The 62,112-nt window shown below is 42.4% G+C and overlaps 1 protein-coding gene across 3 annotated transcripts; it reads right to left on the bottom strand.

Annotated features, from left to right (window-relative positions):
• Positions 1-6,262: 6,262 nt before the first annotated feature.
• Positions 6,263-55,569, bottom strand: DSP (desmoplakin). Of its 3 annotated transcripts, none has more exons than XM_019543043.1 (24): positions 55,335-55,569; positions 43,750-43,852; positions 40,178-40,326; positions 39,331-39,505; positions 36,860-36,988; positions 35,511-35,561; positions 32,758-32,919; positions 31,518-31,622; positions 29,579-29,674; positions 29,059-29,184; positions 28,071-28,223; positions 27,376-27,530; positions 26,384-26,510; positions 25,402-25,606; positions 23,710-23,927; positions 22,626-22,792; positions 21,949-22,087; positions 20,017-20,210; positions 18,500-18,662; positions 16,695-16,778; positions 15,700-15,807; positions 15,020-15,118; positions 12,241-14,535; positions 6,263-10,187 (listed from the first exon to the last, which is right to left on the bottom strand). In XM_019543043.1, the coding sequence occupies exons 1-24, from the start codon at positions 55,529-55,531 to the stop codon at positions 7,011-7,013; spliced, it is 8,577 nt and encodes a 2,858-aa protein (XP_019398588.1). In that variant the 5' UTR covers positions 55,532-55,569; the 3' UTR covers positions 6,263-7,010. The 3 variants fall into 3 exon arrangements, with proteins under 3 accessions (XP_019398588.1, XP_019398596.1, XP_019398602.1); XM_019543051.1 differs by having other exon boundaries at positions 13,570-14,535; XM_019543057.1 differs by having other exon boundaries at positions 14,038-14,535.
• Between the last annotated feature and the right edge of the window lie 6,543 nt (positions 55,570-62,112).

The following is a 62,112-nucleotide window of genomic DNA, read 5'->3' as shown; positions in this document are numbered from 1 at the left end:
TCACACCCTACTGCATACATCCCTCTATCACTCACACACAACATACAGTAGGACTGTATTTTGAGCTATGATGCAGTTGTAGGAACTTGCTAACAAGACCATAAATAATAGTGTAGAAGTTAACTATAAAGCAGACTCAGAGCTTCAAGGACAGGCTGATAAGACACAGGCCTAGTCGCTTTGAAGTCTGAAACAATCAAGAATGCAGCCCCCTCCCTATTAGTTAGCATGCAGCCAAAAACCAGTTTGAAACAATTAAGAGTTTTCTTGCACTGACCTGATATCTTGTTTTCTTTCACAGTGGAAAATTCCCACCTGCACGCGCATCTTGTCTGTAAACTATAAATCGCCTCTAACAGTTTTATTCAGGGCCTCTGAGCTTGCTCAGGGTGCCCAGCATGCTGAAATAAATTTGAGACTGACGGTGACTCTGTGTCTTTGGGAACAGCTCCGCAAGGGGTCACGAACTCCTTAACACAGTCACCTCTAGGTACTCTTCGTAAACACATACATCGGTACCAAAATATTTTTAAATAAAATTAAAATAAGTTATAGTAGATGTTATATATTTTTTTACCATGATTTGGGTTTTTTTCTGGTTTCAAGATTGCAGAACCCTGTGGCAGGCCAGTAGGTGGTGCTCCTGTGCCAAGCCACCTGACCACCTTCCAGGCTCTGAGTGCCTCACGTCTAGCCGACCCCCTTCCTGGAGCACACCCACTAGCCTGGGGGTAGTGCTGCCACCACCCAGGGTCTGGCCTGATCCTGGCACTGTGCCCCCTGGGAAACAGGCCTAGTAGCCCTCAAGGATACTTGACCCACTTCAAGAATTTGGGGTGCTTCCCTAAGACTGAAGCACAAATAGCGATCTCTCTTAGTCAGCCAAACCAAGGGGACTCCAAGGCATAATCTAGCCCCTCTCCCAATAAGTCTCCCATGCTAGGTACAAAGGAGAACTTCATTGATTACAAGGAGTAGGTTTGGAAGAGGGTACAGGGTAGAGCAATATTAGAGAAATACCACGGAGCAAATAGGGTGGCTGCATAGCCTTTGATCACGCATCTGAGTTACTGCAAGCTATATATCTAGTTAGATCTTAGGTAGCTTACTCACGAATGTCATCCAGAGGCAGGTGGAGATTCCCTCTGGAGGCAGGCGGTTCATTGATCATGAGTTTTGAGAGAGAGGAAGTTTGAGAAGGTCCAGTTCTTCTTTCTCTGAGTTTTCATCATGGCCACTGCCCCTCCTCCTGGGCAGTCCTTAACTTATATAACCCTTGTAACCTGGGCAGTACTCCAAGAAGTACTCCCTCTCCAATTGAAGGGATCAAAGTAAGTTCACAAGCGCTGTGGGAGGTGTAGGGACTCTCCTCCCCCTATAGAGCAGAGCCAGATCACCAATGGGGATTTAACCATATACCTTTTAATACTGGGAACATAACAGGTATAGATCAGAGGGTATAGTGGATACTACAATGCCTCAAGGGGGCAGGATTCGACAAAGGTTAGACACTTAGAATCACTGACAAAAAACAGGGTTAACAAAATATAAAACACAAACAGCAGACCAAACAATATGGGTTGGTGAATATAGAAAGGCACAAAATGCAAAATGTCAAATGGCAAGAAAATATCAGGCCTTGGTACCTGGAAGGGGAGAAAGGGGGAAAACCACAGTTCACCCCAGGTGGGCCTTGAACCTAGATCTCCCATATAGCAGGCAGGAACACTGCCACACAGCCACCTGCTAGGGACCTTAGTCTTCCTGGAGCCCCAGCCTCATGTTGATCTGCCTGGCCTCTGATTGGAGGAGCTGGAATCAACCCTTCAGGTTGCTGTTCAGATCCTTCCTGGTGTGGAGGGAGCCTCTCCCGCTGGCTGCAGCCTCTCCCAGAGGATCCTGGAGCCCAGTGGGGAGCCTCTCGTGCCAGCTGCACACTGCACTGCTGAGGGTCCCACTGCTGCCTGCAGGTTCTGCTCTTTTAGGGTCTTCTGGGGCACTGCTCCTGCCCTGCCGGCTCAACTCTGCAAAGCTCCTTCCTTATTGTCCCCCACTAGTCTCTCTCCTGAGTCATCCCATGCTGCCCCTTTTATCCTCCTCCAGGTGACCCAAGGGGCCAATCGGGACATGGGGGTGGGGGGTGACTCTGGGGCCTGATTGGTATGGAAAGGGAATCCCAAGTCTTCCAATCATCTTTTACCCCTTCAAAACCCCTGGGCCAAATCATTACCAGATTGGTGCAGAAAGGGAATCCAAAGTCCTCCAATCATTTTTTGCCCTTTCAAAACCCCAGGGCCAGGTCACTGCCAGTTAGCCCATCACACCCTTATGACCTCATTTACCTGGTCCAATGGAGACCAGAACCTGTTGGCTGCCAGCCAACTAAATTGAAATGCATCACTGGTTGCTGGGCAGACTGGCAGGGTTTCTAGCCCCCTCCCAGGCAGGTTGGGATTGCTTAGAACAACAGGGAGTGTAAGCCCCTCACCCAGGTATGTGATGTCAGTCATGTAGGCAGAAAGAGCAGGACTCCTCCTTCCCTCAGGAACGTATCCAACTCAGGTTACCTAAAGAGATGGGATGTCTGCCCTCTGCCGGGTCCATGTTAACCAAATTGTCACAAAGCAGAGTTTTTGGGGAGAGAGAGAGAGGTGGCCTTTTGCCACACACCCTTCTTCCCAAAAGGAGTAATTCCAGGGCAAGGGGAGGGACGTCTGCTGGCAAAGTTCAGGGGTTGGGGACAGGATTTCTGGTCCCAATAGGGCAACTGTCAAGGCGTGGTGCTAACCATGTGGCCCTCGTCAGCTCCCCAAAACTCAGTGAGCAGCCCTCAGCCCAAAATAGTTGCCCACATGTAATGAGCCTCTTCGTCCACCAGATGGTGCTGCAAATTTTTTGTAGTTCACCCCTTCAAATTGCTTTTGCTTTTAAATTACTTCCACTTCCTTTTTCTGGTGTGGCTTTTTTTTTCTCTCTCGTTTTCCTGCTCCCTGTTTCCAGGGAGCTGTGCCACAGCTGTGGCAGGGCATGGGCAAGGGGGGCAGCACTGGACCATCCTGCTCTCCTGCAGCACCAGCCAGGGACCCAGCTTAATTCATCTGAAAGCCTAGTGTGTGTAAACAGAGATGTGACATGCTGAGGCTTAATTCGTTTGAAAACCTAATGCATGTAAACACGGATGCTCCAAAATAAATGTTTCAATTTTATAAACCTATTTAATTTAATAATTAAAACATGTGGCATGTACAGACATCCACTGTGGCTAAGAGGTACCCTTCAGAGTTATACTTCCTTCACCTCCCACCCAGTGCATGGGTGGATAGGAGTGGCACATACTAGAACGAAATTACTACCCTAGGCGCAACTCCAGTGGCCTGTGAGTAAGGCAGGATGTGACCAGGGCTTTGTCTATTTGTTGTTCCTTCCTACCACTGGTTCTGGAGTAAGTGGGTAAATAGGCCTGTTACTCTTGCACACGCCCTGTCCCAGAGTCAAGTCACTTGAATCTAAATATGTGATGAGGTTCTAAGGCAGGCATATAGTCTTAAATCATTATTTAGCCCTTTCATTTCTTCGGTCAGACAAGGAGCACTAGTAAACAAAAGCCTTCTGAGGACAAAGTGACAAGGTGAAAAAAAAAGACTGCATTTCAGCCATCTGCTTTAGCTGAGCTGGACAGTTGACAGACTGATGAAAATTCTGGCTGGCCGCAAACAACTGACCCTGTGGTAGGAAGAGAATAGCAAGCATGAAAATCTGTGACAGAATGCATCTTCCTGCCCTTGCACACATCTCTATTGTTTTGAATTCCTATGGCAGCAGAGGAGAAGCAGGCACTCTATAGTCAAACCAAAGGCCACTTGCTTTGCATAGCATGCAACAACATGAAGATGAGAAGGCCGTAAGCCAACTCCAAACCCCAAGTGCAGCTCACAAAGAACCTATAGAAATGCCTTTGAATGACCTGCCACACCCCTTCTAAATGGAAAGCTGAACCCACAAGAAGAGCTGGTAAACCACTGAAAACAAACAAGGCATAATACGAAACTCACTGGAATTAAGTGAGTATCTTTACAGAGTTCAGTGGACTTTGGATCAAGCTCTTCTAGCTTGATTGGCCTCTCTGGGTACTGGTAAGGGACCCCATCACCGTAGCAGCTTGTGCAAATGACTTCTTGTCTGCTCCAGCTGAATCTTAGCACATGCTTGGGTGCTCCAGAGATTTTTTGGAATGCCTTTACTGCTGCATCCTATCCAGGCTGGCTCTGAGCATTCCAAGAAGGTGGGTCTATATAATTCTCCTTCTGTAGGAGACCTTTTACACTGACATAAAGCAGAGCCCTCTCACATGGCACAGTCCAGCATAACTGCACCCTGTCGGACTATCCCAAAGAGATCCTCATTGAAGGGCTGAAAACTTTAGCCATCTGGCCATAGTGTGCAGAACAGTGCACTTACAAAGCCATCTGGTGGCCACTTGAGCAAAGTGAAGCAGATTTCTGACTGCCTGCTGCAACAGAATGTATGATTTGTGCATGAAAGGGGGAGGTGATAAACTTTCTAACAAAGGGAACTCTGTGATGCCAAAGCCTGCTTATGTAAACCATGCCAATATCACAGGAGCAACTCTGCCATTTGGAGCGCACAGGTTCTTCCTACCAATTCCAACAGGACCCACACACATGCAGCCAATGGAACCACTCGGCACTTACCCAAGCCGACTGTATCACTTAACACTAGTGAGACAAACAGTTTATAAATCAAGCATGTCAGTAAGTTGCAAAAAGCTGCTCCTTCCCTTAGATCAGCAGATGTTGTTCAGAAACTGGGTCATCCCTTCAACCTAGCTCAACAGCTCAGTTCATGAGTTTAAATTATATTGTCAAAGTATAATGCTCAGGTCCCAAGCTTTTCCAGGAGATTCATCTCTACACTCTATACTCACATGCCTACCTACTGCAACTACACAAATACCTGGGCAAGACTATTCAATTCAGCTTCTTAGTTCCACAATTGAACAAAACCATAATTTAGATGATTTGTGATGTGATTTTAGATACGGATTTTGATTTTCAGACAACGTAGGAACTCACAGGTTACAAGCTAAGCTCCAGTGGGAGCCAAAGATGTGAAATTCCATTACTTTACTCACCTTTTATAAGCACCACCCTAACAAAAAGCACATCACATATATTATCCAGTATCTTGGCAAGGTTTTCGGATTGTCACTAGGGCTTTTGTTAACTCCCATTGCAGTGTTAATGTTAAGTGGTCAGATTGATAGGAATGATGCATCTACTAGGGAGTGCCAGGGAATGGCAATGGAACAGCCAGCATGTACAGACTTGATACTTCTGGCTCCACTCCAAGTCATGAACCTTAAGGACCAACCCTCTGCCCTGGCTGACAATTCAGTGCAACTAAGGGGGCTTTAGATTATGTCTGTACATCTGGAATTTGGAATTGCTCTGCTCTGGTACAGTGGGCCAGCACAGAGGTTGAAAAAACCTGGAGGAGATTAACTTGTAGGCCAGGTACAAACACTACACTTTACCAAAGTAAGTGATCGGAATCCATAACCGAACAGCAGTTCAGCGCACAGACTGGTTTAAAAATGGCAGAACCTGGGCTAAGATTTGCCCATGCCCCACCAAAGGGCAAATGTCTGTTTTGTTCGCTACTCATCTACACTAAGCCACTTACAGAAAACCACGTAACTTAGACCAATTCCACCTCGGGGTTTTTGAATGTCTGTACCTAGGTGTAATGGCTGGCAACAGGCCCAATAGAGCCAGCACTACAGGAGCTATTAAGGTAGTTTTGCAGTTTTAGAAGCAGCTTTCTATGATGGATATTGGCACCTGTACTTTGTTGGAAATGGGCAATGACTACCCTAAGACAGGGGAGCATCTCATCCAGAGTTTCTTGCTTGAAGTTGCAAACAGCGCTAGCTGGATCACCAGGGGAAGAAATATTCTTCTTCTCACCCTTCAGTTCTTTACATGTGAAACATGGCCTTCTGCTTCTGGTGGGGACAGTGTCAGAGTTCAGATTCCATGTTCTTTTTGGGCAATGCGGGATTAGGTTTGTGTTCATACATAGAATAGGACCAGCATCATGGGGACAAAATGTTTCTGGTCTGCACTGACAATGTCATGTGCTTCTATCATAGTTTTCTTTTTGTTTTGACAAATAAAGTGTCTTTCTCTAAGTTTTCCTTCCAAAGTGCACTCATTCAAAAGTTTCAAAATCAAGCCTCAGAGACTTTAAAAGTTCAAAAGTTTATTGCCTAGAATAGCTAAATTTGATGCAGCCAGGTCTGTTGATGTTACACTGAAAACAAACAAGCAAAATTAACAGAAAAAATACTTAGGTCACGGTGAAAGAAGAGCACATGTTTATAACATCCCCAAATATGCACTATATTGTAACTGAGCAAATAGTCAATCAGCTATAGTTAAGTACAATAGCTCTTGAAAAGGATATGGCTTTTCATATTGCAGTGCAGAAGACATGTTGATAAGGATTTTTTTTTTCCTCCACAATATTTTTCTCCCTTTTTTTTAAAATAATAAAGTAAAAAAAAAAAGCTAGCTGGGGAAGCAGTGAACTACTAAAGAACATTCAAATCTTGATTATCAGGTTACGATTTTGGGGACAATTTTGGTTAATGGGAGAAGCAAACTGTAGCATATTCAATATACAGGAAGAGAGTAATTAAACATTCAAACACTTTTTTTTTAAAAGACCCCAAACTCGTAACTGTTGCATTTGCTCTCCTGTAATGTTTGTTGCACAAGCCTGCACTCCAAACATATTACAGCTTTAAAAAGAGAAGTTAAGAAGACCTAGAAAAGTCTTTACATGTTTTCTTTTTAGAGGGTGGATGTGACTTTTCCAAGTAGGTCATTGCACCCAAGCAAATAATATGACCACAAACCAGTTTCTGTTGGTTATTTGAGAGTAAAAAGGTATACAATGAAATTAAGGGAGATACCCTTGCTGACTTTTTACGAACGCCCAAGAGAGCTGCTGCTGAAGGTTGAACAGGAGTAAGAATATGAAGAACTTGTGGCTGCATCAAAGCTTCCTCTCCTGGATCCACTGCGTGAGCCTGAACGAGAACCTGAGCGAGAGCCAGGTGCAGAGGAGACATTATAAGGGCTGGATATACCTTTGGATGAAACAGAAGCAGCTTCCAACAGTCTGAGCCCAGTGATGTCTTCCACCATTGACCGTTTCATTGCATCTCTATAGGATATTTTCAGCTTGGTCTTAGGGCAGGTCAGAATTTTGGGGTAGTTGCTGATGTCTTGCAACTTCTGAGAAGTGCGACCATCAATCAATCCGTTCTTGATGGCTTCCTCAGTTCTTATTCTTCCACGCACTTCAGGGTCAATAAGGCCACCAGTAAGGTACTGGAATTCAAGGAAGCGCTGACCAGCCTCGTAAGGCAGCCATTTTTCCTTAACTGCCTCTGCTGCTGACATTCTCTTGTTATTTAGACCTTCAAACCCTAAGAAGGCTTTTTGAGCTGGCTTAAGCCGTGTGGCCATATCTTGATCAATGATGCGCTGAGTAACTGCCTCCTGAAGTGAAAGCCTTTGACCTGTGACAGGGCATACAATGCCACCAGTGCAGGCCTGGGCTTCGAGCAACCGCTGTCCTGTAATGCTATCAACAATGCCCCGTTGCATAGCTTCTGAAATGGAGATTTTCTCCAGATTTTCAGTGTCAAATATGGCCGCAATGGGACTACATTCCTCTGGGACCTCTGAAAGTGAACCGTTCCTTATCAGCGAAGAACTTCTGACGCTCATCACGGTGGGAGACTTACTGATGGACTCATGTCGGAATACGTCATCACCGCTGTTCCGACAGGAAATCATATCTGCAAACTGTGTAAGGCTTAAACTTCCAGCACGGTACTGTTCAAGAAATTTCTTGTCAACCAAACCTTTATCAATAGCATCTTGAATGTCATACTGGTTTCCAGTTTTCCTGTCAACAAGGACAACTCTTGTGCTACCATCCGATCCTGTTATAGTTATTTCTTCCCACTCGCATTCCTGTTCAGCAAGTTCCATATAGGTATCATAATCTATAAGACCTTTCTTGTATGCCTCTTGCACTGTCATCTCACGGTTTGTTTCCGGGTCTACAATGACAACCCTCCGCTTCCTAAGCGTGTTCTTCTGTGAAGTCTGCACCACCTTTTTCTTTTCTTTCAAGGGCAGAAGACAGAGCCCTGTTTCTTTGTCTATCATGCATCTTTTTGTCAGTTGCAGGTAGGTTAGGTTTTCTTCTGTGTTGGGATCGAAAAACCCTTTAGTATCATCACTTGGATCAGAGAGAATCTGACTGAGCTCTTCATTGAAATAACCACGCTTGTAAGCCATGTCTACAGGAAGACGGTGGCTCTCTTTGGGGTCAATGATTCCACCAGTGGCAATCTGGGCTTCCAGCAAACGAATGCCATGACCTCTCTCAATAAGCTCCTTGTTCATCGCCTGGAACAAGGAGATGATATTTCCTGTTTCCGGGTCTTTGTAACCAGTGACGGCTCGTTCAGCAGACAGAAGCTTTTCTTTGAATTCAATGCCAACAAGACCTCTTTTGTAAGCTTCCTCAACTGTTAGCCTCATGTTGCTGACAGGATCCACTATGAAACCAGTTGCTGCCTGGGCTTCTAGAAGTTCAAGGGCTGTACCTGGTCTAACCAATCCTATTTTCATGGCCTGATAAATGCTAAGTTTCTCCTTAGTGGCCTCATTGTAGATACCTGCTATACAGCTGGATCCCCGGAGGAAATCCTTAATTTCTTCACGAATCATTTCTGGATCTATTGTCCCTTGCTCAATGCCTATTTTTGTTGGCTCTGGAATTATTCCACAGTCAACCAATTCCTCTAGCATAACAGGCCGCCTGATGCCTTGGAATGACAAGCTTCTCTTCTGCACAGGAAGGAGCAGTAGACCAGTGTGGGGTTCAATCCTGCATTTTTCCCTTAGCTGTGTGTAATTGACTGCCTTCTTGGTTATGGGGTCTATTAAATTCTTTGCTGTGCCTCGAGGGCTAGTCAGGATTGTGTACAGGTCTCTGTCAATCAACCCACGGGACAAAGCTACATCTTTTGGCAAGAAAACACTGTTGACAGGGTCAACAATGCCTCCTGAAGCCAGCTGGGCTTCAAGCAGGCGAATGCCAGTTTCCCTGTCAATCAGATTTTTCTTGATGGCTTCAGACACTGGCACAGTCTTTCCAGAGAATGGATCTTTAAACCCCGTAATGGCTTTTTCTGCTGTATAGATTTGTTCTCTGTCATCAAAGTTAATCAGATCTCTGGCAATGGCACTGTCCACGGTCAACAGCTCATTCCTGTGTGGGTCAATAACACCTCCGGTTGCTGCCTGCGCTTCTAGAAGCAGAACTGTGTTCTCAGGGATTAGAAGCTCCTTCCGTTCAGCCTCCACCAGAGAGTACTTCTCCTTTGGAGAAAGAGAGACCCCAGCAATAGCACCTGCTCCTCTCAGGTAGGGCTCGAGGTCAGCAGCAACTTCTTCCACTGACCTTTGCCCCTTCAGCAATTTATCCAGAGTGGTTTTGTCTATCAGTTGACATTCGTATAACTGAACTGCTGTAATTTTTTTCCGCAGCCCATTGAACAACAATTTAGAAGGGTCAATGACAAAGTCCTCTTCTGTCTGTGTAGACCTGCAGGATCCATATGGGCGTTGATGAAGTTTTTCTATTTCCCTTTGCAGTTGGAGACGCTCAGCATCCCACTGCAACTGGCTTTGTTGGGCTGTCTCCTCCAGTCTGCACCTGTACCTCTCTTCAAGCCTCTTAATCTCCATTTGTAGCCTTTCAATTTCACACCTCAGGGCATTCTTCTCCCTCTCACTCTTTTCTCTCTCAGCCTCACTCTTTCTAATGGACTCTTCTGTCCGGGAATACTGACTCTTCCACTGGTTTAGGTCATTCAGGATCTGGTGTTTCTCACTTTCCAGCCGTTGTTTCAAACGAGACTCTGATTCCAGGCTAATTTTTGCACGGTTCAGCTCTTCCTCTAATCTCTTCAGCCTTGCCTTATCTTGTTCCAAAGCACTTATTTTTATCAATAGGGTCTCTCTTTCTTGCATAATCTGACTATACTGATTTTTAGATTCATGAATCCTGTTGGATGCCTAAAATTCAAGAAGAGAAAAATGGAGAGAATTATTACAATTACACTGTCTGCTTATAGTATTTTTAATCCATTTCCAAAAATTTGATTCATCACATACTGACACTGAAACAAAATTCTTTTGAACATTACTAGGTCATATCCAAGATTATGGACATGTTTAAATATATATCTGCACATTCACAGAAAAGAGTTTTATTGCCACTTGGAATTTATTGCCTTACACTAATAAAATGAAATAGGCATATTGGATCCCATTTTAAATTTCTCATCTTCAAGATTCAGTGAAGACTTGTTTTTTTGGTAATGAGATACCTTCTTACTATATTTTTTATATTTTCTGCATCATCTATGTACAGACACATGCCAGCTTGGATACTTTGGGGGCATAAGGGACTATATCTCCATTGACCTGGTCTGTTTACAGCATCAGAGAATCAGCCACAAACAGATTTAAGCAATAGACTTGTCTTTCCCTTCCCTGTTAACATTTTTGCTATTTTAAACTCCAAACATTTATATTTGTGTTCCTTTACATTTAAATTCATTTAATGTTTCCATGTGGCATGTGTATACACACACTCACACACCAAATACTCTGTTAAAAAAAAAGAAAATCAACATTAGGGGTTTAAAAAGTAAAACAAAATGAAACAAAAAACAAAACAAACAAAACTTGGGGGAGGGGACAGCTAAAATCAGACTAAATGAATGGACTGGAGATGATGGGGAAAGGTAGGAAAACTGGGGAAACAACAGTAAAATATTTTTTTTTAAAGATTATGAATGTGAAGCTAAAAAGGTCACGAATGGATTTTTTTTTCTTTTTGAATCATAGCATATTAAGTTAGCTACAGATTATTAGTAGTAGATTATTGTCATGTCCGTCATAGTTAGAAATTCAGATGCACATAAAATGTAATATCAAAAGGTCAAAGGCCTTTTTGGCCTACTTGGCTCACCTGGCAGCACAATTAGAGCATACCAGTTTCTGTAGCCAGAGGTGATACGGCTAGGATGCACCTGGCCACTTTTGACTCCAAAGTCAACAGGAACTAATGGTAAACGAGTACCTGATCAACCAGAGCAGCTCTCAGAGAGAGGGCTCAGAGCCTGGCCCAAATTTATGTCTTTGGATCAATAGTGAAACACCTTACACAGGTACCAACGTATTCCATGTGTGAGACTTGTGTATAAATAGTTGACAGGGTAGCAGAACAGTAAAGTTGTCTTACTATAACTCCAAATTTATGAATTTGGCTCTATATCACACTCACAAAACTAGTAACTATGTCCATACATACTGTACAGAAGAATTACTTTCTGGAAAACAAAGCAGAGCAGATGCAAATTTGCTTTGTTGCACTACTCTACAAGTAATGTATGTTGATTCAACTCTATCACTGGTAAGGTTTCCTAAGTGTTCAACTGTATGCAATAAATTGTCCTTTGAGCAAGCAACAAGGCAGAAAAATGAAGAATAAAGTAGGGTTTTCTTTTCTTTTTTTGCATAATCACATATGTCCCTAAGTCAGGAAATATGGGCTCACAGCATAATTTTCAGAAGGTCTGAGCTGCAAGTCGAGATGCATTCTACCAAAGGAGAGAGGACAAAGGTGGCTCTGTGCTACTTCTCAGCTCCTCAGTCCTAGGGTTTGTAGCTCATCAGTTCCTGGTGCCATTTAGCATAGCCTCAGGATTTCTCTGACTCTCTAGGGCTCGCTTTAGCCAGCATGAACACACAGTGGCAATCCAGTTACTTGCTCTTCCCCAAAGATAACTGTGGAGTTGGTGGAGGGCTAGAGAATTCCTCACACCAGCAGGGGAATCTTCAGCTAAATAATTAAGACAGTTTTACAGCCCCCTGGTCCTTCTGCATTGCCCCTACTGCTATAAGGCCTTATATTTTACCATCAAATTTAAAAAGAGGTCAGAAAAAATAAATCTGAATCGCGGTGCATTTGAATAACAGAGTGTGATTTACACTGATGTCTATTTAAGTTAATTATATTATCCAAGAAAGAGTAAAGTTGTGATCAAATATTTTTTAATACCTCTAGAGCTTGCTTTTGGAATTTTTCAATTTCCTGTCTCAATTTTTCCCTTTCTTTCTGTAACTCATTAATCATCCCCTGAAGTTCCAGGGTTTGCGTGTTGCTTGTTTGAAGTTGATTCCTTAGTTCAATAAGAGTAGCATTCTTTTCATCATCAACTTCACTTCTAGCCCTTCGTAGTTCATCATATTCCAATCTTAAGTTTCGCAGCTCTTCTTCTAGCATCAAGTGTTCCTTAGTAAGATTCTCTGTCAGAGACTGAAGTCGTTCTATTTCTATTTTGCATTCATTCAGACTTTTGCTTTTGTCTTCAGAAGCTCTCTGCAAGTGCTCATATCGTAGGTGAGCCTGTCTCAATTGTTCTTGTTCTTGGACCAGCTGATGACGTAAATTTTCAACCTCTGATGTATATTTTCTTATTTCCTCCACATATCTCTGCTTCTCTCTTACGTGGCCATCTAATGCCTCTCTCTGGTGCCTAAGGTCATCTTCTTTCCTCTGCCTTACAATGGATACTTCCTCTATCTGCTGTGTGAGGCTGGTGATTTTAACTGACTGCTCTCTGAGAGACCGTCTCATGTTTTCCAACTCCTCTTCTAATGTCTTCCTTTTTGATATCTCATCCATTGCATTTTTTTTCTGCCTGCTGAGTTCATCCTCCAGCTTCTGTTTCTGGAGCTGCAAGTCTTTCATGGTGCTTTGGAATTTCATGCTTTCTTGATCCTTTCCTTTCTTCTCTTGTGAAATTCTCTCATAGTCAATTTTCAGTCGTGTCAGTTCCTGTTCATGGACCCGCAGTTTGTTGATGGTCTCTGATGCAGTAGCATTAGCTTTCTGCAGATCAAATTGAACTCTTTTTAACCGACTATTTTCCTCCTCCATTTCTTTTTTCTGGTTTGTCTCCATATCCAACAACTTTCTCAGTCGGTCAATCTCTTTGTTTTTGTCCTGAATTGTTTTTGCAGCCTCATCAAGTGATTGCTTGTGTCGCAGGTTCTCTTCAGAGTGCCTCTGAATGATCTGCTTTAGTTCAATCTCCAACTGCTGCTTCTTCTGCGAGAGCTCCGAGCCAACTGTTTTCTGCTGGTGAGCATTTTCCTCTATTTTTCTAAGGTTCTCGGTTGTTTGAGTTAATGTATTTTTCAGTCTCCTAATTTCTTCACACAGATTCCTATTTTCTCTGGAGACGTTGTCAAGTTGTGCTCGATACTTATTTGTGTCCTCGTCTTTTTGTAAAGTAACCTGATGAATCGTGGTCTTTGTGATATTAATTTCTGTCTCGTACTTGTTCTTTAAACTAATAATCTCCTCATCAAAACTGTTCCTTACCTTAGCCAGTTCTTTTTCAAGTTCCCATCGGCCCTTAGCCTCTTCTTGCAGCTGAATCTTTAGTTTTTCTAACTCTTTTGTTTTGTCCTGGATGGTTGAGGCAGCCTCTTCCAGTGCCTGCTTATACCGGCAGTTATCGTCATTGCGCAGCTGAATGATTTGTTTCAGCTCTAGCTCCAGCTGCTGCTTTTGCTGCGACACTTCAGAACCACAGGCTTTCTGCTGAAGAGCTTCCTCTTCTGCCTTCCTTCGCTGATCTGTGATTTGCAAAACGTTGTTACTGAGTCTCACAATCTCATCTTTCAGGTCTCGGTTTTCCCTCACCAGCCTATCCATCTGGCTTCTGAGACCTTTTGCATCCTCATCTTTCTGTGCAGATATCTGTTGGATTGTGGTCTTCTTAATTGTAATTTCAGTTTCATACTTGTTCTTTAAATTACTCAGCTCCTCGTTAAACTGGTTCCTTACCTTAGCCAGCTCATTTTCATATTCCCTCTTCCGTGTGCCCTCGTCCTGGAGAAGAACCCTTAGCCTTTCTATCTCGTACTCCTTCTCCTTTATGACCTTCTCAGATTCTATCTTTTGCCAACCAAGGCTGTCTTTCTCATTTTGCCTTGCTTTTTGTAATTGATCATAGTCATTCTTCTGCTGCTCATATCTATCCTCTAGCAATTTCCTTTTCCTTTTCTCATCCTCGATCTCATAAGTCAGTCGGGTGATTCGGTCATTGAGATCCTTGATCTGACAATAGCATTTGTCCAGGTTTTGCTTAACATTGCCACTATCCATCTCAGCTTGTCTCTTCAACTCTTCCAGACTCACAAGCTTTGCTTTGAGCTGGGAACAATCCAACTGGTACTGCTGCAGATTTTGTTCCAGAAATTTATGCTTGTTATTAACATCACAATTTGCATCTCTAGCAAGTCTTAGCTCTTCTTCCAGGACATCTATTTTGGTGTTTTTCATCTGTAAAATAAATATGGAGGAAATTTATTGTGACAACTGTTGTAAAACATTATATCCAAAACATCTTAAAAATAACAAGTTATAAAACAGATTGCTAAGATTTCCTTTCCCCATTTTCTATATTCCCCCCCTGATTTATTTGCAGTAGGACAGATTTTTACATACTTGCACTTCCATTGCTTTCCAATGGGAGTGGTTATACTCATCTAGTATCCTTCTAATAATCCCTCCCTGTATGCAAGAAAGTCTAATATGCTCCACCTTTCAAATCACATCAAAGTTGACCCTGCAAGTTACCATCCTCATCTATAAAAAAAGAGGGATGAGAACCCTTACAGGAACATTGTGAGGATTCATTGCTGATTCATACAAGTAATGGTGCTTTTTAACTTTACTTTTTCGGCAGTTTACTAAATTGAAAAGTTCTAAGCACTAATACTTTGCTAATATAATGGTAAAATGGATAGTAAAACAAACAGATTACCTTCAAATCTTCCATGCTCTTTAACATTTCACTTAAGAATTTGTAGTAATCCCCTGATCTTGTAAGAAGTTCTATATAGCGAGCCTGAATTTCTGCAGCCTTGAAAAGAAAAAGAAGCATCATTATCAGGCCATGCCTGAAAACTGTCCAAGAGCAGACTGGTATCCTGGGCTGTTTAAAGGATTTAAACAGATTTCAGAAATCATCTCTTGAGAGACTGCAAAGTTCATGCTTTTTTCAAGGCCTTCATAAAACTCCCATTAACCCTCAAAGATTTCAGAGAGTAAAAACGCTCCCTTCTGACAAGTGTGCCTTCTTTTTCAAGATCTACTGCCCCACAACAGATATGATGTGTCATCCCAGGTTCAATTCACTGATTTTCTATGTAGTCACAAATGATTTCAGGTTGTTGAAAGTTTTCAACTCCTTCAATTTAAAAAGTGACTTAGGACCCTAAATCCTATATCCTGTCAATGAAATTTAAAACTCCTACATGCCACCATGGAGTAAACTAAGGTGTGAATTCATCCCAAATAGGCACATGCTTTTTGTGCAGTAACTACAGCAGTGCTAGTGACTGGGATTCAGCAAGATGGCTTCACCCCAAAATCTCATATAAGTAAATGACTTTAAAAGAGTTCTTTAAGGGGGCGGGGAGGTGTATAGGGAGGAATAGATACCTCTTGCAGAATGACCACTGAGGGAGACTGAATCATAGTCTTTTTGATAGGTATATTGAGCAAGGTTTCCAATCCTGAGCTATAGGAAGCAACCTGTAGTTCATAATCCTGCGAAATGAAAGGAACAAAACAAAACAAAAAAATCACATTTTAACTATTACTGAGAAAATTCATGATCTGGATTTTCTAAACAGTAAACAAGTGTTTACTGCTTGAAAGAAGCTATATGCTCTGTTTACACAGTGAAAGGGAATCAGACCAGTACAAGTGTCACAAAGACAGCTTGGGGGCAGAAGAAGAGAGAGCAAGAGAGTGCATGTATGGTGTACAGAGGGGAAAGGTATGTGTTTCTTCTTGGCTGAGGAAGTGTAGCAGGGCAAGATGGAAAGAGTCACTGGGGCAACTGTTCTATGCAGCACTCTCCCCTGAAACCTCCTCAGAAATAGTGCTCGCTCTCTCTCCATCTAATATCAGTTTATAAAAATGCCAGGCATAGCAAAGTCGTTACTGAGGAGCATGGGAGGTGGCTGGGAGAAACAAGGAGCTGCATAGAAAGATGATGCGCTAACCTGAACTCTGCATCTTTTTGGGAACAGCGGCAACTGTGCTGCTGTTCCTTCCTGATCCATACTGTGCCCCCAGCTCTGCCTCCTTGAGCAACTCAGGAGCCATATGTCTGTTGTCCACTTCCATCCTTTTATATAAGAAGTGGCAAAATTTGGTTTGGCTGAACCATGTGTTCAAGTCTTCTGCAGAAATGCAGCAAATGGGAGCTACAGAGTTCAAAGGAAGATTTCGGCCTAAATTTGCAAGCAACAGAGGACACAGTTTCCTCCCATTAAGTTCTGTATACCAAAATGATTTACACTTTGGTCATTTCTGCACACATGCAGCAGTAATAAATATGGAATGGGAATTTTGCCTGTAAAACGTGGCAGGATAGGGCTCCTGTAACAAAAAGCCATTTTGGCAAAAAGTTATAACATAAAAAGTACCTTGACTGCAGCTGAGCACTGATCTGCATGCTTGAGAACTTCCTCCACTTTGTCCCGTTTTCCAGTTATTTCACTATGCAAGTTCTGCCAATAAATAAATAAATAAATAAACAAACGAGCAAGAATGGATAAACACATACTATATTTCCACTTGCTAAGATTCCCCTCTACTGAGGAGAGCAGCAGGTTCCTGCTGCTTCTACCAAAAGGTGAATGAACTATAATAGAGATGTATCCAGGGAAGCCCTAGCCCTACAAACCTTATTCTGTTGTTACTCAGTCCATAGGTAGGCATTTCCAAGATCCAGGATGATTCAAAATCTAGCATTCCCTAGATTCTGATTGAGACTTTAATCCATTTACAACTGTTTTAGTTGCTTTTCCTCCTGTTCTGTATCAGGTAAGTTGCATCCAGGGATGGATCCAAGATTTCCCAAAGGGAGTATGGGGGCAGCAACCTGCACTACATGGGTGGCTGCACCCCTTGCTCCCAGCCTCTTGTGCCACCAGTGTGGACAGATGTGCTGCAGGATCCTCTGAGGAATTTTTTCAGGTTTTAAAGCAAGTGAAAATTCCTTCACCCTTCCCTTCCCTGCTCAGAGGCAAGCCTCCTCCTCTCTTCTTCCCCTTCTCCCCTATTCCTCTACCTGCTGCTGCTTTTTCCACTGCCCAGCAGTGGGGAAGTTCTAGAGATAGCTGGGCTGAGCAGGGGCTGGGCTCAGCTGGGGAGGAGACAGTGGCAAGAGTGTGGAGGAAAAGCAGTTCCCCCCATCCTTCCTGATCACACCACGGGGAAGAGAAACCCCCATTCAACCCTGCTGCCACTGTCCCCGTCCCCAGTTAAGCCCAGCACCCCCACACAATGGGCAGGAATTAAGGCTGTGCTAAGCTTCAGTCCCCAATTCGATTCAGTGGAGATTTGGCCCAATTTGGTGGCCGAATCCAAATCGAATCAAAGGACGCTTTAATTCGCTGCCAATTGAATCAGAACCCTCCGAATTGATTCGGAGAGATATGGACACAGACACAGCTTTAAATGTTTTTTCTACATACCTCTAGGTAGCAGGGGCTCATGAATACTGTGATGCTGGGGCACATGGAGCATTCCACAGGAATGCAGGGGGCCCCCCAGCACGCTCGGCAGCAGACCCGGTCCACTTCAGGTCATTTGAACATTTGAAGCCGTGTCTATGGCCGAATCACTGATTCTCTGAATCAGTATTGAATCTGCAGATTTGGATTTGGCCGAATTGAATCAGGGACAGTGATCCAAATCAATGAATCAAATCACTGTCCCTGATTTGGGCCAAATCTGAATCGAATAAGGCTGCTTTGCACACCCCTAGCAGGAATGGCTCTGGTGCCTTCCCATCCCGGGACAACAGAAAAAGGCAGGTGGGGGAGCGGAAAGGGAAGGGAGGGAGGATTTTCATCTGCTTTAGGAACTTTAAAAATTGCCTCAGAGGTTCCTGTGGTGTGCTCCAGTCCAAAAGAGGCGTGCAGCCCCTGGTTACATCAACTTGGATTCCCCTGGACTAAATTCAAAGGGCATGGCTGAGAGGTATCAATAGGTACTATGAACCTCCCAGGGCCTGTATTCCATCCTTAGCTGGCCTGTTGGATAATGGGAATGATAATACTTCCTTACTTCCTCCCTTTCTACAGGCATCTTTTTGCCTAAGGTTATTTATCATTCTAAACAGGCCATAAATTTGGAGCCAACACTGGCATGCCAAAATTCTCTCACTCCTGAAACATTTTAAAAGTCCAATTCACTGAAGACATAGCAGGAAGAGGGCACATACCTTCTGCTCGTGCAAATATTTCATGATAGTGTTGCAATCTCCTAATTTCAAAGATTCAATAGATTCTTGTCTGTGCTTAGTATCACAGATCCATTTATTCAGAATCTGGTATAAATCTCGGTACATTTTCAGTTGTTTAACCTGTCGTTCTAGATCCCAGGACCTGGGGAAAGGAAAAAACAAACAAACAAACAAACCAACCAACCAGTTAAAGTTTAACATATGCTTTCTTTTTCAATTTGTTCTAGTATTTCTAATAATTTTATCAATGCTAAAATTAATAAAACGACAGCAGCTGCTGAAAGAAGATTCAGATCAAAATTAGCATCCAAGTACCCAAATAAAGTGGCCTCATTTTCAGAGGAAAGTGTTAATTCTTAGTAATTATAAAAATCAGGACACGTATTTAATTGTCTAATAAGGCTTTTTAGAGGCTAACTTGTACATGAAGTAGACCCAGAGCCATCCCTAGTGTATAGCAAATCAGAGTGACTGCCCTGGGCCCCACGCTTTGAGGGGCCCCCAGAGCCGGGTAGAGTGGCCGTGGCCCCTCCTGCAGGACCTGCCTGGAGCTGGCAGCTCAGCCTCGCACCACAGAAAAAGCACGGAGGACTCCCCGCCCCCTTTGTGGGGGTACCACAGCCCCACACAATGTTAAGGGAGCCCCACACAGGCTGATTTGCCGCAGACCTTGCACCCCCCTAGAGTTGGCTCTGAGTAGACTGTATGTGCTTCTGAATCAAAATTTCACTAGAGTCATTGGAGAGTTTCTAAAAATTTCACTAGGGGCTGTATCAACTTTCACCTGTTATAAAGAATCAAGATGTCAGACTTCAGTGAGGTTATTCTGAATTTACAGAAACATAAGCAGAATCTACACTCACTAATGCAACTGAGAACTGTCTGGTCTGAAGTAAGAGTTTCAGGATAAGACTCTGGTTCATTACAACTGAAATAAATTTACTTTCAATCTTTACGCTATTTACTTTAATTTTAATTATATGCAACAAGTCTATGTACATTATTTTTACCTTGAACCTGCATAGAGAAACAAGAAGAAAAGTGAGACAAATCACTTCCAAGTTCCCCATTTTAAACACTGATTTAAAATTTTTCCAGATGGTACCACTTTTGGGTTTTCAGGCAATCACACAGTGTTGTAGCACTCAAGGGGAAAAACAGCGACAGGGAAATGTTTAAATCCTAATAATTAATTGTTCTGATGCCATGTAAAAAGGCCTAAAAACAAAAACTCTCCCAGTAATAGTTTCTGTAAACATGCCCTAAGCCCCAGCCAAAGTCGGCATTTTGGACAATGTCCTTTCAAGTATGCCCATGCTTATTTTTTTACAATTATTCATAAAGGTTTAGTATGTTCTTTCTTGTACTACCACAAAACCAAATTCTGTGCAGTGGAAAACTACAATTCCCAGTTATGCCAGTAGATGGTTGCATGGATGGATTACCTCAAAACAAGAAGGGTTTAGAAGTAAAATCATTAGGAAATCTGGACAAACCTGTTATCAATCTGTTTGTCTACCCTCTGCCAGCGATCTATCAGTTGGGTGACTTTGTCAGTGAACTTTCCGAAGTCCAAGTCATAGAGTGCATAGGTCTGGCAGGACTGTGAATGGAACTGCAGTGCTTTCTGCATCTCAGATTCCAGGGTACTCAACAATGACTTTTTCATGTTTAGGTCTGCTTTCATTTTCTGAAGGACAGAACACAGTGACATGCAGTTATTTCCATACCAGTTCCTGAATTTTCACCTACAACATCAGAGTATGTTATAGAAGTTGACTTGAGCAGTTAGGTTCTGATTCAGCAAAACATTTGACTACTGATGTCAACAGAACTCTAGCATGTGCTTCCAGTTTTTGCGCTGCTTAGCATTTTGCTGAATACAAGCAAGGTTTTATCTACTATTTAGCTGAGGCTGCGCTTGTTTCTTCCTTAGACCTAAAGAAGGCATTCTGTGCCTGTAAATTTGACCAACATCTTTCCCAACTATAGAATTGGTCCAGTGAAAGATGTTAACAAAAAAAAACAACTTGCTTCTTGCAGGTTTCCTGGACTATCACAGCTGTAACACTGTTCTAACCCTACTACTTGCTGAAGAGAGAGAGACTTGAGCATTTGCTTAAAGTTAGGGAAAATATTAAGTGTTGTGATGAAAGGGCTGCAAACTTTCTGAAGTTACCATCACTGTTTTTTTTTTTCACTGTACAGAATAGTTTAAAAAAAAGGGGGAGAAGGGGTAGCCTCTCTAAGAGCTGCATGATACCTGAAAATCTCCCTAAAGATTTATGTACCTGAAAAAAAAGATTTATATACCTGAAAATCTCCCTAAAAAATTATCTGCATATGGAATCCCTGTTGTATCAGGCCACAAAATTGCCAAATACATTTGGTGCAGACTTCATTTTAAGGCTAGCAATTATTTTATTTTTCTTTACATTTCTGAGACACCTCTCTCGATTCCAGATTAGTTGTTTGTAGACTTAAAATAAACCACAAATACAGGGTCTCACACAGTAAAGCTCACTTTGTTCTAGTTTCTTAACTTCAAGTACTCCAGGACTGCTCAAACCTACACCAGCTACAGCGGGCTCCCAAGAGCTACAACTGCAGGTGTTGATTGCTGTGGTATAGGGGTGCACTCATTTGCTCCAACCATACCCCCTTATTCCTGATTCTCCAGCAGTAAGAAGGGAAAATGGCTAGAGAATCCCCTTGCCATGACAGTGATGGGTAAAATTAGTTCCATGACTAGATTTTACTACAGCAAAATACAAAGTAGTTGTGCCCTCTCCAGCTAAAAACAATAGAGTAACTTAATCAATCAAAATACGCTCTTGATAAAGGCTGTCACTCTTTTCTTATTGAGGTGTATCTGTCTATCTATCCCCATATGCTCTTCAGATGTCTCCAGGTAGGTTACACAAGAAGCAGCCTATAGGGGCCTGAATATGAGGGACGACAATGTCTGTTTTCTGTTTGCAATATTCCACTCGCAGGCTTTTTACTGAAAGCCCCCAGGAGCCTAAAATATAATTTCAACATCTATAAAATATCCTAACTGCTACAGTGTAGTCCATGCATATTCATAATGTCCAGGTGAAAAATGATTTAATCCAACTCTATTTGCTAGCAAAGCTGATGTTCCCTATTCATCCTGTAATTATGGAGTACTTATAACTCTTACTGGAAGATTTGAGATAAACCCTATTGCAGCAGGAAGCCACTAGCTGGCACAAAAGGATGATTTAGCTTCTTACATCTGAGATGACAAAAGGTAAAATACCTGGGAAGCTTCCAAAACACTATAATGCCACATGGTGCAGATCAGCCTACTTCCAATGAAATCAGCAGAGCTGGCCTGATTTACACCAGCCAAGGATCTATCTTACAAGGAAAGATGGCATTGCAACAGGCACTAAGCCTCTTACCTTTAGACAGGCTCGGTAAGCCTCCACTTTATCAAGATCCAAGGAAATGGTTTCCTCTTCGTTGAGTCTGATTTCAAAAACTCTGATCACATCTTCCGTCTGCAGAATAACTTGGAGCAGAGACCTCAGTGCATTCAAGCTGCAATACACAACACGAACAAAAGTGAATCTGCTGTGTAAATCTAATTGGGTACTGGATCTGATGAGCCACCAGGCCCCTTCCAGTCCTATGAATTTAAGCAGGAAAAAAAAGATGCTATTTCCTTTTCATACACTCTCTCTCATTAGTCAAAAGGGCACGTCTGTGACATGAAAGAAAACCAAGCTCCACCAGTGGTTTTCAAATATATACACATTCTCTTTTAAAGCAGATGTGGTAGGGTGCCTAGATAAAGGGTTTCCTCCATAAAGTCATTATAAAGAATCCAGACTTAGAACATTCAAAAGTGTTTTGCAACACTTGCTAAACAACACTTGCTAAACTTGTTAAAAACAAGTTATAAAACAGATTGCTAAGAGTTCTTTTCCCCATTTTCTATATTTGTAAGAGCGGAAGCCTCTGCATAATATAGCATCATTTTATATTATTGAGCTTCCAAAGCAGATTCCCAAGAGGAAAATGAAATATTTACAGTATTGTGATTATTAATGTATTGTGATGGCTTTCATCATCTTACCTGTCTAAATATCCAGCAGAAATGCCATTAATGTTTTCCAGCTTTCGAAACAAGGCATTTATCTCTGACTGCAAATAGACATACTTGTCAGAGCCTCTGAAATTAGGCAGGAAATCCTTACTCTTATTGAGGTTTTCAGCAATGATTTGTGAATCATTCTGTACACCCTGATAGAGGAGAAAAAAAAGGCTTATTTTTGCAGACATATTCTACAGTCTACATATCATTAGTCTGTCCCTTCAAGCCATTCCATTGGTCTAACAGATTTCTGTGAGGACTAAACCACTGCCTCCACTTTTTTTACCCTACTGGTAAGTCAATTATTGCCGCTGCACAACTACAGAGGTCAGCTCAATAGGACACAGAGTTCCTACAGAGGTGCTCACAGGAAGCATCAAAGAGTCCACTCAGACATGCCATCCCACCCACCAGAGGTGCCAGGCTGCTGCTATTCCAGAGGCTTTTGCAGCCTCAGTTTCCCCAAGGAATTCTACCCACAAGACAGAGCCCACTCAAATGTAACAAGCTGATTTCCTCTCTCAGAAGCCATAGATACCACTGTGTTATCTTTCATAAAAGGCAACACTGAAGAAAAATCCAATCCAGTTTATTTTAGAGTTTATTTTACTTCATTTTAATAGTTATGTAAAGGACCAAACTCAGGTTTCAAAAAGCTATGGTCAGAAGAGATACCTTCTTTTCCTGACTCCATTTCCCTCTAAAATCTTCAGTGACAGGTAAGTACAACCCATAAATCTTGTGCATAAATTACATCAGCATTACCTGTGCATAAGGATGTTAATGCTACTTTCACTTGTATAAAGCTTAACAGGAAGCCATACTAAATGATTAGGGGCTTAGTGAAATACTTCTAAAAATCAGACTGTTTTCTCTCTGTTAAATCCCCTAGGAGGGGGAGGATGTTCCACCCCATGTTCAGTTCCAATTTGAAAAAAAATCCTTTCCTCAATTATGTTCACAGATATACAGGTTAAAAACAAGATGTAGTTTCCCATTTGATTTGGGACATACCTATCGCACAATTTTCTGGAAAATTTTCACACTGAGCAAAGCATACAATTACCTCTAAATCCTTTATTCTGACTGAAAAATCATGGGCAGTCCCTTGATCCAATACCAGAGAGCCTCTTTGCATCATCCGGATCTCACAGGCTTCAATTTGCCGACGAAGCTTCTGGAGTTCCAGCAGCAACCATGCTTCCTGCTTCTCTTGTTCCTTGTTTCTGTCAACCACAACTGTGTTTGGTGCACTACCTATCAGGGTAGTTTCAGTTGATACCACTGAAAAATGCATTGCGGAATAATTATTGGTACATGAAATCTGTCAAAGGGATCCTCAACAGAGAAATCCCTGCAAGGTTCATTTGATCTAACAGTTCACTTGCCTTGAAAGATTAAGAACATACATCTTCAATCGTTCTTATGTAACTCTAAGGAAAATTTGGGACAATTCAGCTACCAGAAAAGAAAAAAAAGCAGTGCAAAAATGAGGGTTTTTTTCCTAAACACTGAAAATATCCTGTGCAGAGTAAGTTCTACTCTCATTTCCATCAATGCAAATCTCACAGAATTGCCATTTATTTCAGTAGGAGATAACCAGATTCATACCAGTGGGGAGTAAACATGGGTTTCAGAGAAACTGCAGATTATAGATAATTTGATGAAGACTGCAGTGAGGATGGTTATTCCTTGGGTCCCGCAGTGGAAGAGTAAGTGCCAGATCCTATTACACACCCAAGTTTACTTAGGTGCCTAAGTGTGATCCAGTTCTACCCTGATGAAGTCCCTGAAAACATGTTAAAGGGCTTACTATCTTAAGAAAGCCATAAGAAAAAAATGAACTCATCTGTATTTTGCATTATTTTTTTCCTTTAGGACTTGAGTAGAGTAGAATAGCATCACATTTAGGTGCTTAATAGATGGAAAAGGATCTCGCTTTTAGGAACTTTTGTGTCATCTGGCAGATGACAGAACAAGGAGCCATGGTTCTCAAGCTTCAGCAAGGGAAGTTTAGGATAGATATTAGGAAAAACTCTCACTAGGAGGGTAGAAAAGCACTGGAACAGGTTACCCTGTAGAATCTCCACCCTTGGACATTTTTAAGACATGGCTAGACAAAGCCTTGACTAGGGTGATATAGTTGGGGATGGTTTTGCTCCGAGCAGGGGGTTGGACCAGATGAACTCCTGAGGTCCAACCCAACCATAATTTTCTATAATTCCAAGTTGTTCAAGGTCATCTGGCAGGTCAGTGGCACGGCATGACACTGAGAACCTGGGTCTCCTAAATTCCAGGTTGGTATCTTTACCACTGAGCCATTCTTCCGTGCCAGTTGCTCCCAAAAAGCAAAACAAAAGTACTACGACCAACCTCTTAAAGGGACTTTAAGGATCTCAGCCAGCAGCCTGAGGTTGGGGGGGGGAATGACACCAGAACAGCAGCCCCAGACACAGCCTTTCTGAGGAGTAAGGGTGCAAAAATATACAAGACCACAGTGGTGGCCAATTGTGTGCCTGTGATTGGCACCACAGCAGCTGGTGCCTCCCCTGGGTGTCATGTGGATATAGAGCTGCCTGGATACACTTCTGATCTCAGCATCAGTAATAGCTTGACCCAAGATTTACAGTCAACAGAACTCTTGACACTGGACTTCAGTGGGGACATCAGACCAGGCCTAGAAGAATACAGAACTTAAACATATTAAACAAAAAACTCCACTATTTGGTCCCTATAAAATAACAGGCTGACAACAAACCTGTCTGTGATGGGCGTTGCCCAGGTACCAATTGTACAACCAGGGTTTGATACTGTTTCTGGGCGTCAGTGAACTGAGTCTGGATTTTCCTTTTGTCTTCATCACCAAACATCTCTGAGCCTTGGCTGTTTCTGATGAACTCTTGGTAATGAATCTCCAGGTCAGTTATTATTTTTTGGTAATCTTCTTTACGCATTGTTTTCAGCTGATACAAAAGAGGTAGAAATGGTTAAAAAGGAAACATCTGAAGCAGGTTAATCACCAGCTCTGCTCTCAAACAGTTCAGGATGCACACTTGCAAAAAAGCCCCACGCAAAACAAAAAACCCAAGTGCTTGAATGACTAAAACAAAAAGATGCTGGGGGTAAACTGTAGTACATTCACCTTTAGGTAAAAAAAAAAAAAGGTTGTTGGCATCTTAATAGTTCCACTAGTCACAGCTCAGCATCTATCAGTACCTAATACAGTAGGAGCTACTGAAGCAACAACATGGCAAATTTCTTCTCTAGCTCATCTTACATTATATCCATGCTATGTTTAAACAGCAAATAACAGTGGAAGATACCATCTGGCCCCTTGCCCCACACAACCGTGAAACAATCTGTACCTTGGTTCTAAACAACGGTACATGTGTTACCACTGCTCAGGGGTGCAGTAGATGGCAGTACTAGCACTTTGGGCTTCCAGTGACTGGTTCTCTGAGCTTGTTCCATGATGACTGACTGTTCTAGGCTCAAGTGCCTTACTAGTCCCTTCCTGCCTTCTACTTTGTGCCCTACCCTGCCACAGGGCTTGGACTGCTCTAAACTTCTTGAGTGTGACTGAATGGTATTTAGAATTCCCGTCCAGCATCCGTAAGAGAGCACATAACTGAATAGACAATGTGTGTAGCATTTGGTACAGAAGTTTATCAAACTGATGCAACTGTGCAAAAGGCTGAAAGTCGTAACTCCATCACAGCAAAAGCCAGATAAACACCCACCTTAGCAATTGTCATAGCCCTGATCTTCTCAATGTCAATCATGCAATAGTGCCAAGACACCAGGCTCTTCATGTTGATATAGAGCTGGTTCCACAGAGCCAGAATAGCTTCATAATATTGCTCAATTCTGAGGAGAGGAAGATTTCACATTTGATTAGAATTTCTATGCCTCTTACCCCTGAACCAGTAAAATAACCGTGACGAACCCCAGCCAGTGTCTCTAAGCCTGAGTTAGCATCACCCCATTTCCACCCCTCTGCCAGGTCACTCTATGGCAATGTCAAAAACGTGACATAAAACCCACAAAGGAAAAGAAACATTTTTCCTAAGGATAAATCAGATTCTCAGGAGTCCTCAGCTGAGAAGGTAGGAGGAGAAACACGTGCTAAAATCCTTCAGTGCTAGAGCTGCTTTGCACAAAGCTAAGTTTTGAAATTGTTTAGAACAGCCATGTTCTAGTCCAGTAGGAGCCAATCTGTTTAGCAGATGAACCACAAATGAGCCCCACACCTTCCTCAAGTGCCAATCCTATCCCCTTCCCAATCTGCTGATCTGCTTTCTGCTCCTATCCCTCTGCAATCTACTGCTCTGCTTTCTTCTTCTTTCCCTGTTCTCCCTGCCCAATTTGCCACTTTGCTTTCTGTTCCTGCCCTATCTGCCACTGTTTTCCTGGGCCAGTCCCTTCCCCAATCTGCCACGTGCCACATACACAGGCTGTCTGTGCCATTTGTGACAACCCTGCCACAGGTTGGCCACCCATTTTCTAGCCTGTATCAGTGCCAATGACTCCAATGTTCTTAGGCTAAGAACTGGGATGTTACAAGCTTCCTTCAGGAGTGAAGTTCTAAAAAAATAAAGACTTGGTCTTTAACCCACGCACCTGACTAAAGGATGCAGGCTCAAGCCCAATTTATAGAGGATGATTTTTAAGAAAACTCTTCAGTCTATACCCAAACTTAGGCATAATTCCCCAAACCTTCTCAGTCACTCACTTAGTAGCAACATCCACAGCCAATGGATTTGGGGGGGGAATAATGAGGATGACAGATGGCACTAGCATATCCACTCCTCCTGGGCCAGTCACAAGCCACTTGCTGCGTTCATTGTTATCCTTTAATATACACTCATCTCCTTTGCGCACTGTTTTCTGTAAGAAGCACAGGAGAATTATTATAAATTATAAATTTATAATTATATATTAATTATTAAAGTATTCTCCCTAATCTTAAGCAAGACCTTAGGAGTGAGATGGGTAGGTTTTGATTTGGGAGGAACCACTTATGCCTTTAAATTGCTTCCCTTTTAAGCTGGTTGCGTGAGGAGGCTCAATGCATCTCAGTAATTATCAAAGGCACTATGCATGCCAGTTACACCAGCCATATCTGCATGGAGCTCCAGCAGTCCCAAGGCCTTCTTCCACAGGCAAACTCTGCTTGCATGTATCTATCTATCTGCTCTAGAACAGTTTGTGACTTGATCCAATCAGGGAACAGAAAGATTATCATGTCTTTTTCTGATCAAACAAGACTAAAGCAACTTAGCTCCATTATAATTATTTAAGAAAGTGTATTTTTTATTTTAATTTAAATTGATTTGGAAGCTGATGGAACCAGATTGCATTGGCAACATTCAGGATTTAGTTTTACTTCATACAACTCTTATTCTCATTCAATAAAGAGTACACTACCAGATCCTGTTTGTAGTCACACAGCGCCTTGAGCATAATGGTCTTGTTGCTCCTGTAGTCTGGGTTGCGTGGCTTTAGTTGCACTATCTTCTTAGATTTATTCACCAGGCCTTGCACCTGCCTCTTGTATTCAAGAATTTTTTCTCGTTCGTTCTGCAAAGAGAATGTACATTTTAGAAGTCTATTTGAAAAAAAAATCCCATTCATTTCACAGCACTGAAGTTTCTTGACAAGGAAATGCAGAAAGATCTCACTAGAGTCCATAGCAAAATTCCCATTGACTTTAATGGGCTCAGTAATTGGTCTATTATATATGCTGTATATTGAATTAGTTATTTATAAAGCTAGCTCAAGCTACTAAGGCATTTTACTGTATTTTGCCTCCAGACCTATGAGTTGTTTAAAGTGAGATACCAAAGACATACAGTCAAACAGAAGAGCCTACCATACAAGAATGAAACCAGAAAGAAATAATGCCATGATCCTCCATCTCAAATAATGAAAAAACCTATTTAGGTCACTTTGCATTTTCCTAACACACAAAGTTTTAACTGAAAAAGACCTGCAAGTGTAAAGACTTCCCAAGGAGAGTACTACAATATAAACATATCATGGACAATCATTTATTAAGCTTAATCTTTTTTTTAGGGGAAAAAGACTGCTGTGGTCGTTAAATTAAACTGATATCTGTTTTCTTTATTTTCTAGCCTATTCAATTGCTGAATACATTTTGGGCCTATGCTGTATCACAAAGCTTTCAACAACATTACCAACAAAGTGCTAAAATTCAGATCCCAATAATGGTGCTGACTGGTCTGTGAGACATCAGCAGAATGACCCACCATAGTGGCATTATTCTTTTGTACACTGCAGAATACTGCAGATAGAACAGGAAACCAGTCCTACTCTCACTGGAAGTGGTGAGAGTTGTGCCATTGGTTCTGGTAGAAACAGGGCCCTAAATGTGTATAGTCAAGTGTGATAGTACCTCCAGTTCTTTGATCTGCTCCAGTAAGGCTTGGAGGGACATACTCTTATCACAGATGAACTTCTTCCTGATGGAATCCTGCAAGTTCTTCAGGTAGCTTTCAGTGGACTGGGCCTCTTCAAAAAACTACAGAAAAAAGGAGTGTGATTTCAAGTTATGTACAACTCTTTAATCACTCCATTAAGGAACCATGGACATTTTCACAAACAAAATTAATAAAAGGACTCACAGTACATGCTGTTCAGAACTACAGTATTTAAAATAAAATTATGCATAATGAAATTTGATGATTTTATCCCAGAAAGCATGGCTTTCATTTACCTAATGACAAGATGGATATATTTGAATGAACTAAGAAATGAAGGAAAAGAGATTTCCTATGAAGTACTAATGACATTCAAAACACATAGGCCAAAGCCTGCAGTTCTTACTGGAAAAAAATACAGAGTGAAAACAATGGAATTTCAATCCATAAGTGTCTGCGCTGCAAGGAGAAATATTACTCAAAACCACAACTCACTTGGAAATAGGCTGCGTTCTCCTTTAGATGCACATCAATGCATTTGGTGATTTGAAGAATCCAACTCCATTGAGTTTGCAGGGTATCCATGTATGCCTATAAAATAAAGAAAGCAGAAAACAGCATGATTCACTGCATGCATCTCCAACTCACTTTCAGTCTTCAATAAATTTTGTCTTCCTTCAAGTGACTATAAATTAAGGAACTGCTGAGGCAAACACCTGCAAGACTCAGGCAAATAGTACATTGGCTTCAGAGGGACAACCTGAATGTATTATCTGCATGTTTCCTTGACTAAGATACAAACGAGGTCATGGATTACTTCTACTTCATGCACATTAAACCTAAAATGCATAAACTGAGGGAGGGAATGACTGGAAAAGTGAAATGCCACTCTAGTATTGTAAACAAATATTTTTCAAGGAGAACTACCAACAATTTTAAAAATAAAAATATGACTGTTTCTTTTACTTTTTCATCCAGTTCTCTTTAAATTGTATACTCTGAATGCTTTATTCACTACTGATATATTTTATCAAGGCAGAAATAAATCAGCTAATTAACCATAAAGGGGTAAATTGATTTTGCATAAAGTGCTGACAAAAACACAAAACAAGCACACTGAAAGAGAAAAATCACTTCCCCCACTACCTCCTTTCAACTGGTCTTAGATATTCTTGTAACTAAAGCATTTATAACATTTCCAGGTAGAAACGTGTTTTTTTTTTCAAGCTGATGCCATCTCTTTCAGTGTCAGGTAGGACAATGTATTCCAAGTTCTGAAAACATACATCCTTGCTCAAGGTGCAGACTCATTGTCTGAGTTTTACCTGGAGAAAATGTTGATAGATACTGTATTTACTTGATTACAAGATGAGGTTTTTTCCCTCCCATTTAACTGGAGTGGGGGAGCCCCTAGTCTTGGAACTGAGTATGAGATGATGAGGGGTCAGACTGCTGCTGTTCCCCACCCCTGTACTGCTTCTGTCTCCCTGCAGACTTGAACCCTCCACCCCTATATCTCCTGGGTCTCTGTCCCTTGCTTTCCCTTCCCCAAGCCCAACCACCCAACTTTCCCTTGCTCCAATGCCAGCATGCTCTGTCCCCACTCCAGCCTGGGGCATGACACATGGTCCCACAGCAGTAATATTGGCTCCGCACCGCTGCTACAGGGCTGGGTGTGGGCTGTGCTCTATGCCCTCAGTTGGAGCAGGGGCAGACCCTGCTGATGCCAGAGAAAGGGAAAGTGAGGAAAGGGGCAGAAGGGGGTCAGACTTTGAAAGGACAGGTAGGCACAAGGGTAGGGGGGAATAAGTAGGAGACAGACAGCAGAGGACTGGCTGCCTGCCTGTCCACCTCCATACTGCCTGCCTCCTACTACACCCACTGCCTGCTTCCTTACTGCTTCCCTCACCATCTGATCCCTACTGCCTGCCAGGGGTCCCTGCCATTACTTTCCCTGATGCAAATTTAAATTTCCCTGGGGACAAATTTAAGACAATCCGCCAGTAATTCGATTCTATACATGGAAAATTATAACAAATATATATATTTCCCATGTATAGAACCTAACTGTGGGGGGCACCATCATAAATTCACAGTCCTCTTGGATTTGGGTAAATAAAGTACTGACAGTCCTGAAAGAAGTGTAGCTGCCTTCAAAACACAGCAGGTAAGCAAGGAGAGGAACAAAATGAGATGCCTACCTGCCCGCAAGCCATTTCTCAGGGAAGTCAATCCCTGGGAAGTACAGAAACTTAGAAAGCTTCACATGAAATATTAATTTTCTCAATGCATGCTACACTTTCAGTTTTTTCAACAGATCTCCCTGGAGCAACCTTCCCACATAGGACTTAGTTTACAGGCCTTCCATTTCACTGAGAATGTCACCTGCCAAATAGCTATGGGATCTAGTTATATCAGAAGCAGTTTAAGTTACCTCAATTTTGTCAGAAGCAGGATGCTGGCTGAGCACGAGTTGGTCACTTTCCTGCTTCAGCTTGTTAAGTTCTTTTTCTTTCACCTCCAGCTGGCTCATGCGTTTCTGTGCATACAAAGCAAAACATGAAACAACTCTCAGAAGCCATTTAACAATCATATTGTATTATCTTTACAAACTTGTAAAAGATTATCACATAGAAGAAGGATATAACTGGAAGTCCACATCCACTAGCGATAGTAGAAGTAGTCAGAGGCTAATATGCAGCGAGGGGGATTGGATAGTGGAAAAACTTCCTAACTTTAAGGACAGCTCCTTCGCCAGGCCCACTGGCTGCTAGGTTTTTAGAGCTGAAGGGATACAACTCTACTTTCTGATGTTAGAGAGTGGGCGCGCCTGCATGAGATGCTTTACCGCACAGTACAGCCAATCAGGATTCCCCAGCCTGGGTTCCACAGTTGCGGGGCTCAGGCTGGGAGATTAGGATCTCCCAGTCCAGGCCCCACAACCAGGGGACTTGGCCTGAAAGATAAGGATCTTCCAGCGCAGGCCCAGTGATTGCAGAGCCTAGAACTCCTCCTGGCTGCTGCAGAGGCCCATTGCAGGGCCACAGGGAATGGGAGCAGTCTGCTGCTATGAGTACCAAATCTGATCCTGCTTCTCTGCACATGTGCCCAGGAGAGTTTGCTCTCAAGTAGTTTACTTGAGAGTAAACTGCTCCCAGATTATTGCACGTGTAGCTGCTGTGGAGCAGGGTCTAATCTCTGTGTGAAGCAACTTTCTTTATCCTTGGTCTTCGTGCTGGGTGTGCCAACAAGTACTAATAGCAATATCATTTTTTTTTCCTATACGTGACTATCAGTCCTTAAGGAACTGGCCTGAAGTCATCAAGCTATTTCCAAAAGGGCACCATAGATACAGAGATTTTAAGGTTATAAGATACTACAACTTCTTGTTGATCAAAAAGAACATCTGCCAAAAAGTAATCAGTCTTGATTTAAACACTTGAGACAGGAGCTACCCAAGCAGAGCAGATGAAAATATCTACAGTAATGTGGTTGCAGGTGTGAGGATCAAGGGGGATAACAATGGCCTGTGAATACAGAGAACTGGACTCTATTGCTCAGGAAGCCTCTTCCAGGCCCTTTCTTAAGAAATGAAGGGATTCCCATCCTGCTGTCAGTCTTCTGGCTGCACAGTCATTACAATATTCCACAAAAAGTCCATGGTGCTAACTCACAGAGAAAGCCTCCTGCTTTCTGGCAATATCCGTGTTCCTGTCACTCCAGTCATAGAGAAGCTCCTCTTCCTCACAGTCATTGATCCACATGATCTCTTTGCTAGTGGCCTGGATTAGGTTCTGGAACTGACGCAGTTGATCCATTCTCTCAAAGGATTGTTTCTACAAGGAATTCCCATAAGGAGCAATAAAACAAAAAGTAGAAGGTCAGAATCTCAGGGTGAAACTTTTTTTACGCTTGAAAAAATTACTGTAGGAAAGCTTGTTGGAAATAAAAAACATGGACAAAAGTGTTTGGATTTATTAAGAAGCAGAGTCTAGAAAGTATTGGCTTCTGAAACCAATAGGTTCAACCATGAATGTACTAGAACCAGAATAGCTCAATATATGAAAATGAACCATGGAATGGGGGCTGCTGGTGAATGCTGTTAAAGGTGGGTATTTATTTACTTCTGAAAGGGGGAAATTATCTTAGACAATTCTACCAATCTAAAAAGCAGTAAAATTTGCTACTGTAATATGTACACTTCTTTGGAAAGCCCAGCAAGGGAGAAGTCTGCTATAGTTCACACTATTCTGAACTTCAGGTGCTACAGCAACAAGTGTTTTTATAGGAAGAAAGCTGCAGAGAGTAGAAGGATGGTGGGGGGGGGAAGTGCCAGTTCTCCTGATGCCCTCCTATATCATGTTACCGTTACCACTCGGCATTCATATGCCAACAGTATAACAGACACAACTGATTTTGTTAATGAAGAAATCTAAAAGTGCTCTGATGCATAGAGAGAGAGAGAGACAGGGCTCTAAACAAACTAAAGCCATTGTCAGTAAGTTATGTTCTAAAATCTAGTCTGCCTCTTCAAAACATTAACTTCACTCCTCCGTAGACTGGGCTTAAGTAGGATTTATGTCGGGGCAGGGAATTATTTCGGGCGGAGTGCCGCTTACTGAGCTTTGGCAAGCTGTGGGGGAGCTGCATTTGTTGCCCCACCCCTTGACAGACACCCCGCCCCCTTGTGCCACCTTGTGACTGGAAGTCCCACCCCCTAACCCCTGACCTTTGTCACCAGAAGTCCCCCCCCTTGACTCCAGAAGTACTCCTTCCAGCAAAGGGTTTTGCCATCTCAGAACCAGAAAAATACCAAATTATATTCGAAAAAGGACACATCTACAGCATTCATTAATTTGATTTCAAAAAATATTTCTGTCCTGATTTACATGTGTTTGTGTAGTGTTCATAGAGGTGATTGCACAGTAGCTTAAAATGAAGTCTTACTCTTGTATATTGTGAGGGGTGGGTATAGGTTTGTGGGGGCCTGTGGGTGTGTGGGGTGAGGGAACATGGGGATGTGTGTGTGGATATGTGGGGTTGGGTGGGTATGGGGCTTGTGAGAGGATGTGGGTGGTCTGTGTGTATGGCAGTGCAAGGGGGTGTGTGGGTGCATGTGTATGGTGGGGTGTGCCTGTGGGACTCAGGCTATAAGCACACACACGCACTCTGTTCCTGCTCGCATACACACAAACACCCACACACACTGTCCCTGCCTGCCCACACACACGTATCAGCGCGCCCCCGTACTCCCCGGTTTGGCAATGCAGCCTGCAGCCACATGGTACTGGAGCAGGGTGGGAGCTAGAAGCAGGGAACTGGCTGGGGGTGGGCAGGGCTGGGCTGCTCAGTCCTCTTGAGGACCCCCATGGGTCCTACTGCCCCTGGCTCTTGTCAGCTGTGACAGGCTGCTGGGACAGATAAATATTCATTTTCTAAATTTTTTTTAGGGGCCCCGTGGGACTGGATAAAATGGCCTGGCAGGCTGGATGCAGTCCGCAGGCCATATTTTGCCTGCCCCTGATTTATATAGTGCATAAGGTTTATGCCTCTCCCCTATGCAGGGGTTTATTTTATCCTTAGTACATTAAAACAAGCTATTAATCTGAAGGCAGGATGCTTGGATCCTATGTATGGGATCCCTATAAAAGCATGTGACACAGCTGCAATCAACAGGGGCCCCTAGAACGCCAAAGACACAGGCAATGGCTGGTAGACTATTTCTACACAGATCCTATAAGAGAAAAAATTCCTTCTGTCCCAAATGTGGACACACAGCCCAGCCACTTGCAATCATCCAAAAAGCTAAAATCTGTATGTGTTGCCTAAAGATCTCACTGAAGTGTAAATAAAAACTGAATCCATAGGATGTGCATAGCTAAGGGAAAAATTTGGTACTTACTTTCTGTTTGAAGATTTTAGACTTCCTTTAAGTTTAGTCTTAGCTGAATTCCTTGATTTATATCAACAGTGGAAACAGAGATTCACCCTCAACTGAGATGAAGCTATGCCTGATTTATGCTAGCTAAGGTTCTGGCTCAAACTTAACTCAAACTGGGCACCGCAGGGTGTAAAAAGTGAAAACAGACTATAGTAAGGTGGATTTGTAAGATATGCAGTCATCATCCCACTGGAATTTTAAATGTCCTTGACTGAGAAGTCCAGACTACGTGTACACAGATAAGGTGCATACAAACATCACATTTCAACCAGTGCAATCGTAGTTCCACCAACTGAAATGCTGTGTGAACAAGCATTCACAGCACTTCAACCATGTAAGAAATGGTCGATGCAGTGGAAACCTCTACCACAACAGATAAGGCTGGTGGGCTAATCTATTGGGGTTTGAGTGCCTGAATGAACACTTGCACACAACCATACAGCCCATGTTACAAAGGAGATGGATGTAAACAAGTCTTGTGCTTACCAGCAGGCTTTCAAATTCTTCCTCCATCTGATGAATTGCAGCCTTTTCACGCTGAAACAAGGACAAAAATTACAGAGTGTACCTTTAATTTGACAAAACAGAGATGAGTAAACTTGGCATGTTTAGATATTTAAATATTAAGGGACAAGAGCTCTAGACAAAATCTATCCTAAAATGGATGGATATGAGCATGGGATGAACTCATATCCCGCATCATGGATGGGTAACATATTTTCTCAGTTTAATTGTTTGTTTGCTGGCATTCTCTTCACAGAGAAGGAAACAATTGTTACCATAGGTCCAAGCTGTGTATAATTTGGCAAAGGTTTATGGAGGGGGAACTGCATGTCATCACCACAAGGGAGCTCCAGGACAGCTGGCACAGGCCTCAGAGATGCAGAGTAAGCCAGGGGGTCCACATCTGCAAAGCACAGAACTGCTCCTGAATAGCATCTCCTGTGCCATTCTCCTGAGTGAGTGCAGGAACTTATTGGTTCTAGAAATAGCTTTGGAGTCTGAAAGGCAGCAGTGTCTAGCAGTTTGAACACTATGAGTTGAAGTTCTGGGTTCTATCCCTGGCTTTGTGACCAACTCCCATGGCAGCCTTTGGTGAATCAGAGGGCTAGATTGTGCTCTTTCTTACTTGTCCTTGAAAAAGACTAAAAAAGGAGTAGGTGCCACCACTCCCTTCTTCTTGGTTAAGTAAGACCCATATACAGAAGATGGGTCCTGGTCTAGTGCAAGGTGCAGCCTCTGCTCTCCAGATACTCCACCATATGAACAAATGGAGGAAAGAAGGATAGAAAGCTCCTTCACCCCCACCCCTCCTCCACACACACATACATGGAAGGATGCAACCTTTTCAAGGGTGCTCTATAAGGTTTCCACACCCCTGACCTTAGAACTAACAGGGAATAGCAGAAGTCTGAGAGATACCTCAGAAATAACAAGATACCTCTCCTGTCTGCTCTTCAGATGGGAAAAAATTTCACACAAACTCTTGCTCAGGGCTGTATTCTGAAGGTCCAATCTATCCCTAACTAATAAAGTAAGAATAATAATCCTTATCTATCGCCTTGAAATGTTGCAAGGATTAATTTGTTTATGTTTGCATAATTTCAGAGTTCCATGTAAGTGCCAAATATCATTATTTTCATAAAAATACTTGAGGGGAAAAAAAAGGATCAGGGGGGATATTAAGCATCAGCGTCTAAAACTGTTATCCTTGTAACAACAAGCCCTTTTGAACAGAAGCCACTTACCTATCCTTACTGCATTAGTTACGCTAAAAAACTGCCTATATGAACTTCGAGTACATGATCTAAAAAAATGAGAAGATAGTTTCTTACCAGATCAGTTTTCACTTTGTCCAGGTGCCAGCGGTAGTCTCCAATGGCATTGTGAAATCTCCTGTGGTCAGCAATTTGTTGCTCAATGGAAGCTGCATCAAAACCCCATGTCACTAACTCCATCTGAGCCTAAGGAGAAAGGGAAAGTATTTGTCTCATCATTGTAGTAACACTGCCTTAAACAGGAAACACATCAAAGGAAATTTGACTAAGTCAGAAGGAAGTTCATACAAATGACTTAATGTTTTCTAAAACTAAAATCTATATAGCTTATGTAATAAATAGCTCCCAAAATAAAAGAAAATAAAGCCACTGCTTGACCTATTTAAAACTAGACCACATAAATCACACTGGAAAGTGTATTTTCCTCTTTAACATCCCTAGGCCATTATATTACACTGCATAACCTTAGTGGCACTATTGAAATTGCACTGGTGAACAGAATTCAGTCCTAGTGAGATGAATGCAGTTTTGTGAAAACATAGAGCCAACACTGCTTGTGGTTGCACATATTACATTTCCGATAAACTCAGTTATATTTGTGAAACCCCTCATTACAGGCAGCATAGATCTAGCAAAGGACAGAGCGTGCACTATTTTATTTAGAACAACATTCATGTATTTTGCAAGTGTTAATATATCAGAATATTCACTGACTTTTAAGTCACACGATCATCATCCCTTGTTTTATTGTTTTCAAACAGGATCCATCATTAAATGAACTACACAGAGGCTGATTACCAGGTTGCAAAATGCAAAGTCAGAACTAAATTAATCTATGTATGTTTGTGCATATGCGTAAAAATTAAACCTGTGTTTCAAGATTCAACCTGACAATTCCCAATCTGGTGCAAAATCTTTGTGATTCAGCAGGTATAATAAAGTCTGAGCCACGCCTTGGCTTAGGTGAAGCTGGCCAGACTCCAACAACAAAACCATTTTATGCAGTCAGCCATCTAAGAATTACACAGGACTTTGACCCTTCTCATTTCAGCTAAAGATCTGCCAAAGCCTTTGAAGCAAGGGCAACCTTGGATGATGGCCAACATGTAAACAAGGGGGTGGTTGGCTTCCAGTGTGCTGTCCCACTGTACACCATGGTAACCTGATCAGGACTCAGCATCTGCCTTTCCTTTCAGCAAACCACCATGAAAGAAGAAACAACATTCTAGCAGATAGCTGTGAATGATTTCCTCTGTATTGTTGCATCACTAAGGAAAACATTGGCCCTGTATCTGGGCTCAGTATCTGGAGTCCGGATGCCAGGGGAGTGAGACACAAACGGTAGGGCAAATGAGACAAGGAAGAGGGTTCAAAACAAATGTGAACTCTCAGAAAAGCCAAATGATGAAACAGTGACATTTTGGCAGGGGCAGGGAACCTAGGAGAGCAGAGTTTTTTTGCTAACATTTTTACTTATGTTCTCCAGGTACAGATGTGTCTGAATGGGGAGCTGGGAAGGGGGAGGTATTATATATTACTTTTGATGGAAAGAATGACACTGTGGCCCTTCACCCTGGTTTGTAGCTAGCAATCTGCCCTGTGAAAGCTCCCAAAGTATAACAATGGTTACATATGCTCCCTCACCACAGTGTGTCTGGAGAAATCTTGACAGTTCCTAGCCTGCAAAGCCACAATACCTCCAGAGGCTGCTACAAAAGTGGTGCATCTCCACTTCTGTATCCTCCCCTACAATATACCTTTGTGCAAGAGCTATAGCACTGCCCCAAAGACTCAACCATAGTTGGTACTTGCATTAACATGCAAGAGCACAGGGAGAGTGAAAAAATCTCCCTTTCTCATGTGGTTTGCATACAAGCCATCTGATCAACACAGCATGCTACATGGATGCCCTCGACTGGAGCACTGTAACCACAGAATAAATAAGTCATTTGTTTGGAAAAATAATGAGAGAGAGAAATTCAAGTTTTGAGGCACAGCAGATGCAGATTCCAACTACAATTATGTTCCACACTCCTCTACTAGGTCTGCAAGGCTGCACTTGGCTGGAACTGTTATATCACAAACACAGGCATATCACTTCAACAGCACCGAATGAAAGGACTGTATTTTATAACAGGTGTCTTCAGTCACTTGTCCACATAGCTCCCTGGTGCAAAAAGGCAAATGGGACTTTTGCATATGCAGCAGGACCACATGGAAGTTTTGCTAGAGCTATTTAAGCAGCCACTTTTAAAACTTCATCCCATTGCAAACAAGCCTATTTTCCTTCTCCAGCCATGATAAAGATAACTAAGCCAGGTCCACACCGCACATTCACCATACCAGGCAATGAGGCAATGCCCCCACCCTGGCAATACACAGCACTGATCCACACAGGCTACCTCCCAGACCAGAAGCAGTGCTGCCCTCCAGGGCTCTCAGCAGGACTAATCATCTTGAGCAGGTGCAGCAGGGATATGGTGTTGCATCATTTTCTAATATACTACCAGTGTGTGGGACAGGATTACCTTCTGCTGTCTCATCCAGTTCAAGCAGTCACTGGTAACATGTCTAGTGTACTCATCCCAGCCTGAGCCACTCTGAGAGGAAAAGCAGCCAGCACCCTTAGAGCTGGCCCTCCGTGTGCGGGGAATACTTATGGCTTTCAACAGGGCACGCATTTGCTCTTGAAGCTGAAGCAGCCTGAAAAAGGGAAAGGAAACAGCTAACTAACACCAAGACAATATTTGGAAAGTAGGTAAGCTTAGGAATTCATACCTGCTCCTGAACCAATAAGCATGCACACTATCTCCAACCATTTAGATTTGGAAAGAATCTTGATAAAAATTTCAAGATGACCACTAAGTAGGAAACTTTGGGAGAAGTTTAAGACTGCAGGGCATATCTACTGGGTTTTTTTGGTGGGTTTTTTTTTTTTTTTTTGCAGCAAGACGTATTTTCCATGAGGAAGGATAAGGCATGTATAAGTGCATGGCAAATAATAACTTCTGTTAAACTCCACAGCAGAAATGCCCACATATTTAACACCCATGTTAAGTTCTCTTTTCCAACTGCATAGAGGCTTGGCTTCCCCCCTAAGTTCAACATGCAAAATGTGTATTATATCTTTAAAAAAAAAAAAGGAGGAATAAAATAGTGCTAAGTTTTTCAGGCCAAAGAGTCTGTACCACAAGGAAAGGTTCTGGTCTCAGTTACAGCAGAACAAATACAGAGTAAATTCACAAATGTCAGGGGTATTACTCCAGATTTACTCTTGTGTGAATGAGATCAGCACCATCTCACTCACTGAACAGGTACAATGTGAAGGTTCTCTGTTTGCAGTGGGACAGAAGTATGGTCCCCCCATTCAGTCACCTTTTCTGATACATATCACAGGGCTGGCCCATTTCCCTCAGCTCTCGGATCAGTCCACTGAGGATATCCATTTGGTCATTAGCTTGTGCAAGACACTCTTCCAGATCTCGGTTTCCTCGAATCTGAACTCCATCTCCATATTTCAGTTCCTAAAATGAAAACATGTGATGCATAAATCCAAGCTCAATGCTTTTTCTTTTTTTTTTTTGTAATAGACAGAGATCTGTCGTACCAGGAGTAACTACAGATAAAAGATGACAGTTTTCACATTTAGGGACCTGTCAATTTTAACTGGTAATGGATCAATTAATATGAAATAAATGTGGATTAAAAAGTATCATGATCATTTTAAAATCTGACTTTATTTCTGAATTCTTTGTTCATATTTTAAAAACAATAATTATTAATATTATTACTTTAATTTTCCCACTAATGTAACTTGCAAGTACTATAGGTACAAACCCAAACTTTCCAAAAAATAAGGTTCCACAAACTTTAGGTTTCCTTAGAAAATACTATACCCAAGTATGGATTTTTCTCACAATAAAAAATGCTTCCATATTTGCTCCCAATGATTGTATTTCCCACCTTCCTGTAGTTAAAATAATCGTCAATCTATTGACAGTCTCAGTCAATGTCAGAACAGCCACCGATTTCAGAGCTGAGAAGTTATCCCAGAAGCCAAGTGCTAAAGCCCTTACATGGCAGGGTTGTCTTGTACTTTTTAGCTTTCTGCTAAACATTATACCCGATTCACACCAGAGAGCACCTGGGGTGCTGGGAATCATGGTCACAGCCTCTCTCCCTATAGGATGCAGTATGCATTCCCTCTGAATGGAGCCAGCTATCCTGACCAGGGATGGAGCAGCAGCAAAGCTATGGCAGCCCTACTTCTGTTCCTTCCAGGCACTGCACAAAGGCCAGCATGACTGTCTGTGCCACCTCACAAAGCCAGACTACACACATCCTCTGCAGACATGGTCATCTCTGCCAGTACTACTTTAGTACTCAGAGAGGAAAAGCCTGACAGACTTTGCTTCTTGGTTCCAAAAGAATAAAAATTAGTGTACTTACTTGAATAGAAGATGACCCTGACTATAAGACAACCCCCTAATAACCATACTCTATATGTGGAAAATTTATAAATTTATTATTTTCCAGGTTTAGAATCTAATCACTGGAGGTTTGTCTTGAATTCTGCCTCCTTCCAACTGCTACAGCAGGGAAAATAAAATCTGAAGGGGCAGGCAGCCCTTTGATCTCAGATTCCCCACAACTTTTTCCCTTGGCAGCCCCCTTCCCCTTCTCCTTACAGTCAGACACTGTTCTCCCTATGCACATAGAAGTGAGGAGGAAATCTGAAAACAATAACCTTGAAATTAAATATGGCTGTTTAATTAAACATGGCTAACAATTTGCATATAGTACTTATGTACTTAGCTCATCCAGAATTGATGTTATCTTTTTTTGAAACTGCTGCAAGTTTTAACCCAGGGACTCCATAAACACACTGTAGGGCAGCACTTTGGTACCTACTTATATGTAGAGCAAACTATGCATGATATTAGTCCAAAGCCAAAGTCTCATGATTTATCACACAGTTCATTGGGCTGGACCCCACCAGAGTCAACAGTATTACAAGCCATGGTGAAGCCACAGCTCAGCACTTCTCAGTATGTGTGCATACTCCACATACCCCCCACAGAGGACCCATATGCTAATTAGCCCCCACTGGAGGGTGGAACCAGGTGTTCTTGTTATAAGTCTGGGGATGCTCCAAAAATTTGCATGCAGATGATGCACAGGGCAACCTGGGCCAGCTTAACCTCATGGAGGGCAGGGCCACATTAATCATATGTGACAGGCTGAGAAAGGAGGCAACAGAGGGATTCTGGGTGAAATGGGTGCAATGTGGTGGCTCACCATGATTTGAAAAAGAGTCAGCAATGAGGGGGACTGCACTTAATGGGCACTATTCAGATGGGCTGGATTAACCTATTTTTGTGGTAGGTTCCCATCAGCGTATTTGCCCAATGGGTCATATGTTTTATAACTATGCTCAGTGTTGGTTGCATTTAATCAGCTTCATATCTGGTTTCATTATTGAGCACATGCTGCTTTCAGCAGCAGTTTAATGATAAACAGTGTCCTCAGTGACATTTCCTTGTATGGAATTATAAAGACAGGGCATTTTCCCTCTGTACCAACTGGGGGAAAAAACCTTGTCTTGTATACAAGTAAATGCAGTAAACAGCACAACACATGACACTGAGCTGGAATCAATGATTTCCTTGTTTTAATGCTGCTGAAATATATGGTTTCATGTACTAAAAGAAGCAATATTTACTCTGGAAGAGACATTTACATAAAACTTGCACATATGAATAACAATTCAGGAAAGGAAACAAATGGCTGACCCACAGAGATCATTCATTCCCAGAGCTCACAGAAGGTTTTAACATTTCCTTTCAATAACAGCAGCTGCAAAAGCTGTGCACCTAACTCAGATCTCAGTGCTTCATGACATACTCGGCACCCTAAGCTCCCTTTAAGCTTCAATGGGAATTCAAGGTGCTTTGCTCTTGACAGGACTGAATGTAATTCCTTCATTGTAAATCCAAAATAATTCCATGAAAGACCACGGACCAAGCCTGGATCTAGAGTGCTGTAGTTTCCAAGTAAAACTGGACTCAATGGCTGCATTTAGACAAGCTTGGATATGTAGTATGTGGCACCACAGACCCATCTGTGCACCGCCCAAAACCAGACCCTGGCTGGCTGGAGCCACACTCTGGCTGCCAGCCAGGCTTCCTTTCATGGCTGCAGCTCCAGGAGGTCTTCAGGACTTCAGATAAGGATACTGGGGACAGCACAGATGCTGGCCCCAGCCTCCTCTACCCTACCCAGGGTAACCTGCTGTGCACCACAGCATGTGTGATATGGGCATTCTCCAGGGAAAAAGGCATGCGGCTGCTACTTGTCCCTGGGGAAATAAATGTCCACACTCATCTGGACGTGCCCAATACGTTTGAGAAGCAGCACTTAAAGAACGCTTATTTTAGTTTCATATGCCCGTATCAATCATTAAAAACACATAAAAGAGATTCAGCAGGATTTTTCTGAGCGATTCAAGTTCATGGCAGCTGCAGCTCAGAAAAGTCTCACACAATAAATTTTGGAGGAATATATAGTGGCAATACCATTATTAATAATGACAACTTGCATTGGCTATGGCCTTAATCTAAAACTAAAAATTAGAACTAGTGGAATTTGACTGCAATCAAGACAAAGAAAAGTCTCTTTCCTTAACCAGACAATCTGGATATTCTGAATTTTTCAAATGGCTCTGCTGAAAATTCAACTGCAAATGAAAGCAGAGGATCGCACAAGGCCATTCCAGCCCAATAAATGAAAGGTAAGCTTGCCCTTACAAATCATATGAAGGGAATCAATATGAAAAGAAAAAGATGGGTTTTTTTTCAGAATTTGAGTTAACGTTGTGAAAGGGATGGTATACCATTCCCTATAACATTAATATTCATGCACAAGAAGCATAATACAAGGGGACTCACAGGTTGTACTATGAGCTCTGCACGCATCAGGCAATCCGAACAATTATGCAAAAGGTCCTGAATGGTGTTCTGACGTCTGGACATTGTGCCGGTGCCATTTTGCCTGGAGGAAAAAAAATACGAGCAACAGTGAAGTGTGGGATTAACCAAGCATCAGTTTAAAAAGATTTACAGGAGTACATGCTCCAAACAAGTTAAGAAGAATTGTATGAAATAATAAATATAGTCCAGCTTCATAAAGACCAATGCGTTTCTTGCCCCTCCTATTTTATTCTTCAGTGAAGCTACAATGCATCACATCATAAGAAATTGTGGGAACAGATATAAATTTTATAAGCACACGCATATGGCTGTTTCACCAGAGACTTGAGCAGAAACAAGCAGCTTGTGCTGGAAAAAAGAGAAAGTTTTGATGGCAGCGCAAATAGTCTTGACAATACCAGAGGCACTTATTCAAAGTATGCAAGAGTAACAGTGAATTGTTCCTCTGAAATCCAGGATAAAATATAGCCTGTGTCTTGTACGCTACTCTGAGCCTGGTTCTGAATTCTGTGTTTGGGAATTGAACCTTCTACAAATGATCATATGGAACAGCATACTCTTAGCTCTAGAAGTATTACTGGAATTTTTGCAACAGCGAGCTGAAGTGAGTCAAGTATCCTTGACATCTGAAGCTAGTACAGTCACTCATGAGGCAAATCAAGAATGGTGAAGGTGACTCAGTGAATGTCTCTGTTCTACCAAGTAACAAAAGACAACTTTCAAGGCTCTAACCTTGTATGAAAATAAGGAAACCCAAGTTAGGTGGCCGGATCAAAGTGGAGATGCCCTGCTGAGCATTAGCTGAGCGCTGAGTAGCATCTACTATATTTTCCCTTTCTCCCACAGATCCTTCCATCAGAGGGTACACATCAGAGGGTACAAGATTGCTTCATCAGTGTTCGTCCATGCTGGGATTCAGCCACCAGAGTGAGCCAGAGCTAGCTGAATTTGGGCGAAGTCCTTCAAGCTGAGAACCACTCCTAACTATCTGAGTCAAAGCCCTTAGACAAGCACAGACAATTTCCAGACTCATTTACCTAAAACACACATTAACCACTGGTAGGAGACACAAGAAAATGTATAAACTTCCCAGCCTCACCCAGTTCAGTGTATTGTGCTCACAGTATGTCACATTTTCCCATTCCAAATCACTAAACGCCCAGATCTTTAAGATAAGTTGTCCCACTCGTGCCACAAAGGCCACTCATGTGACCATGCAACGCTGCAGTTTTTGAAATCAATGGGAATCCTTCTGTTGCCTTCAGTGGACTTTGACCAGGACCTATAATAAAATATAAGCCCAAATTCTTCCCAGCATTTGGGCTGATCAACAAATGCAGTTAAATTTGGAAGGATCAATGTGTAGGGAAACCTTTACGTGAAAGAGTTTATGTAGAAATTCCTGTGCTACGTCTGCCTCCCTGGAGCAGGCAAAGGGGACCTGATTGGGCAAAGAGATACAATCTCCCTGTGCCCTGCCAATCTGCAGCTGCAATGGTAGCTACTTTCGATCACTGGCATTCAAAATCATTTAGGACATCCTAATTTGGAAACTTGTAGCTTATTCAAGGGGGTGCAGCCTGAAGTAAAACAGCCAGGAGTGGAGAAGCACAAAAAAGATCTAAAGCTGACTCTGGACACACCTCGTTCCCAAGCTGCTTCTGCACTCTTTGGCTGCAACAAAGGAATGGATACTGACTGTGTTGTGCACTCCTGCATATTTTGAAACCAGACTAAAGAAAACAATGTTGAAAAGCTAACTGTTACAAGCTGGAGTTTAAGCCAGCCCTCACAGCACCCTCCTTTTCTATACCCATAACATTATGTGGGCTGAGCTGTTGTCTTTGGACCCATAGGCACCTGACATCAAAGATGACTTTCCACCCATAATTATTCACCCTCATAAAAAGTCAAACACAAAAATGGAATGATTTCTTTCAACAAGCTTTGTTTTTGAGTAATTTCTCTTACTAGCTTGTGAAAGCAGTATTTCCCTCCAAGAGTAAAACGCCTTAAAAGCATGAGTAAGGAACCTGCTCTGGCCCTGGTGTTCATCAGCATAGCTCCATTGACTTCAGTTGCACTCCACTGACTTCAAAGTGCCAAAATGATCCACACTAATAGAGGTGAGGCCCAAAGAATGCATAAAAATTTAAAAGGCTCCTTTGTATCACATGCAGGACTTTAAGAATCACAGAAAAATAATATCCTTTCCACATAAACCAGCTACTAAACTAAGGTAGATGACAAAACAAATACAAGTCCATGGAGTTCTCTCTCCCATGTATTTACAGGCATGTACTGATCAAGGAAGACATCCCTGTATCTAGATCATAAGCCCCTACCCAAATGTAGATAGATGCCTTTCTGTATGATATGGGGTTGTCTGTTGTAGCTGTGTTGGTCTAAAGACATTGGCAGACAACATTCTTCGGGTAAATGTGATATCTTTAATAGAGCAACTAAATAGTTGGAAAAATGTTCTTTGCAAGCTTTCAGGCTCAAACACCGTTCTTCAGGCATAGGGAGAGTCTGCTGATGTTATGTGTTCTCTATATGGTATACTGGCTTCTTTTCCACCATGGAGAACACATAACACCAGCAGACTCTCCCTATGCCTGAAGAAGGAAGGGTGTTTGAGCCTGAAAGTTTGCAAGGAACAATTTTTCCCAATTATTTAGTTGGTCTAATAAAATATATCACATTTACACAAAGAACCTTGCCTTTCTGTATGATACGCTTTAGTAAAATGCAAATTATTGGGCTCAGCAGAGCAAACAAAGAGTGTAATGCAATGAAGTATTACAGGAGGTCAGACTAGATGTTCTAATGGTCCCCTCTGCTCTTTAACTCAATGAATTTATGGAAAGGTTCTGCATATCACTAGACTGATGGTTAGTACTGGATCCTATATTGGTACGATGCTGTAGTTCCATTAAGTCCAGGGAATTAGACTGACATTGGAAGAGGATTAACTCGAACAAAGAGATATTGATGCTCAAGAAGAGTGTAAGTTCACTTTCTAAAAAATGTATGAATGCATAATTATACTCTGTACTAATGGAACACCTGCACTCACCTATATTGATACATAAAAACCACCACAATGGAGACTGCCAGTTCTATGAGCTAACAACGGGAACAAATTTGGAATAAATACAAAATTTAAAACCAAAGACAGTAGAAGACAGTTTAGATTTGGATTATGCAGAGCTCTTAAGAAAACTCAGGAAGTGCAAATACAGAAATGGAAAAAAAAAGAAAAGCTTAACATTAATTGAAAGATAAAAGAACTATCAGAGACTGAAAGGAAGAGAAAAAAAAGAACATAAGACTCCTCTGGACATGTAATTGGGTTAAGGGAGCCCTGTTGATGGAAGATAGATATCCATTTTCATGTATATTTTAGGGCAGTGGTTCTCAACCTTTTTTTGTACCAGGACTCATTTGTAAAAATTGATGGCCAGTCCCAACCCAATGTCCCTCATTCCTGGCCTGCTGTCCCCAGGCCCCAGCCCACCAGTGGGTGGGGCATGGGGGGCCCCAAGCAGCCCTTTGCAGGCTGGAACTCTGCCAGCTCACAAGGGAGAAGCTATGCTTTCCCATGTTTTTTTCCTTTAAAGGAAAATCCATTTATTAAAGTTTGTTGGTCCAGTTTTAAAGTTTGTTCACAACCCTTTTATATATGCCGGTGATCCACTTTTGGGTCATCACCCACAGGTTGAGAATGCTGTTTTAGAGGTTTAGATGCATCTTTAAATGCTAAATTTGTTATCTGATAAGTTGGATTTGTGAATAAAGTTAAAAAACACCACAATAGCACAAAACAAATTCAACTTTCTATTTATTTATGTAGTGTGTGTTGTGCGCGCACACGCGTGTGCACGTGCATGCACATGCGCACATAAAATATGTATATGTGTATGTATAATGTGTTCTTCTCTGTCATAATAATGAGGGAAACTATATGATCTTGGCCACTATGAGAGGCAGCATATACATATTGCCCATATAACCACCCTTCTACTTAGTTTAGAAGAACCTGCAATTTATACAATCTCCACTTAGGCAGAGATGGAAAAAATAGCAGAGGTCAAGCCTTTTCTCAGCGTTACAACATTAACATATATTCATTCTTATTAAATCTATGCATTTAGGGGATGATTCACAACTATTACTCCAGTTTTATGTAAGTGTAAATTAATTAAAGCCCACAGAATTATAATGGCATAAAAAGAATAACTCAATGGAAAATCAGAATCTAGGTCTGGAATATGTTTAATCACCTTCTGAGGTCTTACACTAGAATATTTATTTTAAAAGACACTCATGACTTTCCAGCAGGGTGGGTACCATGTTTGAGCATTCAATTATTCTGTACCCATCTAAACAACAGAGCTGCTTTTGATGCTTGGGAAATGAAGCTTTTAATAAATAGCCTGGAATCCTCTACTTCTCAGGAGGCCCATCCTCCTCCATCCCAAGAGGAACAGCAGGAGTGACCAAGCCATAGTCTCTTCAAGTTCTGTTCCTTGTATATGGAAGGCTCATATTTTCTCCATGCATTCAGATGAAACAGTTTGTTCCTCTGCTACACTGCTCCTCCATTCTTCCAGGAAGAACAAGATGGAGGTGCCAGAAAATCGCTGTCGTAAGCAGCCTTTGTATAGGATGAGCAAGGACGAAAGATTTCTCCACAGCGTCCCACCCTTGCCTGAGGGCTGATCACTACCAACATGAATCTCAAGATTTTATAACCAAGTTTTCGCATGAGCCTGAACAGCATCTCACACAGTGGAGCCCAATCCCATAACAATGAATGTTAAATGATAACAATTATGTCCACAGCTCTCAAGGGTGGAAAACAAGGAAGCAGTGTTGTCCCCATTTTTAAAATGCAACAACACAGAAACTCCCAAGGCCACACAATGAATCAGTGTCAGAACTGAGATAAAAGTAAGTCTCTAGGACACAATGCATGTCATTAAAATTTTCTAACAGGAGGAAGTAGCCTAAAGAGGTCTTAAAGCATGTTTTTTTACAAACTGAATTATCTTCTGGAAGTACTTGATCTTTGAGCCTCAACTTCTGGCTAAGGTGCTGTGATGCAGGACTCAATGGATGAGCAAACAGTTATACAGTTCTTCTGCACTGCCAGGATACCTGCAGCTCTTAAAAACCTGCATGTCCTCAGTGTAAATTAAGGACGTCTAAGAGCTGCTCTGAGTGCTGTAAAGTGTTAACAGATCTCAAAGGGCTGTTATACCAGCCAAGGCATCAATGTAGCAACAGTTCAGCCAAATCTCTACTACACAATGGCAGCTCCACAACTCCTTTATACCCACAGAACAAAAAAATGTGGATGCATTAGGGCCAAAGATTTGGCCTAGATTTAAGGGGGAACACACCAGAAAGATAGAATTAGTAGAAAAGGTAAACATTTGCTCCAGAGAAACACATTTTCCTCTTCTAAAATTTAAAGCAAAAAACTATATTTATCTCCGGCTCAAAATATCAACCAGTTCCCATCTCTAAGGCCACACCTCAAAAACCCCCTCATATTCTCACCCCCACAAACTTGTTTGAACATGCAACAGATTCATCAAGGGAATACTTGATATTCTCAGTCTGCATTAGTTAAAACACAAAACAAAACCCTGAACTGGATTTCAAACTCCAGGACCAAATGCTGCATACACCATTATTAAAAGACTACTAAAATACTGTATTTACTTCATGCTACTTATGTTCCTGACACTGGACAGATATGCTCACAACAAACATTAGCAAAAGTCAGGAACTAGATGTCATGAACTCTACATATGTATAGGAAAATCCAACAAAATAGAGGTATGTGTAAATAGGTAGCTATATGCCTATCCATGCTATTGAAATAGATGTCACCTAAAATTAAAATACTAGAAAACAAGGCTGTTTTCCCTAGAAGGTGAATGACAGTAGCAAAGTAACATATTCAGAAGTGGAACAGAATTTCACTTCTGTAACTACCAATTTTTGCATATTAAGTCCTCAAATGAGAAGGCTTAATACCCACTTAGAAATAAGGAACATCCTCAATTCAAAAGAAATTGAGGGGACCAGTGTATCTTGGAAGGGGGGTGAAGGGTGAACTTTTGGTATTTTTCAGGACTGGCCCTTAATTCTGTCATGGAGAAAGAATAGAAACTAGAGAGGGAAAGTCAATGTGGCACTGAAGTCAATGGCAAATCTCACACCAACTTTAGTGGTATCAAGACTGGCCTTCAGTCTTGCAGACCTTAACTCATGCAAAGCTCCACCAGTTTTGTGGGAGTGTTTTATGAATGAAATCTGCAGAGTTAATCAGTAGGAACAACAATACCTTTTTTAAAAAGCTCTATTTGCTGGTTGTATTATACTTCACTAGTATTTACCCAGATAAAGCTCTCTCCCATTTTTTAAGTCTAGGATAGCTTGTTGTTGGGACCAAAGGTGCTAGTTTAGTAAGCAGATGTAGAAATATACCTCCTTTAGAGATCCACCTCTTGAAAGTGGATTCCTTTCCCTTCATAGGAAAGATTTTATTCTTTCAAATCCAGCTTGTAAGGGAAGCATTGTTACCCATGCTCTCTAAAAAGGCCAGTTATTATAGACACAGTCCAGTTTTCCTACCTTCCACACTACTTCAGTGCCTGCTTTGCTGCAGCTTTTACTATATTTTGCTGGAACAGGTTTCTTCTTTCCTGATGCAAATACAGTAATTCATTATGCTAGTTTGTGGCGCACTTGGCAAGACAGCTGTTTTCTTTTATTTCTATTTTCTCTCATGCTCTCTTTTTTTTTTTGCTACTCTCTAACAACTCTGTGCTATAAAGGGACAGCAATCAGTATCAGTGCAAAGGAGACATGTGGCTCCTCCCCCTATTGTTCAGGACCCTGGGAAGTATGGCCTGGACAAAAGAAAATTTGAAACTTGCTTTCCTTATTTGTAGTAGTATTGAAGTGATATTGTAGTCATGCAGGTCCAAGGAATATGTAAGAGAAGGATTTTTTGTGGGGATGATATCTTTCCTTGGACCAAGAGTATACAGCTGGTCCAATAGGAGATACCACTACCCAAAATCCTTGCTGCACTTATTACCTGGACCATCACAACTACAACATCATTCCAACTGTATGCAGTTGGTTCAATAAAAGATAATCGCTCAAAAAAGTCATTGCCTCATTCCTGTTTTGACCAGCTGTGGATAGTTAGTCCAGGGCCTCCATGTGAATTTCCTGCTGCCTTGCAACTGGCAGCTTGTGGAAGCTGGAGTCAACTTCAGCTAGTACATGAATTTGGATTTACGGCCAAGTCTCAGGTGCCTGACAATTTGGATTGACAGATAACATTGCCTAACTTGCCACTGTCTCTTCTCCCTTCCCTTATTGTATCCTGGATTTTACCAATATAAGCAAAGCCCTAACTAAGCAACTGATAGCTGCACTGGGAGTTTACTGGTGGTATGATTCACTGTCAAACAAAGTATCTGTACTCAGAGTTCCCAGGAGATCAGAAGCTGGGAATGTTGCAAAAGCAGCTTGCTCAGCCTTAGGGTAGGGAGGGCCTGTGAGTAATATGCAGCTCAGTGTGAACAACTTTGGCAGAATACACCCCCAAGGGAGCAGGAAGGAGTCCCAAATGGAACCTGACTGCATTTATGATTAAGGTACAGTAGCGTTAGTCTTTAAGAAGAAAAAAAAGAGGGGTTTTGTCATGTCAGCATTTCTAAGTTTTGGCATAAAAGCTGCCAATGTGAATGCAGTTTATACAAATCTATTAAAGAGTTTATCATGGCCCTGATCCTGCCCACTCACTACATACACAATCCTCACTGATAGCAACAGAAATCCTGTACACAGTGCACATTACTTCCTAGTTCTACAGCAATAGAAGTATAATTTATGTGCATTTTAGATGAATTCTAACTAAAAGAATCATTGATTTAATGAAATACCAACGCTTCAACTATACTCCCTAGTGCATAGGAAAGATATTTAATGTTTAAAAAAAGAACTATTTAAAACCTACTGAACAATCACCTCCTGTCTTTATATTATACATTTCCTACACTCCTGAAGCGCTGTTGGAATGTCTAGATGGTGGGACCAGAATTATGGAAATAAGGTTCCGTGAGGAGACCTCCTGATGAAGTCAAGAGGCATTTTTAGTGCAAACCCCAGGTAGGAATAGGCCCTATCAATAAAAAAAAATAAAAAAGAAAGCAATGATATGCCCTTTAGGATAAATGAAAGGATGTTAAGACAAGGTTACTAATATTAAAGACGCCAGGCTAAGTTCATCTTGAAATAGTTTGCCTACTTATATTATTAGTAAAATTTAAGAAAACAAAACACATAAACAAAAAATTGAAGGAGTCTAGATTATAAAGGAATAGATTCTCTACTCGTAGATCAAGAAAACCTGCAAAGGAATTGCAATGAAGCCGATGTAATTACACTAGGTAAAACCTGTGAAGGTCAATTTGCATGTATAACTTCAGATGAAAGTGTAAGGCATTTGCAGTAGGATCTTATTGGCAGAACAGACACTTAAAAAAACCCCATACCTCAGCTTTTGGTCTTGGAATTAAGGGCATTTATAGATGTGCTCCAGGAGTAGGGGGTGTTCTAATTAAAGCACCCGGAGCGTCATATGTATCTGCATCCCCATGCTGAAAAATGGCAGCAGGGGTGCTTTAACTAAAGCTTGTTGAATGAGCTTTTAGTTAAAGTGCCCCCACTGCCACTTTTCAGCACAGGGACGCCGATACACAAGACGCCAGAGTCTGCTGGAGTGCGGTAATTACCACACTCCAGCAGACTCAATTAATGGAGTCTAAATACGTATAGGCACCCTATACATATATGTACTGCATCAAGGAATCCCAAGTGCCTGTTGACGTTATATGTCCCTAGTGCAATATTTGATTGTTGCCTATATATACAGTAATTGAGATTTGAAACATGAATAGGTATTATAAAGTATTTTATTACTATAGATGATTTCAAAATAATATAGCAGTATGGACTAACAGTTATTCATCACAACCTATACAGAGAAGCCTCAAAATAAATAAACTAAGAACTGGAAGTCTGAGCACGAGTCACAGGAACCAGACAATGCATAGCTTTGTTTATTGTTGCATTGCCCTCTCTCAAAGGATATGCACCTGAGCAGAGTTGTAAGTGCAGGCTGTGCAATCTCTTTTCACTTCCCTTTTATGGATTTACTTGATTTAACATTTAACAGTTGTATGTTCTTGTTTGATGTATATGTGTACTTATGGTGTGCCTGAGCTGGAATAAAAAAGCACTGGCAATACAATGGGAAGTTAAAGTGCTGGATTTGTTATAGATGGTTCAACACTGGTGCAGGCAGCACCAATGCACAATCAAAATAAATTCTTCCTGCTATTTTTCACTCAAGGTAATCATTAATCAGAGGAATTAGGTGAAAACACCTTTTGCATATACTCTGACAACAGCACTTAGTTTTTTCTTTAAACATGGGCCACATATCATACTCCATAACACTTCTGAACATACACCGGTATCAGCGAGAGCAGAATTTCGTTGTTAACCCTGAGCTGGAGTCAGAATTCCCTCCTCCCTGTGGAATCTACTCATCTGGAATGTTACAGAATCAGGACTTTAAGTTACAAAGGCTGACAGAGATAAGAAAGACATGCATGAGCAAATAAAACCTATTCAACCTGGTCTGCACTAGATTTATTCTTTAAAATTTTAAGTGCTTAACTATAATGCTTAGTGATGTGATTTTTTTTCTTTTACTGGCATACTGACAAGCAGTAGGAGTCCTTAGTACAGTTATATACTGGTATATGGCACTTTGTATCAGTAAAGTTTATTTTGCTTTACAAAATCAGAATGAGCTATATTGTTAATGCTATTTTATACCAGGATAAACACATCTACACATTCTTCTGCTTTTTAACCCTGCCATCTTGCATCTATCCATCTAGTATGTAACTCCATCAGAGAAACTGAATAGGGAGTTAAGAAGCGATCTAAGCAGCAATTAAACAATCCCATAGTTGCACTCTGGAGGCTAAGAAAAATTAGCTTTCTTAGGACAAAAAAAGACTGCAAGCTCTACTGTATCAAAATACTGTCTAACGTTTATTTAAATCAGTGTCGGCTTAAACCTAGTTTGCAGCAGTATCAATAAACCAAACTTGTTTATAAATTAATTCTTCTAAAGGACCACCTCCACTTATGCCAAGGGCCAGCCATCAATGGAGCAGGAGTGACTACAAGAGATTTATGTTAAAAATCTACAGAGAGATGACATTTAACTCCGTAGTAACATTTCTACAGAGAATTTGAAGAGTGAGGAAACGTAGATGAAAAGTGGAACCACACACTTTTCACAAAGGGTTCTGTACTGCAAGATGCACAACAAAGTGGAGCTGGATTTGGAAAAAGTAAAGCTGGGGGTTCAAGACAGACTCCAAGCCAGCCCTGGAGAAGCTGCTTGCCAGGGTTTAATGCTGAAGGAACCTGATGGAAAGCAAAGAGCAAAAGTGACTGTCTGCTCTCTGCCCGCTCACCCACACAGACGCCATTACAGGACAGCCTCAGGTGCTTATATTATGGGAGGTGAAAACATTACTTCTGCTGGCTCTCAGCCCTCCAGCCTGCTAACACTCACTGGCACAACATTAAAAAGCTCCCCCTCCACCTAACCAGTAAATCCAAAACACAAGGCAACTGGCCCTTCCCAGGGCACTAAAAAAATAAACTAAAAATCCCTCCTGTGCTGCAGGGTTGGGGAAAAAAGAGAGACCTATCTTTTTCTTTCACTTCTTTTATTCCATCAAGAGACGGCTTGGGGCTGCGGCTTCTCTCTGCAGCCCAGGGAGCTTTGCTTAGCCCCGACAAGTGCCACTTTGGGGAAATGCAATACCTTTTCTTAGACCAAGTCAACAAGCTGGAAAACTCTTCTTCCAACTATGTCGCGCACAGCACACAAATGCCCTTTTGGCGGGGGGGTGGGGGGGATACATCTCTTTGACGGGGCTCTGCCCTTTTAACCAGTCTATGTGGGCTGAACTTCTGCTCTGTTCTGGGTAGAGCCCGGTTTGGTGGGCCCAACCTGTCTCTTCTGTTACAGGTACAGACCAGTTTCCGATCGCTTGTACCTGTAAAAGTCTCCTGTCTGTCTCTGGCCTTTGAGTTGGTCTCATCACAGGTACCCCAAGACCCTTGTCTGCCTATGTCCCTTCTCGGACCAACCCGGCTGCAACCTGCCAGACAAGGGCTTGGGGGCTTTGTAATGACAGGAGCGGGAAGCAGCCGAGATGTCCACTCGGAGGGGCAGCATCTGCACGGTAAGAAATGAGGGTGGGAAGGGAGTCGCGTCGCGCCTGTCCGAGCTGCCAGGGCGCAGGGAAGAAGGACGAGGGCACGGACAGGAGGGGAGGGGAAGGGGTGGGGAGCATCCTGCTTGCTGCCCCTGCCCGCAGAGCTGGGCCAGGCCAGGACCAGGCGGGGGCGCCTACCCGTATCCGTCCATGCCTATATCCCCTCCGTAGCTCTTGTAGTAGTAGGTCTTGTGGGTGTGCGTGTGCCCCCCGCCGCCGCCGCCGCCGCCCACCACATGGGAGCTGAGCTCGTAGCGCACGTCCGTGCCCGAGTCGGCCCGCGCCATCCTGCCCAGCGTACTGAGCCGCGGCTGCGACCCGCCGTTCACGCTCATGGTTCCCGCGGGCACCGGCCAGGCTGCAGCTCCGTCTCCTCCCGCGGGCTGAGGAAAGGCGAGGCCACACCTTCGGGGCGCCGCTTTAAAGTCCCCGCGAGACCCGCCCGCGCCCGCCCCGCGCCTCGTCTGCTGCGCGGGCAGCGCCCTTCGGACAGGCCTCACGGGCACCGCTGTGTAGTGGGCGTTTAAACAGTGTTTAGCAATGTGTGGGGCGAACAGGGGGCTCTAGGTGAATCTGGTCTCTTTTCTATTCACCCAAAGAGCCTCGTCTGCGTGCGGCCTCACACCCACACGGCTCCAACCTGCACCGCTGTAGCAGGGTATAGTGGACATTTTTAAAAATATTCATCAGTGTATAATCAACATTTTTAAAATGTGCATCAATGTATAGTGGACATTTTTAAAAATGTTCATCCGTGTATAACATGAACTGTTCCAAACAGGTATCCAGGTTGTAGCCGTATTGGTCTAGAGGAAAAAAAGCAACCAGGACTTGTGGTAGAGGTGATCTCTTTTGTTTAGACCAACTACATTTTTGCAAAAAAACCCAACGCAATCTTCAATTGCAAGCTTTTCGGCGCAAACACCCTTCTTCGGGCATTGGAGAAAAGACTGTAAGAGGTCTCCTGGGTAGAAATGGAAGTTGATATTTCATAGAAGAGTTGTAGGCATTGGTGACGTGTAGGGGGTGCACGCAGGTGCACGTGCAACCCCTGTGATTGGTGGTGCACTCCTGGCATTGACTGCTGCCACCTTTGCCAGCAGGTGGTCACCAGTCACCACCTCCCTCCCCCGCCAGCACCGGCGGCACCTGCAGGCGGTCACCGAACACCACTGGCTGCCACTGACACTGCTGGCAGCGTCTGCAGGTGGTTGCCACCCTACCCCCCACCGCCAACACTGCCATGGCTGCCTGAGGGAGCTCCCTGCTCACCACCACCAGGCCCTCTCAGAGGTTGAGAGAGGCCCGGGCCACTTCCATTTTTTGAGGCTTCCGGTATATTAAAAGAAATATTAATTCATAGTGCACTACAGGCGGTGTGGCCCGGTAAATGGGCCCGTGAATGAGAGGCCTGGGCCAAATGGTCCTTCTGGCCCCCCCGTGATAGGCCTTGACCACCACTACCACTGTCCGCAGGCAGTCGCCGTGCCCCCCCCCAGCTTCTGTGGATACACGTCATTCATGGTTGAAGGTGTGGTAAAATCTGTTTGGAACAGACTCATAGTAGAGACAAGCTCTTTTATTAGACCAACTATATTTTTTCACAACACATTATTTTTAATTGCAAGCTTTCAGGCACAAACACCCTTCATTGGGCTTTGGAGAAAAGTTTGTAAAAGTTCTCCTCGGTAGAAATGAAAGTTCATATTTCATAGGATTGCACAGAGGAGTCAATAGGTGGAATATTCCTTTGGGCACTCAGTTCATAGCTGGTATGGAGCCTCTCATCTCTTGTGAGGTTCTGTGATGATGCAAATTACCTTGAAACAAAGGCAGGGGCAGTCTCAGGGTTCAGGTGATCACAGTCTCTTCCTATGAAATACAAACTTTCATGTCTATTCAGAAGGACTTTCACAATCTTTTCTGCTATGCTTGAAGAAAGGTGCTTGTGCCCGACAGCTTGCAATTAAAGATTTTTTTTTTGCAAAAATGTAGTTGGTCTAATAAAACACATAATTTCTGCCACGAGATCTGATCCCAAATGTAGGATCATTTCTGAGGGGTGTTGGTTGTAACTTGGTTTAAGGGCACAGCCAGACAAGGTTCTTTGGGTAAATCCAGTCTCTTATGACACCAACTCAAATTGCTGGAAAAGTTCTAAAATGACAAAATGCTAAGAAGAATTTTTCCAACCATTGGAGTTGGTCTAATAAAAGATATTTTTTAAGGCATGCAGGTTGTTGCCAACTTGGTCTAGAGGCAAAAGGAATTAGAAGTTGTGGAAGAGGCGTATCTTTTATTAGAGCAACTAGATATTTGCAAACAAATTATTTTATTTATTTGCAAATGTATTATTTTTTGAGGCAGCTAATTGATGCAGCATTATGCCAAACCCAAGTCACTCACAGGGAATCCTTTTAATTGACTTTTGGGTTTGCTGTCAGCACTTTCTTTTGATGGCTTGCCTCAAAATAAAGACATGATTCAACTTTTATGACCCAGTTCTCATTCACTCACTGCCTTAGAGTGAGCAATATAAAGTAAATAATGATATTCATTTGCATGTGTATTAGCATATTTTCCATGTACAATAGTTTTTCAGCAAATATGATAATTTCATATTTAAGACCTGGCAACGCTGCATCCTGGCTGCTGCCCTCTCCCCTCCTGGCACTGGAAGGGGGCATGCAGCCACTGTGCTCGGTGCTGTACTGAAAAGGCAGCAGGAGGGGTGACATGGGGCAACGATGCCAGAGTTTTCAACCCTCCAGAATTGCCCTGGAGTCATTAGCTATACATCTCCAGGAGGCTGCTGAGAGTCACCCAGGAGAGAAAGGATAGGGTATTCATTAAAATAAAGATTAAATCATATCTATTATTATAAATACTAATAGTAATAAATGTATACATTCAACAAGTATCTTTTAATATTATTCTTATTTTCATGAAATAAAATGTTTATTAATACAGTATAAATGTATTAATATCTATTTAATTGCATGACAATAATTGTTAATAATATTAAAGGATACTTGTTGAATCCAATTTATACAGTTCATATATTTCATAGACATTAGGGCTGGAAGGGACCTCTGAAGATCATTGAGTCCAGCCCCCTGCCCAAAGGGCAGGAAGTCAGCTGGGGTCATATGATCCCAGCAAGAGACATAAATGAGGAAATGTAAAAAAAAAACTTGCCCAAGGCCGGGATTTCTTAGGGTAATATCTTTTATGGACCAAATGCATAGTTGAGATGCATCTGAAAGCTTGTCAAACAAAGACAATCTTCATCAGGTGTTGATTATGAGCACTGACAGACACACAGCTCCCCATTGTAACTCATGGCACTTGAAGGAAGTACCATGAGTTACAATGATCCCCCAGACTCAACAGATGTCTGCTTTTGGGTCTGGCAGGTTGGGGGATTCAGCTGCAGTTTGGAGTGGTGGCAAGTCTGCATTTGTTCTCCCCTAGACCTGTCCCTCCCCACTCCCAGCCCCAGCAATGTCTTCAGAATGGAGTCCAGTAGGTTTTTAAAATGTGTGCTTGCCTTCCTGAGGTGAAGCCATTCATGTTGTTATGTTGTGATAAAATCTCCCAGAACAAATTCAAACAGAGTTGGCATCACTAAAGGGTGCCAGGAGTGCCGTAGTTGCTGGACTCAGAATAACTAGTCCCTGCACTGTCTGGGATGGAGGGACTGCAGCCTAGTACCTCCCCAGCAGCAGTGGCAATCCCTCACTTTGAAGTTGATATGGCTCCTTGATGGGTCTTGAGGTGCCTTAAGAGTTCACTCCTTGAGAAGTTCCAGGTCTTTCTGCAGAGGAGTTAGGCTGTAGGCTGGGATTTCTCCTTTTCCTTCCTCCGCTCTCTCTGCTCTGCTTTGAGATGCTTTACCTCAAAATGGGATGCCATTTGGTTGAGGTTGTGGCATCATTGGTGTCAGTTGGCACTGGCAGCCAGCTTCTCCCAAATCTTGTTGTTGGCATCTGTTCTCTTGCATATCTTCAGTGCATCCTTGTGGCATTTCCTCTGGCCACTGTGAAATCAAGCTGTTCTGAAGTTGGGAACTCAAGCACTTGTTTTGGAAGCTGTGTCAGGCATCTGCACACAGGGGAAACAAAGAGGAGGTGGAGATACAGTCCTACTCTGACCACCTTCCTTGTCCAGCAGCAGTGATGTGCAGCCCCAAGAGGGAAGGGCAAACTGCGGCTACCTAAGAAGTGCTTAATTAAGAACTATCCCTTTGGGAAACCTTGTACCTTGCACCTTCATTAACTTCTGACTGGACTGATGCAGCCCAGGCCCATCCCTGGTGCCATCTGCAGGGTGGGAGGGAGAGAAGAGAGCAGAAGGAAGTTGCAGACTGGGGTCTGCCCAGCCTGAGCTGGAGTGAGAGTGGGTGGATTGGAGCCCCCCCACCTTGCCCCACTCCAAGGCAGGGGGCTCCAATCCATCTGCCCCAGCTTCAGCTCAGGCTGGGCAAACCTGAGCTCACTACTTCCTACCCCTCCCATTCTGCTGACAGCACCAGAGCTGGGGATGGGGAGTGGGGGGGTAGGGGAGACACTACAGACAGGCAGCTCCTCAGCTGAATCACTCTAAAGTGGATCAGCCGGATTTCCCCTATCACCACCCAACAGGGAATGTCTGTTGCATCAGAAGGGGGTCTGTGCATCTCATGGCTGTCTTTCAAAAGTGCTATGAGTTAGACCATCTGTCCGTGCCCTCTATGACTTCTCAGGTTGTAGATTTCTTGGCAGCTGCTCTACAATATAATCTTTTTTTTTAAATGATAGATGCTAAGGGTGAGTCTATTCTTCACTCAGAACAGTGTGTGCCTATGCTTGTGTGCACACACATGGGCATTTGCCAAAGTCCATAAAGACCTCTGTAAAATACCTGTTAGCTCCTTGATCCTCAGTCCAACCTATGCTTGATACATCAGTGGTGAATTAAAGCAGCTGCAGGGGTATTCTGAATTGTGTTGGCTGCTGCAGCTTCCCAGCACAGCGGTTCTCAACCTTTTTAGACTCAAAGCATCCCTCAGCAAATGTCAGATCTTCATTTTCAGTTGACTTTTGACTGCAGAAAAACACTAGAGCAATTCTTTTGATCATTTCAGAAGAAAAGAATTTAAAAAGACCACAACTAGCCTGAATGTTTTTAATACTATGGGTTCCTATTGGAAATCTCTGGGTTTATCCTGTGAATCGTATTTGCACACCTAACAGCTGTAACATTGTGTGATCTGTTCAAAACAAGCAACAGGTCCCTGATAAGCACATTCTGAGACAATACAGAGCACTACGATACAAAAATTAACTGTGGCAGTAGATACAGACTGTAAGAGAACAGATGAATTTTCAATGGGGCTTTTTTTAAGGAAGCGAGTGACTGCATTTGGCATACATGATTTGTTTTTTTCTAGGCATAAGGAAGGAGTATAGAAAAGCACCATGCTTGAGCAAATAAGAACAAGCAAGTATTTAGGTCTGATGTTTCAGGGACATTCAGGAAGCGGAAAGGAGTGCAGAAAGAAACAAGGCACTTAAAGGGATCAGAGATGCCTGAATTTTATTCCTCTGATATTCCAGTCCCCAATCTTTGAAGCCGATAAAAGCATTTATTTAAACACAGAAATAGTTCATTATTACATGATTATGCAGAAATTCAAGATTTTCAAATGTTGGTGCATAACTTTAGTCACCTAAATCAGTGTTCAGACATCTAAACAAGAAACCAGTGTTTCAGTCCCAATAACTCCCATTGACTTCAGAAGGAGTGCACAGGTGTAGGTTTGAATAGGTCAGCCCAATGTCCTACATAACGGGAGATATCTGGAGACAGCACTGGAACAGAGGCCACAACTAGATCCAAGTAAAAATATGAGGCAGGGATGGAAGGGAGGGGACTGCTCCAGGCAAAACCTGAGTTGGTGTGAATCAGGATAGCAATGGAGTTTTGCCAATTTAGACCATGCAAGAATGTGACCCATTCATTTTTATAAGTAAATCATAATCTGATCAGTTTGATTGAGAAATCAAAGAAATGGTTCTTAAGTTTAGTTTTAAAACAAACTTTGCCTCACTCTGCTTTTCAGCCCACCGTATACAGCTCAGTGAAACATTCCATTATTTTAGTGGACATACAGCATGTACGTGATATGTCCCATCAGCCAAATGAAAAACTGTTTCCTGGACAAGCAGTGTGTGCTTTATGGCAGGGGATTCTGCTGCTCATGGTAGTAGCAACACCAAAATTAACAAGAATAGTAAAATGGAAGGAACTGAAACACAAAGTGGTTAATGTTCTATATGTGATTCTAAACAGATACAAGTATTTTTATTCTACAAAACTAACATATTTTTATATGAACTTTTCATTGGGTAGAACTGGGATAGCTAATTAGGTTGATACCAAATCATATAGGTATTCCTTAAAATTTCAGCTACAAGTGGAAAATGTCAGTATCCTACATGGAAACAAAAAAATATATTATTTAGACCTTACTCTGCCATTACTTTAGGCCCAATCTTTTTTGACCAGATCCTGACATCCTTAAATTCTCTGACAAATATTTTGCTAGAGGAACAACTAAGCTTACTTAAAGTAAAATATGAGGGCCAGATCCTATTCTATATATTAGTACCCAAGTGTGATCCTATTCAACCTGCATAAATCACTGTAAAAAATGTAACAACCCTACTTTCGTAACATACCATCACCTTAACCTTAGTGGTCTCCAACCTTTTTAAGTAGGAGTGTCACAGGAGCACTGAGGTGCCCTGTTCCTAAGCAGTGGAGAAGGGTAGCTGCCAATCTCCAGGGCAGCTCAGGTGCTGGTTGCTGTGGCAACCAGGTGGGTCATGTGACCAGAAGGGGGCAGGGCTGGGCCTTTATAAACAGCCCAGGC

The sequence above is a fragment of the Crocodylus porosus genome, unplaced genomic scaffold (genome assembly GCF_001723895.1).
Source record: "Crocodylus porosus isolate Cpor-Errol unplaced genomic scaffold, CroPor_comp1, whole genome shotgun sequence".
NCBI classification, from domain to species: domain Eukaryota; kingdom Metazoa; phylum Chordata; order Crocodylia; family Crocodylidae; genus Crocodylus; species Crocodylus porosus.
Note: the sequence above shows the minus strand (reverse complement) of the source record. Positions and strands in the feature narration are given on the sequence as shown.

Bases quoted from the DNA above. Each gene is read 5' to 3' on its own strand.
- DSP (XM_019543043.1), bottom strand. From the start codon at position 55,531: ATGAGCGTGAACGGCGGGTCGCAGCCGCGGCTCAGTACGCTGGGCAGG. The intron at 40,327-43,749 runs GTGAGTCCCCTT...TTTTCATTTTAG, and splicing joins CAGAGCTCATAGTACAACCT to GAACTGAAATATGGAGATGG. The intron at 10,188-12,240 runs GTATTAAAAAAT...CTTGAATTTTAG, and splicing joins TCCAAAAGCAAGCTCTAGAG to GCATCCAACAGGATTCATGA.